The sequence below is a fragment of the Ruditapes philippinarum genome, unplaced genomic scaffold (assembly GCF_026571515.1).
Source record: "Ruditapes philippinarum isolate M1 unplaced genomic scaffold, ASM2657151v2 ctg2781_1_1_1_1, whole genome shotgun sequence".
Taxonomy (NCBI): Eukaryota; Metazoa; Mollusca; class Bivalvia; order Venerida; family Veneridae; genus Ruditapes; species Ruditapes philippinarum.
The window spans coordinates 80434-142346 of record NW_026865625.1 but is presented as its reverse complement, the minus strand read 5'-3'; the positions used below and the strand labels follow the sequence as shown (position 1 = coordinate 142346).

The 61913-nt window shown below is 32.3% G+C and overlaps 2 protein-coding genes across 2 annotated transcripts; both read left to right on the top strand.

Annotated features, from left to right (window-relative positions):
* Window positions 1-6745: 6745 nt before the first annotated feature.
* On the top strand, window positions 6746-30524 carry LOC132729787 (solute carrier family 12 member 3-like). Its single transcript, XM_060715606.1, has 22 exons — window positions 6746-7466; window positions 12957-13082; window positions 13749-13920; window positions 14163-14302; window positions 14781-14894; window positions 15537-15648; window positions 16049-16176; window positions 16588-16830; window positions 17175-17282; window positions 18203-18326; window positions 18888-19145; window positions 19563-19774; window positions 20680-20814; window positions 24641-24747; window positions 25353-25492; window positions 25609-25767; window positions 26070-26204; window positions 26581-26695; window positions 27115-27201; window positions 28365-28476; window positions 29528-29595; window positions 29924-30524. Exons 1-22 carry the CDS (start codon window positions 6756-6758, stop codon window positions 30057-30059), a joined length of 3642 nt encoding a protein of 1213 aa, XP_060571589.1. The 5' UTR covers window positions 6746-6755; the 3' UTR covers window positions 30060-30524.
* A 4563-nt stretch (window positions 30525-35087) lies between these two features.
* Window positions 35088-58464, top strand: LOC132729786 (solute carrier family 12 member 3-like). The gene is made up of 22 exons (XM_060715605.1): window positions 35088-35991; window positions 39934-40077; window positions 40925-41096; window positions 41546-41685; window positions 42582-42695; window positions 43511-43622; window positions 44122-44249; window positions 44644-44886; window positions 45502-45609; window positions 46899-47022; window positions 47594-47851; window positions 48074-48285; window positions 49612-49746; window positions 50479-50585; window positions 50837-50976; window positions 51222-51380; window positions 51702-51836; window positions 52190-52304; window positions 52608-52694; window positions 53505-53616; window positions 54459-54526; window positions 54809-58464. Exons 1-22 carry the CDS (start codon window positions 35383-35385, stop codon window positions 54942-54944), a joined length of 3558 nt encoding a protein of 1185 aa, XP_060571588.1. The 5' UTR covers window positions 35088-35382; the 3' UTR covers window positions 54945-58464.
* The last annotated feature ends 3449 nt before the right edge of the window (window positions 58465-61913 follow it).

The following is a 61913-nucleotide window of genomic DNA, read 5'->3' as shown; positions in this document are numbered from 1 at the left end:
CAATAAGTTTAAAACACATTTTAACTGGCAATGAAAGAAAAAAAAGACGAAAGCTTCGAAAACCTAATCAGATTTTTGCAGCAAAAGAATTAAAAAAACTGTAATGTTAATGTAACAGTATGAAAACTCTACAGTATAATACGTATAATTCCAAGACTTTGTAACAGAGTTACTAACGTCCCCCGCCTAAAGGAAGTTTTACATGAAGCACGCGATAGTATTATTTTTAAAGTTTGAATGTCGGTGCATAATATTGATAAATGCATAGGAAACAATAAATTCATCAAAGCAATATAATGTAATAACTCCGTAGATATACATTTGAGGAGTTTGTTTCACTGAAAATAAGTACATGCAAGGAAATTATTAAAAGAATATTCAAGATGGAGTTGCATTGCAGCCCCTCTCGCTGTTATTTATTTATATTTTAAGTTTATTTTAAGTATATTAGTGTACCGCGGTGTCTAGAAACCAATATCATAATTGATAGCTCTTATTTACATTTAAATTATTTATATATTTTAATGAGATTTTTATATCTTTGTTTTCGTATTGACTTCCTCAACATGTACATAGCAAAAAAGTACATTATATCGTCATTAACGAAGGTCTAGGGGTTAAATTTTTGTTTGAACACATTTATAAGTCAGAGCAACATTGCTGTAAGACTGGGTAACCTCATTGATACATATTACTCTGACCAATCAAATTTCTTACATATATCACGTGATTGCTTCTCGCACATATAGTGCTTTGAGGACCTTCTTGGTTTATCTTGTGTATGGGTGCTCTGTCTCCTTTATAACACCTCTGAAGTGAAGGTTTGGAAATGGTAGTTAGAACATTGCTCTATAAACGGGACAATATTGAAGAAAACATGGTATTTGACTCAGTAGGGCTCGAACTCACGATCTTTTTGTTGACAGGCAGCTTAACATCTCTACCAGTAGCCCAACTTTGTCTCTTTGATATGTTTTATATGTAAAAATCCTAATGGATGCTTGGGATGTTCGTAATATGAAAGAATTCTCGATATAAATAATTACTTTCTTAAACAAAATATTTTGAACTAGATATACGCCAAATACATCAGTCAGTGTTATCTTCCATCATCAAGTGTCATTCAGTTGTCCTTTTAAAAACTATTTTTACTTTTTTACATGACCCGGGGCACTAATAAACAACAACTCGGCAGCTTGTTTTTTAACATTTAAAGAAGATGCGGAATGTGACCGATGTGACTGATTTAATACAAGCTATTTATAGACATACTACATCAACATGTTCAGATGACACTTAAATTAACCAATTATTCGGTTGTTGTTTTTTGCTGTTGTTGCTGTTGTTTTTTTTCAACAACATTCATTACCTACGCGCTCCGTCAATTTCATTAATTTACAAAATGGTGCGTCACAAATAATGATATTCGAATTTAGTTTTTATATTTTTTACTAAAGATTTGAATAATAAAATTAAGTGAAGATTGTTGATATTCGCACTTTCTTAGTCAATGAATAAAGGGTTATCTGCTTGTTACTTTGAGAAATCATCAAACAAACAGAATGTTTAGAATGAATACAAAATAAAATCATTGACAACATAAGGTAAATTTATTGTAAAGTTCGTGCACGTGCGGGAAAATTGCCGAGTGTTTTGATGTTCTTTCTCTTTTGTATCATAGTCATGTCACAATATGAAACCCAAGAAAAAAGTAACCAATGAACGAGCATCTAAATATAATATTTCTATCGCTTTCGCTTTCTCTGCCGTCACAATAATTTAACCCCAGAAAAAATGAGCCAACCAATGGGCATGCTCTGGAGTGCGGGTAACTAATACCATTTTCAACATAAAGGTCCCCAAACTATGATACAAGCAAATGCTACGATCCTTTTTTTCATATGAAACGCGTAAACTGGTTTCAATGTTCAGCACGCATTAGATCACGATATTAATTATTGAAAGCCAATTTGTTTGAAATGATGGAAATATTTGAACTGTAATGATAAATAATTGAGCCGTGTTATGACAAAACCAACATAGTGCGTTTGCGACCAGCATGGATCCAGACCATCCTCAAATGTGACTAATTTACTATAGAACAAAGAATACGAAAATTCACCGGGCCGAGAGCTAAACCGAGTTACATTCGGGTCATTCGAGTGTATCCTTGTAAGCGGTGTATGATTTTTAAAACTTAAAAAACTGGTACGGATGTCATGTCCGTGTATGATCGTATATAAGCGACCGTATAAAACTGTAAGAGACCGTATGAGACCGTATATACAACCGTATTTGAAGTTCAGTCCACGAGTGAGCCTAACCGTATCAAGTCGTATATTGACCGTATGGAATGGTTCTAGACCGTCCCCAAGTCCTACATCCAACACCCGATTAACACCACGATTTAACCCGAATGTCACAAGATCACAGTACGATTCACACGAGTGCATACATGGTTTCATACGATCGCCATACGACCAATTCGGTTCAAGTACGAATCATACATGACAGACACGATATAGTACGGGTATACACGGCCTCGATCGGTCATACACAGCATCTACGCCAGCACGATCTGTACAACGAGAACCACACCTACCTACTGCCACCCTCAACTGCTAGATCTACCCAGAGTACTTGCAGCATCACACTAGAATGCATCCAAAGAAGAAGGTTCCCACGCACAGAAGGAATACAAGAACGGCCATCCAGGCCCGCCGACCACTTTAACCTGCTGACCCTGATGAGCTGGAGGACCATTGTATATATAATGTCAAATGACGTTGTAACTATGGTTTTATGTTTATTTGCCCTGGTGATTATAGAAACCGGTAAGCAATAAATTAAATTCAGTAAATCCAGTTAATGACAGTTATTTTTTAGGATATTTTTCTTGTTCCGTTGAAAGTTCGAACATTTATGAAGCCAAGTCATCAAAATGGGTAAATTTATATCAAAACATACATGATTATTGATAATTTGAGCATAACTTTCACCCTAAATAAACCCTGTGAAAGTCGAGGAGTAAATTGCGAAACAGTCGTGTTTAATCGTACCAGACAGTACTAGACCGTACTTGGTACCGAAATAGACAGTACTTCGTACTAGACCCTACAACAGTCTATGTATTCGTATGCAAATCGTGTTCAAAACTTTCTTGTCCGAGTATATCCGTGCTTAATTTGTACATTCTCGTGCTACATTCGACTCTACCTCGAACCAACTAATCCCAGGCACATTTAAGCCTGCGTCACATTACACTCCGAATAGGTTAATGATGTGGTACCGATGTCTGAACGGGCTGAAAATGCCAATTTTTTAAAGGTCCCCGGCCGTTGACCCTCCGGTGTCAAGTGCAGAGTTCTTTTCTTCTGGCATCGCCAGCTCGCCGTAAACACAGTAAAATACATTCTGATACCCGGCCAGACACCTTTTGTTATACCGGTAAAAATTTTCACCTCCTTTTTCTTCCAGTTTCCGAGCGGTATATGAGCAGTCACCGAAGGCGTCACGACAGGCTACTGACCAGGGCCCGGATGGACGCAGTACGTTTCACGTATGGTCCTAAGTTGTCCGTAAGGATAGCGTTAGGCTTACGTCAGGTAAAGCAATGGATTGTATATTAGGCGACCCGTGTTCAATTCTTGGACAACGGTGAAGGTCACTTTCGTTGTACAGAAGTTATCAGTACCTTTAGAAAGTGAAAGAGATTTTTACTGTTTAACTGCTTGACAGACTGTCCAGGAACAATACGGTGACTGAACTGTGCTCTTGTATCTATATTCATGTTGGCCTACTGATAGTGTCGTGGTTGCGTTCATTGAACGCCGCCTTCCTTATTTATCTTGTTTTTCATATTTTCTGAAATTTTGGCATATTGCTATCTGTATATTGCGCTGTCCTCCAAAATCTAAAACAACTACATGCAATACTCTTCTGGAGGACTCGCCTATACGGGCAACCGATGGCGAGAATTAAGAAACTCAATTACACACACATATTCTCTCAGTTTTCAAACACGTCAGAGGTTTCTTAAAGTTTTCAAGTTTCATTTACAATCTTTAATGGAAAACTTTGATTTCAGGGTGAAATATACCATCCAAAACAGAAAGCCAAGAAGGGGTGGGGGAGAAATCAGAGTTGAAGAAGGCAAGAAAAAATGACAACAAAACAGGGGGTGTGAATAACGGCCGGAAAATGGGATAACATCTCATACGAATACCGTCCGGCTGCCGACCAGATATCACACGTATACTTTTCATCACCGTACGATTGTTCCAAATAGGCCAGATAACGGAAGGCAATTGGGCATTTAGCGTACGGTAGTCTGCCGGATATCTTTAGAATATCAACCGGTGTCCAGAAAGAAAATGCCAAGGGTTTTCACCGGGTGGCCGGGCGAGTACCCTTCGGAAACCGTCCGAATACCTAATGGACCACAGAGGGAGAATGACCGCCCAATTCTTCCCGGACATGATTGAAATGTTTCTCTCCGGTCTCAAATTATCAACGATGTCTCGCCGATCCCTCTATATCGGCCGGCTCCGCTTGTAATGTGACGTAGGCATTACCAGTCAACCCGTGTATAACCAATTATAATACTGCACGTTTGTAACGTCACTTTTAATTGGATAATCGTGACGTTTATATAGTTTTATATACACGGCTGCTGTCAATTAATAAAGAAATCTTACTTTTTCTCTGAAAAAGGAAGTTTGCAGTATTATAAATTCGTTATAAAGATTGTTGACAGGTTATATGGCCGAATTTAACGGTTTTTTGCAATTAACCCTCGCCTTGCGGCTCGGGTTTTATATACAATCAACCGTTTATAAAGGGCCATATAACCTGTCAATAATCTTTATAACTAATAGTATATCGTATAGGAACCGTGTGCCTAACCGTGTTCTGTGTGAGACGGGCTATTGTGCAGTCAATTAAGTATTTGCTAGAAAGGGACAGACGGACAAAAGTGACGTATATTAGAATGGTAAAGTACATACGAAAGATTTCACACAGAATAGAATGTCGATGACAATTTATTTATTGATATTGGCCACTGGCCCATTACAATAATATATACATTAACATATAATATCTTGACTGGTGCCAGTACAGATCAATATTAATCGTTATAAATGATAAAAGGTTACAATTATTTTAACGTGGTATGGAGTATATTTAACCGAAGGCAAAATGCTTGAATTGGATATCACAAACATTATAAAACATCTTTGATAATATTGTTTGGAATGGGCTTGGAGCTTTACTAAGCAAATAATACCTTTTCAACTATCAATAAAAATATTTTATCTAGAATGCTTGAAGACAATTACTAACGAGACAAAAGTCAATTTACAACATTGTTTTAAGACATCAATCGATAATTACAAACTTGATGCTTCCGTACCATTCACATTAAAATATATCATATTAACTGGAATATAACATATACAATGGCTCATAATAATGTTTATATTAAAACACACAAAATATTGTTGAATAGTTTACCAAGGTGCGTGTCGATCTTAACGAAAAACAAATCATAAGATCTTCACTTATGCCTATTTTGTGCATAATAATAAATAGATACTAAAGCCTTAACATCAAATGGCCAGGCTTAATCTGCGTACCCATTTATTACATCACTGTAGAAACTTATTCAGCAATGACGTTTCAAAATCAAAAACTACAACAAACTAATAAATTTCCTTCAAAGTAGCATTTATAATGTTAAAAGCATATTCACAAATATTTCATAATAACAATTTCAAATTTAAGTATCTGTGTTACAACATACAAAATGCTTCCGTGAATATGATATCAACAATAAAGTGAGCATATCCTCACGCGGAATACAGATAAAAGCGAAAAGCTTCTACATCCAGGGTGTTGCTTTTGATGGTATTAACTTGAGACTTCATTTTGAGTGTGAACTTAATGGCAGTTTGACGTCGAAATGACGTTGAGATTTGCGCCTCATAGTACTGCATATGTTCATATGCATTTAATTTTGTAGTTGATGGGAAAATGTGTTTACATTTACAGATTTGAAAACGCTGTTTGTATTTTTTATTGAATTATTTTGTGAGTTTACAGAACAAATGTCGAAAATGTATAAACGTTTAAGGTTGATAAAGAGAATAAAACCTACGTAAAGCCTTTTTAATCTGCAAGCCCGGGTATTTTGCTATATCTCAAAATTAAGAGAACTTTGTAAATAATACAAATAGTGCAAACCGTACAAATCAAATATATCAAAACATTAAAAGTAAAACTACAGTTCACTCTCATCAGGAAATACCTGAAACACAAAATAACAGAAAAAAACATAACAACACAAACACAAAAAAAAAGAAAAGAAAGAAGAAACAACAAAAACAAAAAAAAACAAAAAACACAACACAAAAAATTGATTGAAAAGAATACAGGCAAAATAAGCCCTTATTAATGTACGAGTAAATGGGAAACAGTAATATTAATAAATTAATTAATTCGCGTTTTTCTTTTTTGTTGTTGTTGTTGTTTTGTTTTTGTTTTTTTTTGTTTGTTTTTTTACAAAATATATTTCTTTTAAAATAAATCGTATGTTGACAACTTTACGCATGACAAACGATTGGATTCAAATTGTAGTATTTGTGGTCTGTGGTTATACGCCAATACGTTATTTTTGACAGACGGAGGCGTATCTATAATACTTAATTAATTACGTTATGAAAAATCATTCGCTAAAATTTAGGTTGAATTAAACCATGGATCATCAACACAGCACAGATGATATAAAAGGCATTAATGAAATAATTGTAAATACGGTATCTGAGACCAAAGCAGACGACATAAACGCAATGGGAGATTTGGAAAAAGACAAGGAGGATAGCGTTTCTAGCTTACCATTTTTTCAATACAAGGATACTGTTAATAACCAAGACGGTCAAACTGATCTGGAATCAAAAGATACCCAATCGGATATAAAGAACAATCCTGGATTGTTAAAATCCGAGCTTAAACCAGGGGAAACTTTAAGTGAAGGAGACCATGCAGGAAGCAGGAGAGTATCATTCTATAGTGATATAGGAATGCAAAGACTACCTTACAGTAGGCAAGGTTCACAAAACATTGAAGCTGCCGGATTTATTCAACAGGGACCATATTTACACCCACTTTATGCGGGAATTCCACTTGCTCCTAATTACAGAAGGATATCGCTGCTGCCATTTTCATGTAATGGCGAGTTACCAACCAGGAGAAAAACATCAGCTGAGGTTTTCTACTACCCACAAGCTCAATACTTGACCAGACCGTCACAACATGGAAGAGTGTCTGTTTTTTCAATTGGGAATTCCTCAGATACAGGTACTATAGGTTCCGACGGTGAAGAAAGGATTCCGCAATTAAACCACTACAGAGCGAGCGTGTTTGACAACCAAAGGCCAACCTTATATCAACTTCGTGAAGAAGAGATTGTAAGTATTTCTATATTTCTGTTGTCTAGCGAATGAAACACTTACTCAAACATTACAATATGATCCAGATAATATTGTTTTAGCTGACATTGAATATTTTATGCACATTCTGTCCAATATGTTTTCTGTTTTTATGTGTAAGGAATAATGTGGCGAAACAAATTCAGAAAGTGTATAAAATTTTACCATATATTTGTTTTAAAGTAATTTTTTTGTAATTTTGGCATAACATTTATCGTGTTTATTCATTAGCAACACTGTTTCTGTTTGACATAAGGTATTATAATAAACAAGTTAAATGTTGAAGATGCATATCAAAGACGCCGCCAAATGATGTGAACAGTCACAGGTAATCTACAAAATCTGAATAGAAAATCGTTCTCTATTACGGTTGAATATCCGAAGAACTAATCAATTTTTTCTCCATGTTCTTGTTATGTGTCTCAAAGTCGGAAATGTTTGTCTGTTGCGACAATGATTGGAACGTCTGGTCGAAGCAAAATAAATTGGATAACAAGAAAAATCGAAATGATTGGTAAACTTAAAATGAATTCAAGACAATATATGCTGGGAATATGTCCATTTAAATATTGGTGCGAATCGCATAATGTTCTTTCGAATGAATTTGAGGACGAACTGTCTCTTATTATACAAATAGCATAAATATGTTTGTAATATCAAATAATAGTTATGAATTAATTGATATATATATGTAATCAATTCTTAGCTACGTTTGTTTTCTTATTTATAAAAGATTAAACAACTTGATTAAACTAAAGATTGCACATTGGTTCGTTGCATATTCCCCTAGAATCTACATTGTATACGCACCGGTCTCAAATATCGTCAGTAAGACCGGTGTACACAATGCTAGAATCTAGGTATAGGACCACTAAATGTATGTAGTAAAAAGTCAAGGTGGAAGAGAACAATCATCAGTCACAGAATCCTTCAAAATAACCTTTTGCAAATATTTGTGATACATTTTAAAATAAACGTACTTTTGTCAATCAGGTACAGTGAAATTTGAGAAAACCGGACGCTGAGAAAATCGGAACTCTCTAAATACCGGACAAATAATTCAGTCCCAAATTTTCCCTTCTTTAAACTATTGAATTAAACATTGACAATACCGGAATCTGTAAAAACCGAATATCGGACGGTTGATAGGGGACTACAAAGTCAATTATATAGACAATTACCCTGACAATACCGGACGACGAAGGTGTGAATAATCTTGTGTACTTATCAATTGGTTGTGTCTAATACGCTAACTGAGCGGTAACGGAACAATGATTGTCTGATTTGTTAATTATGTCTCATTTCACAGTTTGATTTATTTTAAGGTATAGATGTTACCGTTTTATATAAATGCCAAAATGCACGAGGAATTGATAAGTTATAATCAGTTGACGAGAGCTGTCTATAAGTGACAAATTTAAATTAATTAAAAACAGTGAAACTTTGCCGAGACCTACTTTAAAAATCTTTATCTGACAAATATGGTTTAGGTAATATTTACAATTGGGGAATTATTATAAACAAACAAAGTAAACTACATGTATGTTCGTTAAATCATTATCCATTACCAAAATGTAAACATATGCGGGTGTAATCGGACTTTATCGAGGTAACTGCTGTTCGTTTAAATCCAAAATGTTATTGTATTTTTATGCGATAATGAGACATAAACAATTAAAACATATTGTATAGAATTTTTATCATTTCTTCATTTCTTTATTTAGCAATTTACTTACTCATAATCATGAAAATGCAAATATACGTTCAGCATCATTTGTAAGTCATTGCTCGGTTTATATGATCCTGAACAGCTGAAGAGGACATTGAGAATACCGGACCGCTGAGAAAACCGGACAAAACCCTCGGTCCGAAAGCCGTCCGGTTTTCTCAACTTTCACTGTAATATGTTTTATAACTTAAATGTTAATTATTTTCATGAATTACATTTTGAACACGTTTTGCAAAAAATATTTATCGCCAATAAAATCTCCGTTGCGTATTTTAAAGATACCTCTTGTTCCCTGCCCAAATTTGGTTCCCTTCAATAGACTAGAACGATCGACTATAGACTGGCTCTTTGGCACGTTATTTATTAGGTAGATAATTACAAAAAAGAATATGATATTCAAACATGGCACTATCACTTCAGTTAAACGTTTATTTTTTTTAATCCTATTAGAAAATTTGAAAACAATATGATTTTGTTAAACCAAGAAAAAAATGCACAAAATCAAGTCTAAAATTCCCCCAAATGCATATCTACTATGCACGCGCCGTCTAATACCCAATGAGCATAGAATTAAAATGTTTTGTTTGAATGTGTTGAAACTGTACGCGTTTACGACAAAGGGGTAACTTTATCCCTTTTATAATAACAATTATTAGTGAACACAAATGTTCAATTGATTCACAATGTTTAAACATGTTTAAATATAAAAACCAATGCCCTGCAATATCCTAACTCCGATGTTAACCGTTGTAAACAAGTGGAATGTCGCCAGTTACCTCTGTTTGAACAGTCTGAGCTAAATTCGTTGTATAATTCAAAAGATAACTATTTTAATGACGATTGAACTGATAGTTACCAATGTTAATCACATACCCGTTCGGATTTTGCGACTCCTTAAATAAAGTACAGTTGACTCTCGGTAACTCGAAATCCAAGGGACTGGGCATTTTACTTCGAGAGAAACGGAATTCGAGTAACGTGGATTTGCCGCCATTACGTTGACATTCGTACATGTATATACATGTGTCTGATTGAATGTGCAAAGAAGTAGGTTTATTATTGTTGATAGCGGCAATGCTACAATATTTAACCGTTGAAATGACGGTAAATCACTTACAACTACAAATTATGAACAAAAATATATTATTCAAAATTTAATACAGGTATATTAATAGTGAAACATAAACACAAACATTCGTAGCAATGACATAAATGCAAGTTTGTCAGTATTTATCAGTAAAGCACATGTTTTTAATAAGCATTCATTACAATTAAAGCACAATAACACTTTTATTTCGACAACAATTTATCTAATATTTGAAGTGAATTGATCATCGGACGAAAACGAAAGTAGCAACTATCGTGAACCGGAAGTACATATTAATGTGTACATTAATTATACAAATGTCATTTACGTTGATAACACACATCAATACCTAGGCTGTTTTTAACTAACACCTGTCAGACTGGCACGAGTCTTAATTTAGTTATCTAACTGTTAAAACCAATTAAGTCCTGAAACCGATTAAAGCCACTTTAACGACGTGTTAATAATACATGATGACCGGCAATTAAAATTTCTATGGAACGTGTGAATCACGAGAGACAACATCTCACCTTGATGTCGCCGACCTTTGATCAGTCGGCTGTTTTCACACTTCGACTAATTGAGATGAAAATATGTTGGACTTTGATTGACGGGACCAAATTTTCTTTTCGACTAAACAGGAGTCTCGGTAAGTCAAAATTTGACCTAAGCGGAGTTAAAATACAAAGATAAAGAAGGAAATTTGACGGGACTTTAGAAATACTTCGACTAACGCGGAATTTTGAGTAAAGCGATTTTGACTTATCGAGAGTCAACTGTATTACACGGCCGTGTATATATTTTGACGTGATGTCATTTGCCTTTAAACAGTCTTTTTTTTTGGTATGTGATAAATAGAATGTAAAATTCGTGTAATTTTATTACTGAATTTATTGAAGTCGTTGAATAAAATAATATCATTCTCGCCAGAGGCTTGCATAATATATTTTTTTCAACTCGTTCAATAAATTCAGTATTGAACTTACACTCATTCAATATCCTCTATTTATGTTATGTCTATCTGCCAAAATATGAGTGAACATGTGAAAGTCAGAATAAGTTTTACATTTGTCATAATTCCTTTCAATTTTATGATTAACTTTACATGAACGGTAAATAACGGACATGGTTAAAGGGAATTTCTGTTTATATCTATCGGAATTTACTTGTAACGTTCAAATTTATAAACAAAAAAAGAGTGGAACAGTTTTGTATGGTTTAGGCAGCTTTATATTTTATCCTTAACATTTTTCCATATCAACTGTTCACCTTTGTAACAGCTTATCTTTTGAAATATATAGTAATTCCAGTTCAACTTTACAATGAGAAAATGAGCATAATGTCATTATGAAAACTATAAAACTGCCCACTTACTATAAATTGAACATTACCGGTAATTTCAGAGGGATATTAGTGGATAATTATGTATGTGGGTCACGTAGGTTAATGATTACTCAGGTGACTTTTATCATAAAATTGAAAAACAAATTTGACAAGCTTTAAAGTGGTTTAGATTTAAATTACCTGAACACTCACCATTCACTTTTGGATGGACATAATGACAGAAATCAAAAGAAATAAAATAACCATGGAATGCAACAGTTGATTTAAATAACATGTAACAATGACAACAATATAGATATTTGAGAGAGAAAAAAGAAACAAAAAAGCGCCATTACTCCTCAAAGGTGTCGTTATTCGGACTCAAGATTTTGAAACATTTTACTTTAGGATATATAATAAATTGACACTCATGTTTAATGTCACGAAGCCTCTAGCCTTACTTAAGTCATTTTTTATGTAAATATTAAAATAGGGCTTTCGGCATTGATCGTTACTTATCATACCTTTATTATTTATGTGAAAACAAAGATTGATAGGCAAATCAAATTAGTACGCAACAAAATGAACGACAGATTATTCTGAAAATCAAAATAAAGAGCATAATAAAGCAAAGTTTCATTGCATAAAGAGAGGCTCACTTCTTGAAAAGGTCAGGTGCAAATAAAAGTAAGCCAATAAATTATACCACACCGACTACCACTAATAATCAATATCTGAGAATTCTCCTGTAGGAAAAACCGCTGATTCTAATGTGATATGTAAATATGCCAACCATGAGAGAACTTGTTTACATCGCGATTGAATAAAAATACATAAGACCAAATTATTGAAAATTTGCACCAAGTTCGTTGAACTATGTTAGACTTCGAAAACTTTAAAAGAATCATCTATACCAATTACTTTGAAATTATTATACAGTTCTAAAAAAATGTAAGCTGCCCAATTTTGCGTCAACGCAGCTTCGTTGGTTCTTACTTTAATATCATATATAGTGTGACCAAGGTCCTATAAACTTTGTAACAAAACAAATGTTGTCTATAGAGATTTTAAACATTAAAACATTAAGAAAATAACATTCATTGGGGGATTTCCATCTATGTCCTTTAATTCTTGTTTGTAATATTGCGTGTCAAAGGTATTAAATGTTTATAAGAGGCATCCATACATAGGCTGATTAACTTAAGTCATGTGTGTATAATCAACACATACATATTGATTTTGTAACATTTCATACGTTACGTTAAATTCATTCCATTGCACAAATCTGATATGAAACTTATGCGCATGTTACGCATATCTGTCTTTTTAGAGAGCGAAAGAGCCGCCAACAGAAATGTTTTCCGACGAACTGTTTGACGATACTGAAGCAGGGGAGAGAAAGAATGCGTCTGTTACAGTCTCCGGCCATAAGTTTGGATGGATTCAGGGCGTTCTGGTATGAAATTTAAGAAATGTCACATTTGGCATGAGTATAAAGATTCTGTGACCTTCAAACTTACCTTTATAACAACCAGCATCTATAATGGTAGAACTATGCATCTAGTTAGTGAACTAACAAACACATTAAAGTATTTTAAAGATCGGACTGACACATTGTTAATCGCAATCAGGTTAAAAAAGAACTATGAGTGATGAATTTGAGATGCATATTTAATTCATAAAAATAGTGAAACTGTCACTGTGGTAAGAAAATCGTCTCTCATTTCTTTTATTACGCATATGCCATAAAAAGTAAATATAGTAATGGAAGAAGCCTTTTTATCTGATACTTGTGACAAGACGATTGTCTTACCTTACTATAATACCTGACAGTGTTTTATGCCTTAAATATAAAGGAGCCATGTATTTGGGACAAACAAAATGGTTGAACTCATTGTATCATAAGGCATAAAATGATATTGTGACCGAGCTCTTATGACGATAGAAAAATATGTTCATCGTTAGTAATTTGATACATGTACTATAAAATGTATAATGTGTTTAATTTCTGATTTTTGGGAAGATATTTATAATTCATATAGGCTTTCGTATGTATAAATGTTTATAAAATGGCATCATAATTTTTAAGTAAAATTTTCCATTCTGTTGAATTGTTTCACAGGTTCGATGTCTTCTGAATATATTTGGTGTAATGTTGTTTTTGAGGTTGTCATGGGTTACAGGACAGTCAGGTATCGGACTAGCAACTGTCATTATTGCATTGGCCAGTACAGTTACCTCTTTAACAGCAATGTCAATGTCCGCAATCTGTACCAATGGAGAGGTAAAGGGAGGTAAAATTAAACATATATTTGATTATGAAAATTGTTAATTGTTGGGCCAAAAACCATAGATATAGAAAAAAATTATCTTGTGAATACGATATTTTAAAAGTTATTTATAAATCATCCGAAAAACAAACTAAAGAAAGGGTCAAAGAAAGAAAATGTCTTACCTCTTAATGATATAAAAACAAAACAAAACCTCTAGATCATGAATTTAAGTTTTATTTATTTTGTGTGTGTGTAAATTTCAGGTGGGGCTTACTATATGATATCAAGGAGCTTAGGACCGGAGTTCGGTGGTTCTATTGGTGTAGTGTTTTCCATAGCAAACGCCGCTGGCGCTGCTATGCACATTGTTGGCTTGGCAGAAACTGTCAGGGACATAATGTGGGTAAGTTTTAATGTACTAACTCTAAAATATTTGGTTTTATCACTATGCAGATGAATGAATAAATTTGCATACCTTACAGTCTACGTATGTATCCGCATTGTCTAGTATCTGGTTATATTTTGCGTCACCAAAATACAGTCTTATCATAGCGTTTTCCATTTTAAAATGACCTTAGAAAACAAAGTATAACCTTATAATAGCCATAAATTTGTAATATTGTTACATAAGGATAGTATGATATTTTAATCCTTTTTATACTTTTCATTATTTTGCGAGAATTCATGGTATTTGGCAAAAAAGTATTAATATAGATTTAATATCTATTTGCCAACGTAATATTTATAATTTTAAAAAAGAAACTCTTTCGATTATTTTTTGGTCACTTTTTAAGTCAAGTTAAGCAATTAATTGGGTTATTGATATAAAGCAAAAACAACACAGACATCGTGTATATGTTATATTTTTCTTGTAACTCTAGGATCATGATGCGTATATCACAGGTGACAGTAATAATGAAGTTAGAATCATCGGACTGGCTACAAGTTGTTTGTGTCTGGCCATCGTACTGATTGGCATGGAATGGGAAGCGAAGGTAATAACACATGTAAAATTAACATATACCAATGTTCCGTTAACATTGGTACCTGTAGCAACGTTGATGAAATGTTCCGTGTGTTATTAACTTAAAATAAAAATACAGAGGATAAACCTGGTTAAAATAGGTCTTCAGTGATATTTCATTGGCATAAGTTAAGTCTTTCGTTTAACTTGGTCATCATTGTAAATGTTTTCATTTCATCATCTGCTACAATATTGTTGTTATAAGTGGCGAGGTTTGTTGGATATTAAGAAATACAGACTCTTACAGTATAGGTCATACGGTGAGTTTCCAGCTTAACTGATGGAGGAACCACTGCGAAGAACCACAAACTAACCGTAAGCTAGCTGTAAAGCTTTTTCTCATGACAGAATCCCATATCTTTGATAGGAAACGAGCCCACATAGATGAAGGACATGTGATTTGAAGTCATCGACATTGATCACTATGCCTTTCAATCGGCTGATCTAGTCGATACCTGTCGTATTCTGTTTTCACACTTTACAGAATAAAATGATGGACAGAACCGATCAAATACAACTATCCATATCAAGTAAAATAATTCAATCGTGAACTTCACTGAGTGAAGGCACAGACAATAGCAATGTTATCATATTTAATACACTATTATTTCAGGCACAACTTGTCTTACTGGCTATTTTGAGTATTGCTTTGATCAATTACTTTGTCGGCACTTTTATACCACCTGACGATGAGAAAAAATGGAAAGGTGTTGTAGGATACAATGGTAAAATGAATACACATTTCTTTTTTCTGATACAATTTCTGAAGATATTTCTCTCTTTTTTCAGCCTTTAAATCGCATGAAAAATTATTGTAAAAATTAATGTTTCATTTTATTTCCAACAAAAATTAATAAACATGGAAGCATGTACAGAGTTCATTGTACAAAAACACCTGCAACAGGAGAAGAGGTTCGTACCATCCGCTCGTACTCAACAGTTAATGGGGTTAAATAAATGTTTAACCCTGCATCGTAGTTTGTAAACTAACCATTCAATAAGCTCCATGACAACAATCTTAAAGAAATATTTCGTACCATCGGTTAAACAGTATATTTTAAAATGAAAAATTATAAGGATACAATAAAATATTTATGTTTGTTTGTACTTGAGTTTTTCTTTCAGATGAAACCTTTTCAACAAACTTTGGCCCACATTTCACCGAAGGCAACAGTTTCTTCTCCGTGTTTGCAATATATTTCCCGTCGGCTACCGGTATCCTAGCTGGTGCCAACATTTCTGGAGACCTTAAAGTATTATCATATATATAATTATGCACTAACTGCTAACCGAAACACTTCTAGTGTTATTTATCATTTATAAATGGTTAACGACTTGTTTTAAAGGATATAAAATATATTGTTTTTGATAAATTATTGAACGGGATCAAATTCGTCATGTCGAATTTCATTTTTGCGTTTAAGCTGTTTAATTTGCATAACTGGCGTCCACTTGGCGGTATGCACCTTTAAAAAAATTAATTGCTTTGTGTGTTGTCCCTTAAGGCTTTCTTTCTGTCAAAGCTTATGAACATGCTGATTAAAGGGTGATTCTATTTTGAGTGAGCAATAAAAGAGATTAACTATCCTTTGCTTAGTATTCAGACATTCGTACAGAAAAATAACTTGAAAAGTGATTATATGTGTTTACATATTCATTTGCAGAATCCATCAAGTGCGATTCCAAAAGGCACATTTCTCGCCATATTGCTGACGTCACTCGTGTATGTAGCAATAGTATGGTCCATTGGTGGATGTGCAGTTCTAACGGCGGTTGGCGAGATTCTCACACCGGGAATGTTTATGGATCCTGTAACCAACGCAACCATTACCCCGACTTTAGACCTAGTGCAAAACTGTGCGGCATTTAATCAGACCTGCAAATCCGGACTTCTTTTAGATAATGGGGTAAGTTTTCTTACATATACTGAAATAAGTATTTTTTGGAGAAGGAACTGTTGTTTATTATGAATGATCATTGCCGTCGAGAGATTTTTTCTCTTCTCTCTACTTATAATAAATTTATTGAAAAATCGCTTTGCTTTTCTTCTACATTGCAGATAGTGAGTTCTTTGTAAAAAATACTTTGTTTACTCTTAGAAATTTCACTTAGTTTCATTTAACGGTGAAAAAAAAACACAACGAAATAATGAGCGCCTAATATCTAGGAACTGCCAACATGGTTTTAACTTTGATGGTCGTAAGAAATCAAGTTAAGGCATCAAGCGCTCAACTCTTTTCTTTAATTTAAGATGGTCGTAATTGCGTCAGCATGGAAACCACTTATTTGGGCGGGAATATTCTCAGCAACATTATCTTCTGCTTTGGCAAGTATGGTCGGAGCTCCAAAAGTGTTCCAGGTAAGAAGGATGATAAATTAAAGTTCATATCAGTATTAGTTCGTCAAATTTAGTTGTTAGGTTTGAGGATTTGTCCTTTAAACAATTGATCATAAATTCAAATTAATTTCTGACAGGGATACTAAATTGATTCACGACAGTTATTTGTGAGAGGATTTTCATGTAGTTTATGTAATGTCTTAATTATAGTTGTTGTCAATCACGCAAAGAAGATCAACTTAATTAGTCTTCGTTAAATCGTATATGTAGAATGATCACTATACAATCAGAGCCAAATAGGCAAAATTGGTAAGAACGTATTTGAGTATACGACAGACGAATTTCTATATAATTGGAAAGATATTTTCTTGCAAGAACACAATTATGTAAATGTAATTACCTGATGAAATCGTAAGATCGTTGACGTTGCAAACCGTCAGTTTGTCACAATATTTTCCAAGAATGGGATATCAAAATTAAAGAAAGATATCTATGTAACGTATATACAAAGTGATAAATCCTTTTCGAGAAAAAAAATACCGTATGTTATCAAAATATTCAAAGGAGGTGGAGAGTGTACATTAAACTTCCATGTTTTCATAAGTCAAAATACATTTACATCATCCAACGGAATTGAGCCTGGTAAGACTTCTCAGAAGTAAAGACTGGCTCAGGTTCATAATGACGTCATATACCTGGAAATTGGCTAAGTGAATTGAACAACAATCTAGTTTACGAGATAATTATAAAATGCAAATCATCTTTTTGTCAATTGGTTTCAATTTTGATAAGAAATCTCTTGTTAGAACACAGAAGAAGAACAGCGTGCAAAAGTTTTAATCACATAGCTACATTGAATAAAACAATCAAAATGTGTCTAAATATGAAACTGGAATTAAATATTGTCAATAATTAACTTTACATTTTTATATTAATTTCAGGCTTTGTCGAAAGACAAACTTTTCCCTTTTATTCACATTTTTGCAAAGGGATACGGTCCAAGCGAGGAACCAAAGCGAGCATATATTTTATGTTTTGCTATTTGCTCAGCAATGGTTTGTGTGGGTAAGGGTGTTTTTTATAATTTGTTCATGCATTACACAGTAAATAAAGATTAATGACATTTTATGATGTTATTAAAAGACTATCATCGTGTCTATGTTTAATCGTAGGACAAGGAATTATGTTTATATTATGAGAGTGAGAATTGTATCAAAATAACGAATTTGGGTGGCGATCGTTAGATCGCTTAGCTTCACCATAGTTTAAACGATAATTTCCAAATGATGCAGTTTACTTTGTTTTACTCTCTCGTCTTTACCACCGAAGTTGTCATAAACTTAACATTACTTAGCATTGATATTAACTACAAGGAAATCATTTGAGTTTCTTGCCCGTAAAATTTCAAGATGCTCCATCTAATTAAACTAAATTGTCATTATCGGTAAATTCCCGAATGCATACTTGTTTGAAATAATATCATAATTTATAAAGGAATTGTAACTCGGAGGTGAATGACCATTATACACTATCTTTTGCAAAATATTATATCTTGAAAAGGTATTGACGTCATATACATAGCAGGAAAACACCTTTTATTTTGTATGCTAACAATTTGATTTACAGGCTCCCTCGACATTATTGCACCGATTATTTCAAACTTCTTCTTGATGGCATATGCGATGATCAACTTTTCATGCTTCGATGCGTCAATGGCCAATTCACCAGGGTTTAGGCCGGGCTTCAAGTACTACAGCAAATGGTTAAGTCTTATTGGATCCCTGTTATGCATTGCCGTAATGTTTTTGATCAACTGGTGGGCGGCGCTGGTCACGTTTGTGATTGTTGCTGGCTTATATTTTTACGTATTTCGGACAAAGCCAGGTAAGGGAATTATCTGTTCTGTAAACAAGACGCTTAGACTTCTTGAAAATAAACCAACTGTGAGAAACTCAATTTATGTCCATTATTCGGTTGTGTACAATTGTTGTAACAAAAAGTGTTATTTTATAACTTAAACTCATATTCTTGTTTTGTTTAGTGAATTGCTTGCACGTGTCTAATTTTAAAGTCTCTTTATTTCGGATTTGGTCCTCAGCAAAAGCAGTCGCACGGAGTGAAGGCTGGCTTGGATCTTTTTTGGCGGCCAAGGCTTATCACATATCGACATAAATAAAGTACTTATAACAAAAAAAATATATACAATTTAAATATTTTATATAAATATAAACATCTTTTAAAATGATTGCCAGATTAGGATGTAAATTAATATATTTTTTTATAAATGCTGATTTTTTGCAGAGGTAAACTGGGGCTCATCGACTCAGGCAAACGCATACAAAGATGCCCTTAGATCAACGTTGAAATTGATCAACGTTGATGACCATGTGAAGAATTATCGTCCTCAGTTTCTCGTGCTGTCAGGGTATCCAAGGAACCGGGCAAATCTCGTGGACTTTGCGTCTACCATCACTAAGAAACAAAGTCTTCTGGTTTGTGGTCACGTGTTCCAGGTAAGTCTTTTACTACTAAATTTCTGGTTGTAAAATGTAATTAGAAAGCAGTATTATCTTTGTTTGCACACGATAATCGTCTTAATCGATAATTTGAAATCCATCAATGAAAGACAGATTTGTTGACTCGACACGGATACTAATGTATATCTATGAACATTGACTTTAAAATGAATTATGACCTTGACATTTTAGCCTAAATTCAAAATCTTTTGTCTTAATGTGAAATCATTTTGCATTATGACTTAAAATCCGTTTACAAATGACAAATGTATGGACCGGACACGATCATATCATGACTGAACTTACATGTATGGCCTTTAACTTCGAGCTTGTAACCTGATTCTTCATTCCAGGAATAACATAATTATTGGCTGGACACGATTCTCTTAAAATATACATATTTTTTTATCTAAGTGTTATCCTGGCCTTTAAGCTGCAAGTGCATTCGGAAAAGCTCGCCGATGGTTCCAAATTATCTCGGATTGAAAATAGTCTTACCGCGTGACCATGCAGAGGGTGTGATCTTTGTATAAAGAGTAACGAATGTGTGTTGTATTTGACATCTGCTGAATAAAATAAAGTATATTAAGATGAAATAATTTTTGAGAATATGTCTAACAAGATGAATCAAATTTAAAATACACACTGACAAACACTCAAACCCAAACTGGAAAAAATGTCAAAAGCATAGTAGTTGCGACTGTTACAAGTATTATTTCAAAATCAATTAATGAATGATAAATTTGTGCACCGAAAGATTCACATACAGACAGACAGACAGATTGATAGACAATTAAAATAAACATATGCCACCATTTGATGTATGAAAATAAAGACATTGCATTGCATATAACTAAGGTGATTTGGAAAACAATGTCCTATGCATGTATTTATGTCATCAGGGTGACTTTGAACAACACATGACAAGAGTTCGGTCAATGTCCGCGTACAGGTGGTTTGAAAACAAAAAGATCAAGGCATTTTACAACTGTGTGTGTGCACCAACATTTAGAATAGGAGTGCAAGTTCTTCTGCAGGTAAAATTCATTTCAGTATACACTATCCCATTTTTTGACATACTTAATACCTGTCAATAAGCTTCCCATATATGTTGAAGTAAAGACATTTAAGCATAAATGATTTATTTTAGTACACTGATTTGCTTTTATTTTAATGTTCATTACCATTATACTTCATTTTCAGTATTTCATTATATTCATTATTTACTTGTACATTGAAGCCTTATAATAGTGTAATGTAATATAAATAATTAATATTGTTGCACACTTACTAAATGTGATAACATTTGTATACTAAAAATAGCCATATAAAATAAGCCTTACAAAGCTGATATAGTAATAAGACTTAAACAGTATTCAATTTACATATATTTACAACTGTAACATTTTCAGACGTCAAGAAAGAGTTAACAATCTTGCTTTTGTGCGAGGAGAAATTGTAATGTATAAGATGAAACGTGAAGCTTTCATTCATTTTAATACAGAATTCATGTCGAACTATCCATTGACTGTATGTCCAGATGGAGAAGGGCTTTGAACGATTGGTCCACTGCAATTTAAAATTTTGTACTGATGTTACACGACTATGTTTTTTATATTTTCGGAACCATTGTGTGTTATCAGCTCTTCTTTGAGGTTCAAACATATGCACCATATTTTCATTGTAATGACAGATTTTAAGATTTTAATTTTTCAATGTGGAGAAAAACTCGGCTTCAATATCCAACATTAACCTTTAACCTTTTGTCTTCCATCATGCACTTATTCAAATATCCATTTATCTCATATTCAATATATAAATATATACTGCTCTTTATAAATAAATCACATAACATACGAAATAAAAAAGTTTAGGTTTTTCCAAATAAAATTTACTCGGAGAACTTGGAATATACTCTAAACTGCATTCTCGTCATCGTTTTCACGACTTCTACTTTATAGCTTTATGTTTTATTAACTATGTGTGGAGATATCCATCCAAATCCGGGACGGATCATTCCCAATCTGTCTCGAGCTCAGTCTCATCAGCATCTTTTCTTGATAGCACTCTCCTTAATTTATTTTGTCAACTTCCATATCATCAAAAGATTGAGGGAAAATCCTTAAATCTTTTATATCATATTCATCAAAAAAGGTATTCCTTCTCTCATTGATCCACTGACTAATTCCATTGAATCTGAAGAACGTGAAAAGGCTAATCTATTAAAAACTTTTTTTCAGGAATCAGACATTTGTTGGTGACACTAATAGGGATACCCCCAGAGCGTCAAATTCTGGCATTCAACTTACCTTGGAAATGATTTATATATCTCCTTCTGAAATTGAGAATGTATTGAAGTCTTAAAAAACCGTAAAGCATCTGGACCTGACACTATCAGTTATCGGGTGCTACATATATAAGGCCTCCAAACAACTTTCATGTCCCTTTCACCAGCTTTTAAACTGCTCACTAAGATCGAAGAAAATGCCGACATCCTGGAAGTTGTCAAATATCTGTGCTGTATATAAGAAAGGCAATCCTGCAGTTGTAAACAATAATAAACCTAAATCTTTCCTCAACTCTATTGAAAAAGTATTTGAACGAGTAGTCTTTAAACATATCTTTAACTTTTATAGAGATATTTCCTTCTTCACTCCACCTCAGTCGGGATTCTTGCCAGGTGACTAAACTGCAGAACAACTTGCGTTACAATATTTTCTGCAAGATTTTAGACGATGACGTGGAGGTGAGGGTCGTTTTTTATATTGGTAAAGCAATTGATAAAAGTTTGGCCCCAAGGTTTGTTAGTGAAACTTCATGGCTCTATAATTCGTGGAAATGTACAACAACGGCTTTCTGTTTACTAAACAAATCGTAACCAACAGGTTGTTCTTCCTGGTACCATGTCGGGCTGTGATACAATTTCATCTAGAGTCCCCCAAGGATCAATGATTGGGCCTCTTCTATTTCTTGTTTATATCAACGATATTGTTCAAGATATTGGTTCCAACATCAATCTTTTTGCAGATGACACTAGTCTCAATCTGAAAGTCGAAACACCTACTGAAACACATGATACCATACAGACTGACATAAAAAAAGATTTGTCAGATAAATGGCTTGTTCAATTTAATCCATCTAAATCCGAGTCCATGATCATATCAAGAAGAAACCACATCACACACCTTGGTCCATGTATGGCCAACAAATCCCATATGTTTCTGATCACAAATATCTAGGAGTGTATTTTCTGATGATGGCTCTTGGCATATCAATTATATAATAGAAAAGGCATGGAATAGAATAAACATAATGCGTAAACTTAAATGCAAACTAGACCGCAGGGCTCTCGAAATCATATATACATCCGTCAATTGTCCTATTATTAAATATGCTGATTAATTTTGGACAATTGTACATACTATGAAAAGCAAGAATTAGACAAAATTCAAAATGAAGCAGCACGAAATATGACGGATGCAACAAAGCTGAAATCGTAAGCTGACATATACAATGATGTAAATTTGGAATCACTTTCTCACAGAAGAATGAAGCATAAGCTTATTCAACTTTATAAAATGAAAAATTGTCTCAAACCATCCTACCTATTGTCTATTGTACCTGATCTTGTTGGTCTGAACACTACATACAACTTAGGTAATTCTCAAAATATTGATACAATTCGTACAAGAACAACTCTGTTCTATAACTCTTTTCTACCAACGGCACTTCCTGAATGGAATTCTTTACCGATTGAAACCCGTCAGCTACAGTCATTGGATTCTTTCAAAAGCTCTTTGATTGTAGACAAAATTAAAACTCCCCGACACTTCTATTATGGAGATAGACGGTCACAAATTCTTCGTACAAGAGTTAGAACGAAAAGCAGCTCTCTTAATCATCATCTGTTCTTAAAATACATAGCAGTCGTAGTGGCCTTATTGAAGACAACCACCACTTTTTATTTATTTGCAAGCATTACACACAAATAAGAAATGCACTTTTTCAAACTTTTACTCCAATATGTTCCATTGATCTTCGATCCCTTCTATATGGAGATCCGTCAATAGATTATCAAACAAACACATGAATATTAGATGCAGTATTTGAATTTATAAACAGCAGCGGACGCTTCCATTAGATATATCTTTATACTGTCATCATTTTAATATGCTACAATATCTCCAATTTGACCTCTTTTCGTTAGTCTAGTCTTCTAGTATTTCCAATATTTTTTTCTCATCTTTTAATATATATACATGTATATAATTAATATTTTTCTGGTTAGCTTGAAATATTTTATTTCTGGGCTCTTGCTAAATTTGCTTTAAGTGCCAGTTATACAAAATACTGTCTTATTTTTATCTGTTTTTCTTTTGCTTAGTATTTATCTCAAAATTGTCTTATATAGATGCATTTCTATTTTTTCGTTTCTTCATTGTGTATGTTTAAAAGAAATCTTGCAATATTCTTACTTTATGAAATAGCTATCCTGCCATTTATGTTTGTCTAAATATCATGTTATCTCTAGGAGAGGAACTATATAAGTTTTCTTTCGTTCTAATCCCTTTCAATGTTATGTAACAGTTATATACATATAGAATGTAATATATTTAAAGTATTGAAATAAATATGTTTAAACTAACCTTTGATCAGAATCAAATGACAAAAAATATTTGAAATCAAAGTAAACATAACTGGACACATGGTTAGGTTTAATTATAAAAATACAACTTTCTGTTTGACGACTAACAGAAAAGTTTTTTCCCTTTGTGCTAATTACTGTCGCACGTGTCACCTTGAAATGGTATATAACTGACCATTACGATGATTTTAATTACTGATTACTGTTTACACGATTAGGCTGTTGGTGTGGGGAAATTACGGCCGAATACATTACTACTTGGTTACAAGAACGACTGGCAAAAGACAGATCCTGTAGAAGTTCTTGACTACTTCAACGTCATACAGTAAGGCGATTTGTTCAAATCAAATTGTTCAATTTTATTTGAAAATGCAAAGGTATTTATGTGATTTTATACATGTATATCTTTTTTATGGTATCGCTAAATTTTTTCATGTTCGTAAAGTTAACGGTGTGGGCAGCATTATTTTAACTTTAAAGTTTGATATATATTTTCAATGGTTTTACTTGAATATTTAGTAAGCACAATTCACATATTGGTTATTAGAGGTGGAATGTTTAAAAGAACTGAACAATATAAACAAATGCATTTATATTATATGTACTGATATCATGTATCATTCTGTTAAAAATGTTTGGACTAATTGGAATCGTTGGTAACTACTGCTATTTAAGAGTTTAATCACTTTGATATTATATTTGATATGATCCCTATAGGGTGTGACAGGGGTGACTAGATTTGCATATTTGAGCGCATGCCTAATTTATCAATTTTTCTCGATTTGATCACTTGATAACATATTTGAATAAATAAAACATTTTATACATTTAATCAAGCATGTATCTGGAAACTGTTTAATTTAATCATAGCAAATAAGCCTTAAAATTTTTCTTATCATCCTCCTTTGATATCATTTTTTTTTATTTCAGGGATGCATTTGATTTGAAGTATAGTGTAGGAATTTTACGTTGTGATGGCGGATTTGACAGAAATAAAGTTCCAGATAATATTCTAGATCTAGACAGTCCAGAATTATTTGATTCTGATGTTGAACAAGAAGAAGATGAAGGTATGATCTTGATGACAATTTGGTGGTGTTGTTGTTTTAAACAATCGGCATTTATTGTTATTTGATTATTTTTCATTGCTCACAATTTTATTTTATAATATCTTAAAAATTTATAGATGAAACTGTTAAGGAACCGGAAAAAGAAGTACGTAACGAATCAAACAGTATACCAAGCTCTGTTGTTGAGAGAAAAGATAGGAACAACAAAACTAACAACATCCGTTTGATACGGTTACAAACGCTAGAGGAAGGAGTGGAAAATGCCGCATTTGAGGGTGTGTTACTGTGGTTATTAACTTTTTTGCATGATATTAAATGAATGAAAGGCATATTTAAAAGGACACCTATGACAATGAACTGTTTTACATTTTATCTTTGATATAATTTCTAACACTATATTATTTTATTTTTATATGGATCTTCAAGACTTTGATGAATATTGATCTTAAATGGTATTTATTTTTAGTAAGTTATTTTGACTTTTTTATTAGATTTAGTTTCCTGTTAAAGTGATTTTTTTACTGTTGGTACTTATATTTTAACTTTTGTTTATTTTTGCTTATTTTTGTTTATTTAGATCCAAAGGTAACTGAATCAAAACCTACAATTACCCCTTCCTTACTCTCGCAAGATGTGCCCGAAAAACCGCCGACGAATTTTAGAGATAAACAATACGGAACCATAGATGTTTGGTGGCTTTACGACGACGGGGGTATGTTATATACCTTAGCTCGGTAATATTCGGCTTCTTTCGTCACTATCTGTTTCTTACAAGACATAAATAAGCGTCTGCTGATCAAGAGAAGGAACAATTTACGTTCCAAATGATACGAGGCTCGGAAAGTCACGAAGCTGGCAGAATAAGCACGAAGTATTAGAAGAATATAGTTTTTAGAAATATAGACAATAAAGTAGAATTTCGTATAAAAATTTAAAAAAATGAGATACATGTCAACATGTCTCAATCAAGACTGTCAACTAAGTTAATGTGTTATTTACATACATGTCTGTTTGAAGTTAACAAAAGAGCTGACAAATAAACATCATAGTTTTTTTTGTAATGCTATACCAATCTTTTAATTTCACAGGTTTGACACTTTTATTGCCGTACATTTTACACAAAAGTAAACAGTGGAAACATGCTAAATTACGCGTGTTTTGTCAAGGCACGAAGAAAGGGGACATGACTGAAGACCGAGCAAAGTTTGTATTTTATGTAGAATTGTTTCCCTTTACTTATTGAGGACTGCCAATAAAATATTCAGATCAAATCACAAATAAAACGGATTATCTGATTCACGTTACTGAACTAACTATGCAAAAGAAGTGATCAAAATCGCTATCAATATTACGTCAATTTATGACAAATGCTTTGTATATAATAATTAAATAACCAACCTGATTACCGACTTCTGCATATATTGATAAAATAGGGATAGAAAGATCATCGGGACTGATTTACTGATTAAATGTAGACGCTTGACAACTATTTTACGCAATAGCACAATTTTTCATGAAAAAACTAAGGCGTGCCTCTTTAACCAATTGTCGCACTATTGACTTTTGTTAAATAAGGCCTTTTTATTGATTAAACTGATATTTGATTTTTTTTTCTTTTATAGAATGGCCTCATTGTTAGCTAAATTCCGTATTGAATATTCGGAGCTGACGGTCGTGACGGAATTAAACAAGAAGCCTCAACTATCAACGTAAGCGTTTGTCGTAAAACATATACAGCTATAAAACGGTTACCAAGTCATTCGAACCACATAGAAAACTTGACTTTCTCATTTTATCGAATAATTACCTTCACACAACTACATGTACCTCAAAAGATCGTAGAATTATTATAATATTTAACGATGGGTCGGAATTTCTATTTTATTCGGTGTTTAAGCATGATGCAGGTGTTTTTTTTTTAAGAAAAGCAGTTATAAACCAAGAATCATGTCAGTCAAAAAGCTGATTGAAATCGGCAACAGTATGCTTTATAATTTTTCAGTTCTGTTAGTCTGTCACTAGAGCTCTGATTATTGAGTTACATATCGCGAGAAACATTTTTCTTCCATGTCTTTTCTACTGTTATAATTACTTCCCGAAAAGTGAAATGGCATCCATCCATCCATTCGTATGTCCCTCCCTTCCACATTTTTGTCCGGACCGTAAGTCGAGAAGAACTTGAAAAAACAACTTGAAACTTTCAGGTAATGAGGATGGAATACATTTGTTATTGCACTCCACTGTTATTTTTCATTTTTTATGTTTGTATATAACATAATTCAACAGTTGTTTGGAATAACAAGTTGAGATGTTAGCCTTGAGACTAGATGAATAGATAGTATAAAGGAGCAGTGCATTGCAAACGTATACTGAAACTTTTTATGTTATTGCCTTTGTTTCTTTTCTTTCGCAATTTTTGCCCAGACAAAAACTCATAAAGCCTTAGATATATTTATTCAAAAATGTACATTAAAAAATTGATAACTGTAAGAAAGAATGCAGTTGATCAGAACTTTTTAGAGTTATAGTCTGTTGTTACAATTTAAAGCTTATTTTGTACTTTTTTTTCGCCATTACTCAAAATGTTCAGGAAAAAAACGTCTTGAATAATAATAGCTTACACATACAAGCTTTGTACTTTTCGGGTTATTGCCCTTTGTTTTTTTATAAATGTAAGTGCGTGGAACGGAATTTCTCATTTCTATAACTTTTCTCTTGTTGGCCGTTTGTTACTGCTTCGTGTTAGAACAAATATCTTCTTTTTTAAAAAGTAAAGAATTATTACTTCATATTATATTTCTTCAGTAATTGAATGATTGTATAGAAAACCAACATGGACATTTTTGTTTAGTTTTTTTTACTATTACTACAGTTACAGAGAGTTTGAGAGTCTCGTGCAACAATGGCGTGTTAAACCTGGTGAATTTCAGGAAAAGTTCCCGTTGAGAATTGCAGATGGAGATCTTATTGAACATAAACAAAAGGTAATAGAGGGTACAATAACTATCTTAACAATTCTTCTCAAATTTCCGTCATTATAATAGACGCTGATAACTCGCTACATTTCGGATCTACAGTTCAAATTACCATTGATATACGCAGACAAAATTAAGATCCCGAGTTGCTTAAAAAATATTTTTTAATTTTTTTTTTTTTCTGTATGACAATTAGTTTTGTTTATGTTTGTTTGTTCTTCAAAAGAAATTTCGACCGTTGCTAATGTAAATCAGTTTTCATCTTAGAAATTCTGCTAATGTAAATCAGTTTTCCTCTAAGAATTTTGTAAATGTAAATCAGTTTTCCTCTTAGAATTTTTGTAAATGTAAATCAATTTTCCTCTAAGAATTTTGTAAATGTAAACCAGTTTTCCTCTAAGAATTTTGTTGATGTAAATCAGTTTTCCTCTAAGAATTTTGTTAATGTAAATCAGTTTTCCTCTAAGAATTTTGTTAATGTAAATCAGTTTTCCTCTAAGAATTTTGTTAATGTAAATCAGTTTTCCTCTTAGAATTTTGTTAATGTAAATCAGTTTTCCTCTAAGAATTTTGTTGATGTAAATCAGCTTTCCTTTTAGAATTTTGTTAATGTAAATCAGTTTTCCACTTAGAATTTTGCTAATGTAAATCAGTTTTCATCTGAGAATTTTGTTAATGTAAATCAGTTTTCCTCTAAGAATTTTGCTAATGTTAATCAGTTTTCCTCTATGAATTTTGTTTATGTAAATCAGCTTTCCTCTTAGAAATTTGTTAATGTAAATCAGTTTTCCTCTTAGAATTTTGTTAATGTAAATCAGTTTTCCTTTAGAATTTTGTTTATGTAAATCAGCTTTCCTTTTAGAATCTTGTTAATGTAAATCAGTTTTCCTCTTAGAATTGTGTTCAGGTAAATCAATTTATTCTTAGAATTTTGTTAATGTTGACATCCTTACTCTGATTAATACCTTTCGTGTCATTTATTATTATAAATATTGCATTTTATTTCTCAAATTATGTTTCTGTTAATGTAAATGTCAAAACATTTTCTTCGTGTTTACAGACCTACCGACATCTTCGTATCCGTGAGAAACTTCTAGAGCATTCCAGAGACGCTTCTCTTGTTGTCTTGTAAGTAAATGCAAGAACATATTCTAGATGAATTACAGGTTCTGCGTAAAATAAATGTAAAATAAAAACAATTTACATGGAATTATGTTCTGGTTAACGCGCATACACTTTATATAAGTTTGAGTGAAGTAAAAAACTTCATTTTTAAATGTGTTATACATGTACATTAAAACTTTTGCTCAGTATATTGCTCTTTTTAAAACAATATATATAAATATCTAAAGCATATAATTATTTTCATGTTGATAACTTAGTTTTGGTATAACAGATCTTCCATTTATACCAATTCATATTATTATTATAATATAATTTTGTATATTTTCATAAGGACTCTACCAGTTCCTCGGAAGACTTCTTGCCCGGCTGGCTTGTACATGGGTTGGTTGGAAATACTAACAAAAGGACTGCCACCTACCCTTCTACTGAGAGGAAATCAGGAAAGCGTCCTAACTTATTATTCCTAGTTCTTAAACGGACCATATTTTCGGCCAGTATGAATGTTTCGTCAGATTATAGACCTTATAACATGTGTTCTTTTAATGCAGTTTTTTGTGTTATCATAGTGTACTTAAATCGGAGAAAGAAATCTGAAGAAGCCTGTGAAGTGTTCATAATCGACAACTATTTCTTTCGGAAAAGCAATCTAGTTCTAAAACGAACTTTTCATTTCATTCTAAAATTTTCATGAAATCATAAGTTTGTTGACAATAGGCATTCTCAAGAAATATTTTCTACCAGTTCGTGTTTAAGCAAATGTTCGTAAGCAAAATGGCATTGTAATTCCGGGGTTTAAGTATGTATATATTTAAATTTATTTTATTTGTCATTTTTTAGAAAAAAATGAAATTGTTAATATTTAGACACGTCTCTGTGTTGTATGAGTTTGTCTGTACTTCGTTGTTTTCCACAAATATAAATATTCCATTGTATCACGTGACTTGCTGTTATCATTTATGTATGTGTATATATGTTCCTTTTGACCACTGACACTGCCTTTTGAAGTAAAGTCTTGTTATTCTGATTAGTTCTAAGAAGAACATTTGACCTATGCATTTACATGTCAATGATTGTTTTGTTTAATTTCGCTACTGTGTCAATGTACTAACCATGCATGAGGTATCATATACCGTTGGTGTTGAAAAAGGAAGATATTATTACAAGGACTTTCAGTATTATGAAATATATTGTAAAAGTTGCAGAAAATATGTTGATCATTTGCCATCATGACGTTGATAATCTGTTTATTTTATCATGATTGAATGATGATTGAATGATGATTGAATGGTGATTCAATGTTGACATAATTTTGACAAATAATCATTTTGCTTTTCACCTCAGGGATCGATTTAATAGAAAAAAAAATCAGGCTTACGCTATGGCCTTTTATTCAAATAACTTTTAATGCCGCTAGGAAATTTTAATTTTATGCAAGAATGCAATGCTTTTAAAGATATACAATGTCGTTTTCTGTTTGGTTTTTGTTGTCGCCTTTTTTTATATTCTCACTCGAAATACCTGGACGATTGCCCGTGATACACCGAATCAGGATGAAAATGAGAAGAAAGATGCGAATGTTGAGATGCAAAACAATGAAATGCATACAAATTGTAAATTCAACTGCTAAATCTAAGGTTAAACAATGAATAATAAAAACTGCATAACGCGCAACATAACACCAAATCTTACCATAAATTATTAATAAAACAAATGTGACATAACAAGCTTGTCAGGACATTGTTCATACTTTGATATGTAAAAATGAAATACATGCACATATGACGTAAGTACATAGGGTTGACAACAGGTGAAACAGGTGAAATGCGCATTTATTCATTATAGATGAAGGGAAAAAGATTGTTTAGAATATTATTTAAAAAAAGTAAATGACGTTTTGTTGTGAACAGAAATATCATGATATTAATAATGTTAACTGCATTGACGCATATACATCATTATTTTATGTATGTAGATGCCTAGGATTTACATATTAAAAAAAAGGGTACGAGAATCTAGATCATAGAAGAAATAATATAAATTCAGTCTTAATAAGTACATTTGCATGACTAAATAAAGTTATCAATATAACATAACTTATAAGGCATTAGTATACTGACAATACAGATATTATAATAAGTTCTTTTAGTGTATTTTTCCGTAATACGTATATGCATATTCATGCATTTACTTTATTACAATACATGTATTGTTACGTATTTTCTTCTTCTTTTCCTTCTTCTTCTTCTTCTTCTTCTTCTTCTTCTTCTTCTTCTTCAACAACAAGAACAACAACAACACAGACGAGCTAAAAAATCAAACTAACAAATAATCCGCAAAAACAAACAAACAAATTGTAAAATATATTATTCAATAAATAAATCTCATTATTATTCCAACCAATGATTAAATAAGACGTATGAATAATATTAGCCGCGTCACGACAAAACCAACGTAATGCGTTTGCGACCAACCTGGATCCAGACCAGCCTGCGCCTCCGCGCAGTCTGATCAGGATCCATGCTGTTCGTTTACCAACTCTATTACAAGTAGAGATACAGATAGAAAACGGAATGGATCCTGATCAGACTGTACGGATGCGCAGGCTGGTCTGGATCCATGCTGGTCGCAAACACATTATGTTGGTTTTGTCTTGACGCGGCTCATATAATGAACTGCATTGTATTTTATTTGATTAATTACTATACTAATGTCATTTCAATCAATTTTTCTATGTGAATGAATGGCACAGATAGGAGTATATTGTTAAAACCTGCAGTTTTCTGTAAAAAAAATATGTGAGTATTTGAGTAACTGATCGTAGCTAAGATTATTTTCGTGTTTTGATTTATATATGCCATCTAGTACATAAGTATATTTTGTGGATTTTTTTCTTATGATATTTCACATTCTATACTTAAGGACAATGAAAACGCACGCCCGCACTATATGCATTTTATTACATGAAAACAAAACACTAACGACTCTATTAGATATATATCATAACTTTAATACAAAACGCAAACTTAACAACTGAAAATAATTCAAAATGTTTAAAATCAAATGAACACCAGTAAATCGAAGAACCTAAGGTGAAAATCCCAAAATCACACTTTTTCATGACAGTAATGCAAACTTAACAAAGGTATAAAAACCAAACTGAAAGTCCAAAACAAAGTCGCTCATAAATGTCTATTCGTAATGTCACCGTCGGGGTCTTTAGAAACAACAATGTCCTCCATCAGCGTCTCTTACAGATGTACATCGTCGCCTCATAGACCGTACGGTGCGGATAGTCGCCTGTGAAATCTGACGTCATTCGGCCTGTAGTTAAGTGCGAAAACGCTGGTGAAGCCGAGAAAATGTAGACCCGACGGACACCAAAATGGTTGGCGCTTGTTTGTAAGGCAGACCAGACTGAATTTGTCCCTAATCTACCTAGCGTTTATTTCTTTATAGAAACATTGCATACAATTTGCTAGCATGTCTTCAGTAGTGTTTAAAATTTAACACCTTCTTTAGAGGAAAAGTGTGTATATGCAATTTCTATGTGAGCTTTTACGATTTTTAAAACTGACCATTGGCATAGTTTAATATTCATTTTCATAAAGATTTTAATTGCTTATGTGTTTCTAACATTTCTAGAAAGTTGTGAAAAACAAGTTAATAATTAGCAATTTAAAAAAAAATTCATTTCATAAAGTAACCATGAATTGGTTCAATTTTTTTCCGTTGTGATCTTATCACAATTAGCCAAAAGTGTTACTTTTGATTTTTCGGGTACTGTCTTTATTATGCAATAACTTCATAAAAATGCAATCATTTTTCATAACTTTGGTATCAAAATGACCGGAATGTATTCGGTTTTATGAAACTGTGAACAAATATTTAAAAGAAATATATTTTCCTTGTTAAAATGCAATTATCCCGACCGTGCGTTTTCATTGTCCTTAAGTATATGTATATTAGTGTATATGTGACTGATGCCTCTAAGAGGCCAAGCATTTTCAATAAACTGTTCAAACTGATCTTTTATGAAGGACAGTTGTCGCATTAAGTTATAAGCAAAATATATAATACTATTTATAACTAACATTTTAAAAGATTAATGATAAAATCTACAAATTGTTAATAATTTGATAATGGAATATAAAAAACTGAAATATATATCCTGTATATTGCTTAACACAATGTTTGAAATGAATTTGTTATATGAAATGAAATGCATGAATAAAATTAGATATCAATTTTTTATCTTATAATGAAATTCTTTTAAATACAAGTATGTTTTTCAAATAAAATTTGTAATAAATAATATATTTCTAAAGTAAGAAGTCAAGTTGCCAAAAGCTTGGGCGAATTGAAAGAAAGGCGTTTTTTTATTTATCTAACAAGGCATTTAATTATATGAATCATATACATGTATATATACCTGTACATAAATGTATGTCTGCCTAAAATTAAATACATATATGAAATGAAAAATGCGTATAAAATGAAAAGTCATATATTTGTATAAATGTTGAAGGTGAGTAAAGAGAATAAGATGTACATTGTATATTGTAAACCCCTTTAAATCGTAACACCTTTGGATTTATGCTATCGTATACTATTTTAGACATCTTAATAAAACAAACATTGTCATCTCGTTTTTAAAAACTAGCCTTAGACATTTACTACCATAAAACCAAAAACATGCAAAATAAACCCTTATTTCTTTACTTATAAGTTGGATAGCAAAAATAAAAATGAAAAAAAGATTTACATTTTTCTTAGATTCTTTCGTAAGTTGGACTTACTATAAATGTGGAGGTATATAGTCTCATAGCAATTAATTAGAGTCACGCAAATATCGGTGGTCTGGCACATGATGTCTTAATTTTACAATAAAATCATCATGAAATACTATAAAGGTCAGTTTGTTAAGGCCGGCTAAATAAAAAAATACAGCTATACATTTGTATACAATATAATACAATTAATAAAATATATAATATTTCTTCTTCGAATTCCAATGTCCATGTTATAGACATCACGACTTTTAATTTATCGTTTAAACAACTTTGCAGTTACATTTATTGGTGTTAAACGTCAAATTTTGTTTTCATAGTGTCTTGCATCTCCTTTAAAGCACGGTTATGTATTTTAGCATGACCCTAGGCGACCATACTTGTCATTTTTCACAACAGGTAATGTAAATTTTACAACTTATTTACACATAATTCGCTTGACAAACGCTGAAGCCCGGTTACATGGGTCAAAATTCCATGTCAGCAATCAAGGACCCTCAAACTCACGGAAACAGTGCAACATCTTCCATTTATACACGTACCATGTTTTTATTACATAGGTATTTATATATTGTATAAACAAAGCAGGAGGTGCAGTGCATCCTTGCCTACTCCATCGTGAGCGGTATGTTAATATGCTGCACTAGATTTAACTGGTTTCATTAATTAATTTGCAACTACGTATTACATTGTTGTTTTAAAAAATCTGCTGACGTATTTTCGTAACATATTTTTCAAAGAAAAAAATCCCTCATAGATTGATTTCGAGTTGAAGTATTTCTTTTCATCTGTGGCTCTTACGCAAATAAGTTATTTTTTGACAGACGGCTACGTATTTATAATGCTTGTAATTAATTATTTTATGACAAAACATTCGGTGTAAATTAGGTTTAATTAAACCCATGGATCATCAACACAACTCGGATGCTATAAAAGGCGCGAATGAAATTAATCTAAATACGATACCATCTGTTCCGTTACCGACGTAGACGACAAAAACGAAATGGGAGATATGGAAACAGATCAGGAATTTAACGTTTCTAGTGTACCATTTTCTCATTATAAGGATACTGATACTAACAAAGATGGTCAAACTGACATGGAATCAAATGATATAAAGAGCCTCCCTGGATTATTGAAATCAGGAATTAAATCAGTGGACACTCAAAGTGAAGGTGATCTGCCAGGAAGTAGGAAAGTTTCTTTCTATAGTGACGTCGGAAGTCATAGTCAACCTAACAGTCGGAAAGTTTCACAAAACGTCGACGCTGGCGGATTTATACAACAGGGACAATATTTACACCCTCTATATACTGGAATTCCCCTCGCTCCTAATTACAGAAGGATATCATCGCAGCCGTTCTCTTATCATGGCGGAGAGTTTCCACCCAGCAGAAAAACATCAGCGGAAGTTTTTTATTACCCACAAGCTCAATACTTGCCAAGACCGTCACAGCACGGAAAAGTATCTGTGTTCTCAATTGGGAATTCCTCAGATACAGGAACTATAGGTGCCGATGCTGAAGAACGTATTCCACAGTTAGACCATTACAGAGTGAGCGTGTTTGACAACCAAAGGCCAACCTTATATCAACTCCGTGAAGATGAAATTGTAAGTATTTCTATATACTAGTATCAGTTTAATAACAAATGCACCATTAATATTAAAGATGAATATTTGGTCATGTGGAAACAGTCAATGCACTTATAAGATATTTTCTGCATACGCTGTTCACTAATGTATGTTGATTGGGAATGTGCGTAATAAGAAAGATTGATAACTCTACAGTAACGCAAGGTATTACACAATTAAAGTTTTAAATATGAAAGAAGTTCCATCTTCTTTATCCCCCAAGACGCAACATTTCCATAGACCCCCATCATCCCAGGGAAGTGGCGATTTCCACTGTCCCAACACTACCAACTTTATAATTATGGTTATTAGGTTTGTCGGGTCTAAGAAGCAGATTACCCGCATATATCTTAGGATGTGTATGGATTTTAGATAAGCTAATCACATAGTCTGATTAAGACAGCGTCAGACGGGATTTAATTGCGGTGCTGGGCCATTATACGAAACTTTCGCCATCATTTTGTCCCCAAGCAGCGGGAAAGTGTTTATACTGATATCTGAGTCATTATTTTCTATATTCCTCTGGATTATAAGGAGGTTAATAACTTTTAATGAAATAAACGTATCTGCTTTTGAATTGTTATTTGATGTAAATAATAAAAGTTAAAAGAAGGGCAAGCATAGATGCGACAATTAGCAAACACACAAAAATACAGCTTGCTCAAGACCATTATAGACCTTTTTGCAATACGATTTTCCATAGCAACGAATGTTGCATTTCGCGCATGCGCATTCTGCGTAGGGCAGAAAGCAATAACGATGTCTACAGTTTATCATACTTTAAGGCTTTAATAGATGCTGTTTCATGTTATGTCACCCAAAAAACATAAATTTTGGGATGACTTAATGCGGTAAGTACAGAAAACGTGAATTTATATTTAAAGGATCTACGAAAATGTGCGGGAGTAATAATTCAATGGTCAAAACGGGCACACACATGTCCTTGTTTAAGGTATCATTAGACGACTTTTCCATCAGTAATCTAAATTGAAACAGCAGGGTGTTATAGATAAAATTTTATTACCCCTGTATTACATAATATTACACAATTTGTATTGTACACTTCCTTTGAATAACTGGATTGGTCAGGCGGCAAGTGTCAAACAGATTAATGGCACCCGAACGTTTGTTCATTGAACCGGGACGTTTAAATATCATGATATAGTTAATCAGTTACGCTTATTAAAATGGTAATTTATATAACTTTTAAATATATGGATTTTGAGAAGAGAAAAATTGTGTCACGCGCATAATAAAAAATAATGTATTACGAAGAAGCGGATAAAATGTGTGTGATATCTTTTCCAAACAACCCATTTTAGCATCTCAAGATTTTGAAAAAAAAATAATCAATTATTTAAAATCTATTTATGTGCCTTAAATTTTTCTATTTGCATCACAGGCAAATCGGATAAAGGATAAAATCAGGTATATTGAACACTAAAAATGCATTATCACCTGTTCTGATATTTTTCTGAATGATAATTTATCTCCATTTCATGTTATATAATTTCTTTTGTTTTTAAATGAACTATTTCAACAGCAAATAAGTTGACTTTTCATTTGCTAATAGATATATCTCCGCATCTTCTTTAAAGAAGTGAGCTCAGTGTCAGTTCCGTGATCGTAAATTCTTAAACAAGTGTCTTTTTCATGCCTTTTTATGGCATTCTTCGCCACAAAGCTATAAAGTCATCTTTTCTATATTTGTTGAAAGCTATTTTATATAATTTTCTACCGTTTACCTTGAACTAACTCGGAATTGTCTATGAACTTTTACTATATTTCTATGTAGGGCGAAGGATTTCTTGCCCTACGCAGATTGCGCATGAGCGAGAAGATTCTAATTCCGGTCGATCTTTCATAGCAACGGACCGCGTCGTAAAAAGGTCTATACATGGAAAGTTAGTACATCTTTGTGTGTAGATATATGAAATGAATTTCAAAACAAAATTGAAAATTTCAAAATTGCATTTTCATCCATTTTTAAGGGTAACGTTAACCCTAGGCAAAACACCAAAGTTTGTTGGTAAAAAAGTATAAAAATCTTGTCCACAACTAAAAACACAAATTTCAAATTTTGATATTTACTTTCTTTTTTGTTCGTTTTAAAGTTGCAGTAAATGACTTACAGTATCGCGGACGTTTTCTATTACATACTTATATTAAATTCCCAGCTTTTAGCTGTAAAACATGCATGCAAACTGGCTTTAATTTCACATTTATTGACAAAAATGAAAGGAACGCTTTCATTTTTTACGAATTTCTGCCAACACTGAGTTGCAACAACACACGAGAACGAAAAAAACAATGAAGTTAATTAATTTAGTTATTTAAAGCAACAGCAAGGAGATTAATTGTTCCTCATTATTTATTTCACCTACGAATGTACATAATTAAAATAATTAAAACACTAAAAAGGTAGTAAATAGCTTGCAAAACAAATCTTGATAAACATTTTACACTATTTTGAAATTGAAACGTTAATGGGTTTCACGGTCTGTCAGTGCTCGCTTATAAATCCTGTTTATTTTTATGACAAGCGGTGGTCACATACATTATAAAATATTACCAGGCCCTGGGTCTTTACATAGACAAACATATTTCAAGTGCATTTTTATTTTTGTATTTTCATTTAATCTGCAAATAAAAAGGAACTCCACTGAGGTTTAAAAGCTTTAAAAAATAAATTCTAAATTTCTTACATAGATGGCTGAAACAATTCAAACAGAAAGATTTCAAGAAATATACTCTGAAATAAATTGAAATTGTATATTTGTGCTATTTTTACAACCCTTTTCAATTCTGGATCATTTTTCAAAATAAAATCCAATATTTTGCAAAACCGAGTGAGAACTTGATCTAAATGTTTGCACACTTTTTTGTATAAACCTTCATCAAATGGAAAATTTCTATCTCGTAAAAATTTCTAGTCCCGTCATGTCAAAAAAAACTCAGTAGAGTCACCTAAATTGCTATTCAAAGTTTGACCAACCTGCTAATACCAACATCAAAGACAGTAAATATATCTACAGCGAGTTTTAGGTCTATGCTATAAAAATGCTTGATTATTGCTTTGAATTCATCTGGTGTGAGACAATATATATATATGACCATAGCTTATACGTGATTATAACAATTATCGCGACGTTTGTATGAGATAATAAATCAAATTTGCATTTAAGAAACACAATTTCATTAATTAATCTGCTCATCCGAATGGCAAGCTCGTTTCATTCAGTAATGTTGCTGATATGTTGTCCGAATAAACAAAACATATCCAAATTAATGAAGAACAGTTTAATGAAGTAGCACTGCTCTAGATTCTTTGTATTCTATTATAAGGTTACGTTCGTGTGGATTTAAGAAAGAGATCAATAGTCTATTAAATGATACAGAAATAATCACTCTGGGACATGGCGTTCTAGATACTAAAATAACCTACTAAGCTAGTAAATTAACAGACAAATTGAATCAAAACAATTAAAGTAACGGCTTGACACCCCTGGACATTTCTAAGTTAAAAATCGAATATAAAATCAAGAATATGCCTTTTATCAAAACAAAAACAGACAAGAAACAGAGACGGTGTATTCGATAAATGGTACTTCTCTATGTCTGTATTTTATGTGTATGTTTATATTGTCCTTCATGGATTGATTTTACATTTTTCAATCTTTTTTTTTCTGATTTTGTATAATCATATATGTTTTAGAGTACCTTTTGTTAAGTACATGTCCATACAAACATTATTTTTGCATATAGGAATGTATTATTTATACACTTTGGGTACTGTTTCTTTTTAATATAAGATTCAATGTCTGTCGGATCTTCATTCTTCTCTTCGTAATGACGTAGAATTTACTTTAATGTATCAATCCGATATAATGTTGATCCACATATGCATCTTTATATTTTAAGAGAGCAAACGAGCAGTTTTCACCGACGGGGCCGCCGACAGAATTGTTTTCCGACGAACTGTATGACGATGCTGAAGAAGGGGGAGGGAAAAATGAGTCTGTTACAGTCAGTGGTCTCAAGTTTGGATGGATTCAGGGCGTTCTGGTATGTCTGACATAAAATGAAAACAAAATGTGTGAGCTTCAACTACAGCTTTATGAGCACTAGCGTCTGTTGTGGTAGATATCTGCATCTAATTCATGTAATTAATCATTAATGGTAGCATACTTTGTAAAATCGGATGACACGTTGCTTCATGCTTGATTTCATCGTTAGCAGGTATAGAGATATAATTATATCTGAGATATAAACTGAATACGTCATAAAATGTTAAAATAAGATAAATTCAACATTTCTCGTTACAAACTATACATGTATATAATATGTTTAATGCTCACAGATATGAAAACAATTCTTTATACTAGTATACATGTATATTTTGTTTTACATATCATATAGATATTTAAAAAAACATATTACACCGTTTATATAAAACTTCCTTTCATTATAATTTGTATTTAATAATGATAATAGATCTTAGTTAATTTTCATGAAATAATCAGTGCATTTGTAAACAACATAATATGAGCCGCGCCACGACAAAACCAACATAATGGGTTTGCGACAAGCATGGATCCAGACCAGCCTGCGCATCCGCGCAGTCTGATCAGGATCCATGCTGTTCGCTTACAAACCCTATAACAAGTAAAGAAACTGATAGCGAAGAGCACGGATCCTGATTAGACTGCGCGGATGCGCAGGCTGGTCTGGATCCATGCTGGTCGCAAACCTATTTTGTTGGTTTTGTCGTGACACGGCTCATATAAGTTTGTAGCCTACGGCCAACTAAAATTAACACTGTTTTCTCTAGAGGAGATGTGTATTCACATAACGAATAAACATTTACTTTCATATTTAAATATATAACTAACATTAGTCTATAATTTCACAGGTTCGATGTCTTCTGAACATATTTGGTGTAATGTTGTTTTTGAGGTTGTCATGGGTGACAGGTCAGTCAGGTATTGGACTAGCAACTGTCATTATTGCTTTGTCCGGTGTAGTTACCTCTATAACTACAATGTCAATGTCCGCAATCTGTACCAACGGAGAGGTAAAGGGAGGTAAGCCAAACAAAATATTTAAACGTATAAATCCCGTAACGTAATCTTGAATGCGATTTGTGCAATATATGACCGTTACGAGCAATGTAGTAAGGAAACGGACCAATTTATCTCATACTAAATCAAACTGAATGAAACAAAGTAGCGCAAACAGCTTCAAAGACATTAAAAGTTAACCCGCATTATAAATATTTTACTGAAAGAGTGTTTATTTTTCAATATTATTCGTTTTCATAAAACGCATATGATACTTTTATTGTTTTTTATTAGTTTCCCTCAAATAAAAAGAACTAACGCATTCGTATTTAGGAAATAGGTAGACAGACATATGACACACATTTATTCTTGATGCCGTTTTTCTTGTTAATACATGTTCCAGAGAAACACTATTGATATGAAATTAAGTTTGAATTATTTTTGTTTATTTGTGATTACACTGTTTATTTCAGGTGGGGCGTACTATATGATATCACGGAGTTTAGGACCAGAGTTTGGTGGTTCCATTGGTGTGGTGTTCGCACTAGCAAACGCTATTGCTGCTGCTATGTACATTGTTGGATTTGCAGAAACTGTCAGGGACATAATGTGGGTAAGTCCTATAAAAGTCTTAACAGATCATGGTTCAATTAAGTCAGCATTTGGTTTTTTTTATAGCATGCAGGTCAAAGGTCAAAATAATAAAATTTACAGTATGAGATTGTTTCGACCACACATGAAGAAAGGAAGGAAGAAAGAAAGAAAGAAAGAGAAAGAGAAAGAAAGAAAGAAAGAAAGAAAGAAAGAAGAAAGAAAGAAAGAAAGAAAGAAAGAAAGAAAGAACGAACGGAGGGAAGGAAGGAAGAAAGAAGGAAGGAAGGAAAGAAACAAATAAAGATAGAAAAGAATGGAAGAAGGAAGCATTTTACGAAATACGAGCATAGTCAAAATTTAACACACGACATACATTATAAATGTTCAACTAAATTAACAATAATGTTAAATTAACACTATTGAGATAGACCTTATGTTATATGAATTGAATTTATTTTAGTTAAATGTCATAAGAAAGCAATTAACTGACATAATACACAGTTCTACAGGAACGTTAAATGGTCTCCACATGTGAAGGATAATATTCTTAAAAGGACGATGATCATATTACTTGGAAACATTAATCTTGTGACTTAAGTGACTAGAAGATATGGTTTGTCATCAAAAGCTAGTAAATCAAATTTAGTATTTTCAACGTGTGCCTCTTCCAATCAAAATGGCATTTTTATTTCTTGAACAGGGTTATATATCTGCGCTGATTAATTTTCACTAAGATGTATTAATTTAGCAAAGATTAAGATATTTTCCGATATAGAATGTGTTCTTATCTGATATCATGACGCGAAAAAAACTAAATTTAATTGAAAAAGGAATTATTACTTTGACCAACGAGCACGTGAGGTCATTTATCATACATGAAGTATAATTGTTTTACTTTATGATATTTTATTTCAGGAGAACGATGCGTACATCACGGGAAATAGTATTAATGAAGTTAGAATCATCGGACTGGCCACGTGTTGTTTGTGTCTGGGCATCGTACTGATTGGCATGGAATGGGAAGCGAAGGTAAATAACACGTGCGGATTTAATATTGACACGTTGCCACGTTCCGTTAATATTGGTACCTGCCGCAACATACCGGCGACTGTTGATGAATTGTTCCGATTGTTATTGTATTATCGGGCTTGATTATAATAAAAACTGACGAGATACCTGACTATAATAGGAATTAAATTACACTTTATTGATATTTATTCAGTCCATTTCGCTTTAATTAGTTATCAAAATAAATGTATTAATTTTCATCATCTGTTACTGTTACATTGTAGTTTTAAGTGGCATGAATTAATGGTTAGCAATTTGTTTTTATATTTAATTTCTCTGCGAACTGTAAGGCTTACTGTAATTGGTAAATATAAATACTTGGTAATCTAACATTTATCCGGTATAAAATATAAAGTCACCACATAACATTTCAGCATCAACAGAGGTTTGTTTGTATGTTTTGTTGGACTTTAAGTCATAGCCCTTTAATCGAACACTTTCAAGCTTTACTGAAGGAGGAAGACATAAGTTCCCTATTTGTGCATTATTTCTGGCACGAGCGGGCACCAGAGTAGAAGGACCGACTTTCCGTAAGCTTGCTCGGTTATTAGAAATTACATCATTTCAGCTATTTCCGTCAAATTATTGATATAATTGACGAGGTTTTTCTAAAGTGTCACGCCTTTTCTTAATAATTTTCCGAGAAAAAAAAACAACAACAAGAAACGATATGGACAACACATGTAAAGGATCATAGACTTGATTACCCCGCTCCTCCCACCCAAGTTCCATTGGCTAATAGTAATGTTATCTTGTCTAATGCACTATTATTTCAGGCACAGCTTGTCTTACTGGCTATTTTGAGTCTTGCAGTAATCAATTTCTTTGTCGGCACTTTTATACCTCCTGACGATGAGAAGAAATGGAAAGGTGTTGTAGGATATAATGGTAAAATGAATAACATTTTCTTTGTCTGATAACAATTCCTAAGACTGTATTCGCCAATTAATATGAGCCGCGCAAAATGCACTACGTTTCAATTTGGTGTCACAGTAACACATGAAAATTACTAGTAGTTAAGTACCAACTTTAGCCTATAAACCGCACTTACGAAAAGTAAAACATTTTATTTCCCTCAAAACTGATTAAAAATAGTAACATGTCAGCACACAATTTGACATATGAATAAGATACCCTGATAGCCCTATGCAAACACTACAACAGAAGGGGAAATGAACCTCGCGCGTGCGCTCTCTACAGATAATGGAGAATAATCAATATATTTTATACGGCTTCTTACTTTCTGAAGTACCCATTACATATGCTCAATAGCAAAATTATCGCACCAATCATTGAAATGTATTTGTAAGAATGTGCAATTGTAACTATGCATTAAAATATGCTAATAAGTTGCAAGTATTGGAGTAAATCTTTTTTCTTCTTTTAGATGAAACTTTTTCAACGAACTTTGTTCCTCATTTCACCGACGGCAACAGCTTCTTCTCCGTGTTTGCGATATTTTTCCCGGCGGCTACCGGCGTCCTAGCTGGTGCCAACATTTCTGGAGACCTTAAGGTATTGTCATAAATTCATCGTCACCTTTGTAGAGTGACACTTGTCCTCATTTATCTATGGTTAATGAAATGTTTCAAGATTATTTTTGTGAGAGATGTAACTGGTTCAAATTCTTAATATCGCATTTTCTTTCGCGTCTTTTTTTGCCCCTTCATTGTATTGTATTGTATTGTATTGTATTGTATTGTAGGTTTTTCTTACTATTTCACAGCTATGATGCTTATTCGAGAGCAAAACCATTTTGATGATGCAGCTGGCTCCAGCTTCTTATTATTTCCCTTAATTATACTAATTTGAATGATTTCATTAGTACATTTTATGCTTTACCGTCACCATAATCATTCTTTCATTTAGAAAATTCACTTTAAAACTAAGTTTACTCTTACATTTGCAGAACCCACAAACTGCGATTCCAAAAGGCACATTCCTCGCCATATTGATGACGTCACTCGTATATATAGCTATGGTATGGGCCATCGGTGGATGTATAGTTTTGACGGCGGTTGGCGAGATTCTGACACCGGGAATGTTTATGGATCCTGTAACCAACGCAACCATTACCCCGACTTTGGATATAGTACAAAACTGTGCGGCATTCAATCAGTCCTGTGAATCTGGGCTTCTTGTAGATAATGGAGTAAGTATGTTTTAATAGTACAGAAGAAGCTCTGACTGTTATGCTAAAAATAGATATATTACGATCGTGAGTGTCATCCTCTCTTATTAACCTTTAACCTTAGTATTTGAATTCTTTAAATTCTTTAACAAGTATTTAAAAAAAATATTCGGCTCCTTTTAGTGTGCATAATGATTTTCCATTGTATGTCCGTCCCGCTGCCCCACTGTCACACTTTCCTGCTATCGTTTTCTATCCGTAGACTGTCAAAAGAGTGGCTTTAGGGGCATCCATTTCCTATGGACACGTCTTTAGTTTAAGAATATCATAAATTGTGATGGTTGTATCTGAATCACATTTAACAGTACCGCAGTTAATGACTTGTGTTTAATTTTGAAAACAGATTTCGTGTCATAGATATAACCTAGTTTAATTTGGAAAGAGAAATAATTCAAATACATGTATCGTTTGTTACAATCTGCTATGATTATTTTATTAAGTAACTTACTTATCAGTGGCCTTCTGTATCGAATCTAATGATATTTTCACGGTGCCTGTACTTCAGACAAATACTTCCCATCGTTGTTTTAAGTTTAGATTCATTATTATTTTGTCCATCATTTTCTTTGATTTCAGATGGTCGGCATAGCGTCTGCATGGAGGCCACTTATTTTGGCGGGAATATTTTCTGCAACATTATCGTCTGCTTTAGCAAGTATGGTCGGAGCTCCAAAGGTGTTCCAGGTAAAAATTTTTGTATAAGTTTTCACTTAATTTACCTGCTTAATTTTAAATCAGGTTATACCAGGAAAAAACTTGTTGTTATTTCCGGCGGGTAGGTTTGCACCTTGGCGTAAGCGATTCTTTCAATGCTGAGCTCCTACGTTTCTCAAAGGATCAATTGGCCTTTGATCTTTTTTGCAGAATTATATTGTCCTTTATTCTTTTATATGTGTAATATATGCGAAAAACTTTGTGCTTTGTGCAATCTGTCGCTCGTTATGATTTCTTTATCAACTTAAAAAGAATCTTTGACCATTAAAGGATTTATCAACCAAAATACACATGTATACTGAACAACTAACTTACAGACGGCACACAGGTGTTTGCTGGTGCGGTTCTATACTGGTGACATTATCATACATCTGAAATTAACGCCTCAAGCGATCAAACCCTTGATGAAAAAACAACAACAACAATGCATTGAGAACTTCCAATACCATTTGACCAAAACATTTAATAAGAATAAATCAAATGTACAAATATTATTAAAAGACAAAAAAGAGAAAGAAATCAAAGAATGAAAAAGGAGCGTTTTCTCAAATACCTGTTTAACTGCCTGATAAAAATCTGATTTTGAGTATTTAAACTCTTTGATGTAACAACCCGCATCAATTTTCATGCATCTTAAATCGAGAATTTATTCTTTAGTGATGTTCATTCTCACAAAAATAATTGCGAACCACCTTTAAGTATCATGAAAATTAAACATTATATAATCATTTTTCTTTTTGTTAATTTTCTCCGATTTCTTTTAATCGCATGCAATTTTTCGTGCTAAAATACAGTTAGTAAGAAAGGAATTACGAGGTCCATATAAATCAGGCAGAGTCCGCAATTTGATAAAATCATGATTACCCTTTTAATTGGGTGCTGCGTGCTTCCGCTGTTAACTTAAAATCAATTACTCGTGCACTGTGACTGTGCACGGGCGACTTAGGTCTACATTACTTTAGATATTTTATCCACGCATGGCGTCGTCTTCTTGTGGGCCGCACTGTGCCATCTTTAATAGGGCAAATAATTAATGGAGCAAAACTCGACGTAATGAGGTAATTACGAAAGTGCAAATCACCTTTTCCAATTAGCTACAATTTTGATAAGGAATCAATCATATTGGCACAGAAGTCAAGCACCCTTCAAGCCTTTCTTTTAATCATGTTGCTAAACGAAGATTAAAATTTAAATACAGTATTTAGATTAATATATCTCAGAAATGAAGATTTTACAATTTCTTTCATCGTTAATTTCAGGCGTTGGCGAAAGACAAACTTTTCCCATATATTCACGTTTTTGCAAAGGGTTACGGGCCAAGTGGGGAACCAAAGCGAGCGTATTTTCTATGTTTTGCTATTTGTTTGGCAATGGTTTGTGTGGGTAAGAAATTTTTTCTCAAAATTTGTTTGCAGTAAATCATGAATGAGAAAAAAGGATACATATTTTATGGTATATTGATGGATAAAAAATCAATCTTATACTTTGTATTGCCATTTGTAATGGTCTTGAATTCTCATCCTTAATATAACGTGTATGCTGCGATTTTGGTAATTCAATAAACGGTGTTTTGATATATTGATTGACATTTTTTTCCCAAGACGATTTCGAATTCCTTTAGCTGCTGGCTTCGCACAAGAACTAAGGATCAAGGATTTTTGAAAAATAGCTAGAAGAAAAGAAGATACTGCAAGATTTCGGGGGTGGGGGTGGTGATCGACTATCAAGACTTTATTGTTTAAAAATATCAAAGTTTTATGTTGTAAATTTATTTACTATTGTGTGTGTTTGCAAAGTTTACAAGTATCTTTCTCTTCAACATTACGATACGTTAATTCCTCTTACAATTAAAGATGCGTCGTTCATTGATACAATATCGACAAATTCCGTTATTATAAGGGGTTATAAAACTTGTTACTTGCGTGTCCCTAAAAATATTACTTTTTTTTTACAGGCTCTCTCGACCTTATTGCACCGATTATTTCCAACTTCTTCTTGATGGCATATGCGATGATCAACTTTTCATGCTTCGATGCGTCAATGGCCAATTCACCAGGGTTTAGGCCGGGCTTCAAGTACTACAGCAAATGGTTAAGTCTTATTGGATCCCTGCTCTGCATTGCCGTAATGTTTCTGATCAACTGGTGGGCGGCGCTGGTCACGTTTTTGATTGTTGCTGGCTTATACTTTTACGTCTTTCGGACAAAGCCAGGTAAGGGAATTATCTGTTGGTAAAATACTTAAAAGTGAATTTGTTCTACTCAATCGTTTAAATTGCTATGACATTGGTACTGATCGGACATAAGATTAATTTGTGATTTTTTTTGTAACATCAACTAAAATAGACACTTTGAATATGATTTATATTCATTGATAAGAACCTATCCAGATGACTTTAAAATTAGATATAAACTCTATTCTGCATTTTTATCAGAGGTAAACTGGGGCTCATCGACCCAGGCAAACGCATACAAAGATGCCCTAAGATCAACGTTAAAATTGATCAACGTTGATGACCACGTGAAGAATTATCGTCCTCAGTTACTCGTGCTGTCAGGGTATCCAAGGAACCGGGCAAATCTCGTGGACTTTGCGTCATCGATCACAAAGAAACAAAGTCTTCTGGTTTGTGGTCACGTGTTCCAGGTAGGTCTTTTACTGCGTCATTTCCGCTTCTAATATGTCACTAGAAAGCGACCGATTGCCAAGAATTGGGTGTTTCTAGTTATATGGAATCAAATCCAATTTTGATTAGAAACTGTTTTTAAACTGTCAACCAAATATACGATCTTTCTCACGTGTATGTCAAAAACCTAAAGCCTCACAATTGTTGCGGACTGTTTCAAAACATTTTGTCAAGCATGACAATTTTAGTATCCATACATCTAGTACTCCTTTTGTTCCAGTTGGCCATGTTTTCCGTATGAATATGTGACAGTTTTTAGCTTTTCTTAAACCAATCGCGTGACTGATACTTATCTCTTTCTTTTTTTCGCCACAGTTCTAATTTTTTTATTGCGAATGCTTTTTATTATGTAAACGTTACGACACGTCTTAACATTCGAGTGTCATACTTTACATTAATTTGAATTCCGTGTCAAGCAGACGACACTATTTTCTTTCATCCGCGTTTCTTTATTTAAACAGATTACCGTAAGTTAATTTCAGCGCCTCTTGTATGCAGATTTATTTCTTTGTCTTCATTTTAACCTTTTGATCTCAATGAGATAATGTCTCTAGATTTGTGATTTTTATGTGATATTCCATTGCAATTAATGAGTTTTGGTAATGGAATACAACGTTGTATTATTTCACGCGCAACCGATCATATTAAAAGATGATGATCGAAAAGTGAGATTGATATGAATTCAAGCTTCACACGATTTATTAATCTTTTACATAAATATACTTCTTTTCTAATTCAATATTTGATAAAGCCTATCCTTCTTCTCATCTAAGTTATATAATCAAGTTCTGTTCCAAGATTGTATGCTATCTGTATTATTGTAATTGATATCAAAGCATTTTATTGTTTATTAAATAAGTTTAAATTTGTTTTTAAATCTCTTCGTGCACCCTTTTGGTTCTAAACCTAAAAAAAATGCAAAATATTTCCAGGTAGTTGATACAAAGTTCATGCTCTTCCATCGTATCCTCTCATTTCTCAAAGTATCTCTAAGGATTTTTTCTTCAAAATGAAAAACATACTAGTCAACATTACTTTTTTGTAAAACAAGTAATCAACGACTTACTTAAACATTTTGTTTATAAATCCTAACATTAAATTTTGATTCTAAATCATAACATAACATAAGTTTACAACTTATATATTGAATCGAAGAAGTTTACAAAATTGAATCAAAATAACATGTTATTCGTCTTCTATGCAAGGTTCGTCACAATATAGGCAGTACAGTAGTTGGCATGGCTTTTTATTACCACTCAATACTATATGTATTTGTATATCACTAGGGTGACTTTGAAGAACACATGACAAGGGTACGATCCATGTCCGCGTACAGATGGTTTGAGAACAAAAAGATCAAGGCATTTTATAACAGCGTGTGTGCACCAACATTTAGAATAGGCGTCCAGGTTCTTCTACAGGTAAAACTCGTATATTTTCTCTCATTAATTTGAATCATAATTATCATAATGCTGTCATTAAAGTTTTCCTGTTATAATTCTCTTCTTCGTATCACTATGTACATATTTGGTTTTACGGCGCAACACAATTTAGGTCATATGGCGCCGAAACAGGAAAGGTGATTTTTTTAGCTAACCCCGGATCACCAGTATTACAAACTTTAAGCAAAATCAGGGTTCAAAACCACCTTACCTGCTGGAGCTAAGAAATGCTAGCCTCTCGTAATTCGAACCCATTTAGCCGCCTCTTACGGTCACGCAGAGATAAACGAAGACTGCAATTCTGAAACCTCAACCCTTAAAGGCAACCACTCAACCACAAGGGTTCATATACATAATATAAATGTATACAAATGCAATGTTTGCCCACAATATGAACAATTGACATTAAAAATAAAACCTAATGGAGCCTTTTTTCTCCTGTGTGGCTCGTTTTATTTTTATCTTGTTTTTTAAAGATTTTATCTGTCTTAATCTTGAGAAAAAACATGAATTCTTTTGATGCGAAACAATAACAAAGTCATATAAACTGGACTGTTGGGTGGCCTTTATAATAGACATGAAACATGCTGTATCACGACTGACAAAACGTGTCTTCCTTTTTGTTAATTACTGTCGCACGTGTCATCTTTAAATGTTTTATAACTGACCATCTTGGTGACTTTAATTACTGATTACTGTTTACACGATCAGGCTGTTGGTGTGGGGAAATTACGGCCAAATACATTACTACTTGGTTACAAGAACGACTGGCAAAAGACCGATCCTCTAGAAGTCCTTGACTACTTCAACGTCATACAGTAAGGCGATTTGTTCAAATTAAAATGTCTAATTTTATTGAAAATTTTATATTTATTTTTATTTATTTTATTATTACTATTATATCGATACCATTTTGCTCAAAAATCAAACTTTCACGGAATGTTATTTAGTTTAAACGAAAAATTGTTCTACATTTTAATAAAGATAAGCATGAAATTTGGTTGAACACGTGGTGCTTTAAATCTTGCCTTTAACTTATTTATCCCTAGTCTGACATCTTTTGTTTCAGAGATGCATTTGATTTGAAGTATAGCGTAGGAATTTTACGTTGTGATGGCGGATTTGACAGAAATAAAGTTCCAGATAATATTCTAGATCTAGACAGTCCTGAATTATTTGATTCTGATGAAGAACCGGAAGACGATGATGGTATGACCTTGATGACATTTTTAAATACAATATTGATTTATCACAATTTTGAATTTGATTTGTAAATCTAATTCATATTGATTTTAATTGGGAAAATGTCATTCTTTCATATGTATTGGATTTCAAGAGCTGATTTACTCTAAAAATAGTTCTTTTAGCTGTTTAGTGTGCATTATATATGCATTTTGAAAGGTACATTATTTGTTAAACACTCACGCATTTGTTTGTTTTTGAACGTTTATTAGATGAAACTGTTGAGGAACCTGTAAAGGACGTACGTAAAGAATCAAACAATATACCAAGCACTGTTGTTGAGAGAAAAAATAGGAACAACAAAACTAACAACATGCATCTGAAACGGTTAAATACATTAGAGGAAGGAGTGGAAAATGCCGCATTTGAGGGTATGTTTACTATATGTATTATGTTTTGTGGAAATTAATAAACATAGATGTAGATTTATGTTTATTTGAAAATTCTAAAATGGCCGAAAAAACAATCTTATATTTAATAAGCTATAAAGACGTATCTAATTATTTTTATACATTTGCTTATACATGTATATTCATCCTCGTTTTCTTTGTTTTCTTTGACACCTACAATCGAAGGTTAACACGTATTTTCTAAGGCTATTTAACATGTGCATTTTATCTTAGCTCTCTTTCAAAAAGAAAATTAATGTAAATGTATTAGAAAAATAATAAAATTTAGTTTCTTTTATTTAGAAACACAGGTTACTGGAACTAAATCTACAACTACTCCTTCCTTACTCTCACAAGATGTGCCCGAAAAACCGCCGACAAATTTCAAAGATAAACAATACGGAACCATAGATGTCTGGTGGCTTTACGACGACGGAGGTATGTTATAAAATTTTGCTCGGTTTTATCCGGCTTATTTGTCACTCTCCATCTCATACAAAACTTTTAATAAGCGGGGTTTGTTACCAGTATAAGATAAAATCCTTACAAGAGCTTTCCGTATAAATATGAGGTATGGAAATAGCTGGATGCCCGCAAATCATAAATTTTCAAAAACATAAATATGGCAGTAGAATTTCATATGTATAAAAAGTTAGTTACATTTTGAGTTATGTCACAATGCTGTATAGTAAATGATGCGTAATATAATTTTTTTTACATGCGCGTCTGAAAGAGATGAAGAAAAGAGAAAACAATATATTTTATAGTTTCCCCGAACAATTATCTTACAGGTCTCACGCTTTTATTGCCGTACATTCTACACCAAAGAAAACAATGGAAACATGCTAAATTACGCGTGTTTTGTCAAGGCACAAAGAAAGGGGACGTCACTGAGGACCGAACTAGGTTGATATTTTATATACAGTTGTCTCCCTTAACTTTTAGCTTTTTTTCGGTTAAAAATATTATGTGCATATAGATATTAAGATACAACAAAACTGTTAAACAACATACCATATTTTAACTAATTACTGATTCATTTGATTTATAAATCAGAGGAATGAATTTACGTTTATCAATATTACTAAAGAAAAAATAACAAATAGATCTAATTGTTTGTTAAAATCAATTTTCTACATAAAACAGTTTGTGCTTGTAACCTATATCAGTTTATCAGTTTATTAATTTATGTTATTTTTTCTTTTATAGAATGGCCTCATTGTTAGCTAAATTCCGTATTGAATATTCCGAGCTGACGGTCGTGACGGAATTAAACAAGAAACCTCAACTCTCAACGTAAGTTTTTATAATAAATCATAGTCAGGTTTATGCTGCGGATGGAAACCACTTATTTTAAGAGCGTATATTTTGAGACAAATCCTGGCCATAATAACACAATTTCCATTTCCATTTTAAGTCTACTTAGAAAAGTTTTACCGTAAACAGTATTTCACGAATTTACAAAATTGTTTATTGTTTTTGGTATATCTTAATATAAAATTATAAAATATACAATACTTTTACCGTGTAGTTTTTATTTTATTAAACTTTTAAAATATCTTGTATCATATTTGCAATTAAATTTTGACATTATTTAGCAAATCAATACCTACAATAATTAAAATCAAACACTTCGATCTGAGAGGCACATGAATAATGTTAAAAAGAAAAAAAAGGAAAGAAAAAAAAGTTGCCTCTTCTTGGGTTTGAACCCACGCCTCTCAGTTTCAATGCAGTTGACAAGTGATTCTAGCCTATTTGAATACTCTTCAAGTGAGATTCAAATCACGTGATCGATAACATGATGCATTTTGCGGGGTGGGGTATTTTCCAGTGTTGTAAAGGGCAACAAACAAGTAGATTTTTTGCATGTTTTATTCCGGTCAATTATAATGTTTAAGTTATAAGTAAAATAACGTAACATACCTTTCATGGGGCCGTGCGATTGTTTGTTTTGTGTTTGTTTCATATATACAAGTACATGCATCGCAAGGCAGTACGCCATGTATATTATTTTCCTCGTTTTATAATTATTATATGAAAAACAAGATGGCTGTTGCATTTTTCATTCAGTTTGTATGAACATTATAACAATTATAATTTCAGATACAGAGAGTTTGAGAGTCTCGTGCATCAATGGCGTGTAAAACCTGGTGAATTTCAGGAAGAATTCCCGTGGAAAATTGCAGATACAGATCTTATTGAACATAAACAAAAGGTAATAGAGGGCGTTATAATTTATTTCCATATCCACCTAAGACTCAAGAAAATATTCTTCACATTTCATAATTATATGCTTTCAGAAAATTGAATAAAAGTTTACACTTGCAGAAGATTTAAAACTGTCATGACCGATCACTTTAAAACATATCAGTCAATGCTTGGACATTTTTGTCCAAGGTTCATGTAAAGTTTTTTTCTTTTTGTTTTTGTTCTTGTAATTTATGTGCCCTCAAAATATTGTTCTAGACATATAACCCAGTTTTTATGATAAAATTTGTTAATGTAAATCTGTTTTCCTCACGAAAACCATGTGCCGATAAAAGTTTGTTCGTGCAAATCAGTTTGCATCATAACATTTTTAATCAACTTTTCTCTTTCAATTTTGTTCTTGTAAATCAGTTTTACTGTTACATTTTTGTTAATATCAATCATATTTCCTTAAAATTTAATTTGTTAATGCAAATCAGTTTTCTTCATAAAATTTACTTTATGTCATTTTTTTTCGTTTAAAATATTGTTCATTTAAATAAGTTTTCCAGATACACTTCTGTTGATAAATTATTTTTGTATTATGCAATTAAGGTTAATCTTAGTTATTTTTCATTTTTAAGCTATGTTCAGTTTGATAAGTTTTAATCTTAAAATTGTGTTCGTTTAATTCAGTTTCCGCAGTAAAAGTTCGTTCATGTAAATAAGTTTACCTCATACTTTAAATGTAGAACATCATTTCTCATGTAATTAGTTAGTTCATGTAATTCAGTTTATGTTCATGTAAGGCTAATTTGTTAATGTAAGTAGAATTTTCGTTGAAGTAAAAAAAATTCTTCTTGTTTACAGACCTACCGACATCTTCGTATCCGTGAGAAACTTCTAGAGCATTCGAGAGACGCTTCTCTTGTCGTCATGTAAGTAAACAAAAACATCTTATTTATGTTTTAAGGAAGTAAATGTTCCACAGTAAGTTTCTGCAAATATGAATTGAATTTACATGTTATGATATCCAAGTAAATGTAGAATGGTAATGAAAGGTAAAATGGAAGTGAAAAATTTAAGTGAAATGCAAAGCATTTTAAGCATGAAAAGTAAAAGTTTAACGAGATATTTTGCTATGTAAAAATTGATATAAATATATATGATATATGTTTTAAATTTAAATGTTATAATATAATTCTATATATTTTCATTAGGACATTGCCAGTCCCTCGGAAGACCTCTTGTCCGGCTGGTTTATACATGGGTTGGTTGGAGATACTAACTAAAGGACTGCCACCTTCCCTTCTACTGAGAGGAAATCAGGAAAGCGTCCTGACTTATTATTCCTAGTTCTTAAAGGGACCATATTTTCGGACACTAAAGTTGTTAGGTTATACATCATATAACTAACCAAGTGATATGTCGATAGCAGTTTTTTTTTTGTTCTTTGTGTATTCATGTATTTCGCCGACAATATGATGTTTTACAAGTTAAGATATCGCACCATATGGAAATAAAGAAATTTTAAAGAAATACAACAGACGAAACCAGCGTTCCTAACCAATAACCATTTCTAATTAGCTTTAAAATGCAATTGACCTTTTAAATTGACCTTTCAATATTTTTTGTGTTTATCATATAATACAGATTATCACGCGGCTGGTATATTGGATGAATTATTGGTAACAGTTTCGCATTACGTTCCATGTTTTTATTTTTTTCATGGATATAATATTTCGGACAAGGTGTCAGTGATACTGTTGAAGTTTGACACGCGACAAGAAATAGACTAATTAAAAATAGATATATATCCCTACATTTGAGTGTTTATTATTGTCTAAATGTAACATCCGTACATAATCACTGGATGAAATGTTGGCTTCAGTACTAGCAACCAAATGTTCATTCGAGATATCATATACATGAAGTGTAGTGTAGAAAACAAGGGTATGAATTTAAGATGAGAAACTGATTGACAAAAACATTTTAACGGCTGTCAGTCATAACAATTAAGTCAGCTTGGTAGAACAAATTGTTAAGTATGACAATATTTGAACTTTGAAAAAAAAGAGAAAAGAAATACAAATGCACCAAAAAAAGTTATTTTAGAGAATCAGACACTTTCCATATTTTATACAGTTTATAAGTTTCCTGCTTACTTTATTTTGTTATGTCTAAAATAATTTATATTTCTTCATTTTCATAAATATTTACTAATTTCTTGTTAACATAATGGGAAAGCGTATCACTAATGAGTATTTTTTCAGGTAAAATTATTGTAAAAAATAATTTACACATCAAAAAATGTAATTTTAAAATTTGAGTGAACTTAGCCGATATTTAAACAATATTGTAAATTTAGAATTAATTCAAGAATTCTTTTGACAGTGGTAGTTACGTATTTTCACAGATTAACAGGTTTTGATAAAGGATCAGTCTGTATTTGTTTGCCATTCTGACGTCGTCTCTATTGACGTCATTTGATGCCGACATACCTCCTGTTTATTTTATAACCTGATGAAGGCTGGTTAGCCAAAATGTTGGTATATTTAAGGGAACTTTAAGAATTTGCAATTGACTACTTATTTTTCATTATTTGTTTAGATTTAACTTCTATAGCCATAAAAAGGCCTACGATTTTTTTTTCAAATGCGAAAAAAGTATGTAACTTAAAGAAACATTAGTGAATCATGATGACAAAAAATCTAAAAAAAAATCTGATGATGTCAAATGGCTAGAAATGTGCGAGGAGGTCTCTAATTAATCGCTGATCAACATTATTAATTCATTTTCCAGTAAAAGGGAAACACGTTAACCAAAATTTAACAAAATACATAACAGATGGGTGTTTTAAATCGGCCGCCACCCTTATCTGAAAAGTCACGTGTTCTGAAATCTAAACAAAAACCATGTCATTCAAGTAGTTTTTTGTTTTGCTTTTTTTTTCGTTATTCGAAAATGAATTTGTTTCGATTACTTCTCGCAAAAAAAATACATCTTGATAGGCTGTTAAGTTTAATGCATTTGATATCAATTTCATTTTATAAATGGCGATCAACAGAGTTTAACATCTAAAGCGTTTATCAATGTAATAATTGTTGTTATTGTTGATTTTTTATTATGAAAACACTATCATACGACATAAGCTGAGTGAACAAAAAATAAGAACAGACTAGAAATTTCTATTTGGATTCGCGAAAAGTACATGATCGATACAAAACAATGTAGAAACGTAATATTGTTACATAAGTATACTTCCTTTACAAATAAACATAAATTTAATACATAAATGGTATATAGTTTTCAATTTCGTTTAAAGAAGAAGAATGAACCTGACTTGAAAGTTAATATCTGTCATTTCTGAAACATTTCACCTGTACATCAACAAATGTTATTTATGCAATACAAGAAGTTGATATACATTGTATCAATATCTTATTATTAGTACAATGTACATGGTTTTGATAGATTTTCACAAATTTCTAGCTTGACTCTTAAGTGTACTTTCTTCGTAGTGAAGTACCACTTCACGTGTAAATAAATTTAGATATATCATTTGTCTTTAACGTCAACAAATAAGATTTGGTCATGAATTGTTATCATTATGTTGACTGTATGTTAATTACATGTATATATGTAGAAATAATGTTAACATTATGTTGATAGAATGTTGATATAATGTCGATAAGTATGTTGACATTATTCTGATAGTTTGTTGAGAATATGTTGAGTACATGAATATACTCTAAGTATATTGACATTATATTATATTGATATTATGTTGAAACTATGTTGAGTACATGGAATATGTTGTAGTTATGTTGATAGAATATGTGACAGCATATTGACATTATTTTCCTTCTATGTTGATATTATTTTGATAGTATGTTGATATAATGTTGATGATATGTTGACATTATATTGATAGTGTGTTGATACTATGTTGAGTACATGTATATGTTGTAGTCATGTTGACATATTGGCAGTATCTTGACATTTTATTGACTGCATATTGACATTATGATAATAGTATATAGACATTATATTGATAGTATGTCAACATTAGTTTGATAGTATGTCAACATTATATTGATAGTATGTTGACAGTATGTTGATACTTAGTTGAGTAACTGTATATGTTGCAGTTATGTTGACATTATGTTTATTACATGTATATATTGCAGTTGTGTAGAGTGTAGAGTTTTTTTATATTGTATAGATATCAAGTTGACATTATGTGGAAATTTTGTTAATATTTATATCTCAATTTTATTCTTCTTTTTATTATCAGTTTACGTTAAGTACTTTGCAATAATATCTGCCAGCCTTAGTAATAGCGTCGATTTGGTATGTTCGCTTTGTAAGTATTAGAGCCTTGTTTCGAATCGTAGAAAAATTATATTTCCCATGATTTAATTGCATTTAACTTTTCATTCTCATTTTAAAACCATATTTTGGATATGTCAACCAATGTTATGTAAAAGCTTAGATAGTTAATTATTGATTTGTAAATGAACACTCACGTGATTAACATAGAATATAATCGTGCAAAAAATCTGAAAAGATGAAAATTTCTGTAATAATTTTATTTATGTTATGATGTCAGAAAATTATAAGATGACATTATTTTTGACATAGATATGAGGGTATGTACATATTATTTTTTGCACTTGTTAACCCTATGTACAAATCATTGTAGATATATTACGTGCACATTTTTAATTTGTATATTATGTTATATTGTTACATAAATCTGCAATATTTAACACTTGTATTTTTATATTAAATTTATAAAAATATTTAGAATTATAACTTTTATTTAGTTTTATGACTTAGTATATGATAGCTAAATAAAACAATAATCAACTTATATGAATATTTGATTTATATATTTTAAGTACATGTACAGCGTCGGTCTGTTTTGTCAATTTAAAATTCAAAACGTTTTTATTTTTTATTGTCCAACCCAGAGAGCATTGTAATTGGCTACTATGATTTTGATCATATTACGGACGCATCCGATATTTTACGGGAATTCATTAATTTATTCTGAAGTGGTTAAGATAAAAGAAAACTGTGGAGGTAACACAGATATGGCCAATGTTGCAATTAAAACATGTCCACCATTTTTTAAAAATATTTTAAGAAACTAATTAATCATAATACATGAATATGTATACAATGCTGATGCATTTCAATCTGCCCTATATTCGACATGAACGCCGAAATCTCTAAACTTGCTACGTCTGCAATTTCAAACATGTTTATTTTTATTTCATTTAATTTCAATCTCTTTAAAACGGATGCCTCTCTGAATACAAAGGGAACCGGTCTGATTTAAAAGAAGAGGTACCCCAATATCAGGTTTTGTCGCGAAGTAATAAAAATTAAAGACAAATTAAATGACCTAAGAACCGCAAATTATGCTGTTGTTTAACAATGGATGTCAATGACTTTTAAAGCTCATCAAAACCTCTACCATACACCAGCTCCTTGGTCACATATGGTAGCTAAACTAATGGACCGCGCAAATTATATGATAAATTAGCAACAAAATACAACAAGAAGTCATAAAATTAAACATAACAATGACGTTGATTATTCATCTAAAATCATCTCCGACATAATATGATTCTAAAGTTTAAATGAGCTGGTTTAATTCATCTCAGAATAATTTTCGCAAATATAAATTCATCAGACAGTGTAATTTCTTTGAATTTTCACTTAACGGCCTTCTTTGCGTAATGCCGAAACAGCGCGCGCTTGTTTTGGCACGCGCCTTAACGTCAGTCACACATCTGTTAGCAGACGAAATATTCTTGCATTTGTTACAAACGGCAACGTTATTCCATCTGTCATACGAATCAGTAGCGTACGTCATTTGTTTCAAGATTTTAATTATACAAACCATATAAACTTTTGTATTTATTAGCAGACGAGAAATAAGTAAAACATATAATTGTAAAGATGTCATCAGGGGAATAAGCGCAATTAAAAGTAAAAGCGAAATTGCTCTTTCCGTTTGACTGGTATCTATGTAATTATTTCGTTTCTAGTCAATAAACCGGTGGTTAAGTAGGAGAATGAATATGAGCACGTGCGTAGATTCTTCTCGATGATTGTTTTGTATTATCTTAATCATTTATCTAAAATTAATTTCAGGGCAAAAATGGAAGCTATTTAAGTATGTTCGTAAGGAGCTGAAAAATTATGCACTTTAAAAAGATTCCTAATGAGCAAGGTAGCCACGCCCTCCAATCAACGCCATGATTTTATTCGCCGCATTCTAACAGCGGATTGTTTGATTATTTACCTATTTCATTCGCGTATGCAAATTTATATGAAAAAAAAGTTTTGATCCATATCTTTTTGATATCTTTTTTTTCTAAATGATTAAACTGTTTTGCATGTTGGTTAGCCATCTGCCTGCTGGTATTTGTACCCTGTCGATCTATACATAAATGTGTTCTTATTTCATTAAAAAATCATCAACAGTCTTTTATGTAATTTACTTCTGACTACATTATATGTGCTATTGTTTCTTTATGCTTCGGAAGGCAAAGAGTTTGACATTTTGCCAAATTTATCACTAAAATGTTTCTGCCCGTTCCATACTTGTCAGTTAAGTAATGTGTGTTCAGTTTCGCTGTATTATTTTAATCTTGTCAGTGGAAAAAAGATGGTATTCATTGCCAATAGCCGTATTACAAACATCACACAATTAATCGTCGTATCACATAAGTTTATTACAGGATAAACTTGAGTTTATTACACGATAAACAGGATGTATCCGGTTCTCGAAGAGTTCTAACTAAAGGCTTCTTAAATTTCACCTAACGGAAATTACCTTACATAAACGAACACCCAATATCTCATACAAACCGTTAGGTCTGAACGTCTTTTAACGTATTTCCCTTGAGGACAATCCCTCATTCTACATTTTACCATCGTCCTAATTACAGTGATTTTACAACATCCGTTAGGCTTTCATATCGCAGAATTTCCCTTTCATGGGATCTTGCTAGCTGAAAAGTTTCCCTTACAATTACGTTTCTGAAGATTAACACAGAGTACACAAACATTGTTGTGATTTTAATTGATGTCTCCGGTTTCATTGTCGACTGGTGAAGAAATTCAACAGATTGGGAATCAACGCTAGATGCTATTTGTCATAATGCCATGGCGGACAAAGAGGAAATTTCAGCTAATCGCCGGAACTGCGTAGACGAAAGTTAATTTACATAGCGAACTGTCATCGTTGTATTGTAGCCTAGAATCTAAGGAAGTTGTTTATGTGTAAAAGATTATCGTTTGATGAAAGTACTATCTGTTATTTATCATATCTGATTAATGCTGTCCGTAGAAGCAGAATTGCTACAAATTATTCGCACTTATCACTCAGACATGCAGTAGCTGAATTGTGGATCTTTTTCTCTTGACAGAATTGTCGGCTGAATACATGGTAACAAAAGAAGTAATAAACCATAACAATAAAAAATAGGAATTTTTTTTATCTCCGCTGAATATTTTGACAATCCAATTTTTGCTTTTGTCTATTAATGTTTATATCAAGAAAAAAGAGAAGTATCATTTTGAAATAGCACACTGCTGTATATCTTAATTTCGTATGCTGTCTGATAATGTCTGATATCATAAATACTATTTTTCCCCCCAAAAAATAAATTGTATTTCAATTCATCGAACGCCTTGTCTCGCAAAATTTAATCCCTGTTTTGTCTCAGTTTAAGATACATCTTACAATTCTATTTTAAAGTGGATATGTGCAATGTATATGTATATAAAGTTTATATAATAATGTTATGAATTGTTCAATGATGATACTTAAATATAGAAGAAAAGGATTAAACATCTAAGTAGAACCAACTTTGTTGTCACGAGTGATGATGTCTCTATTGTTCATAGGAAAACTGAATCATGACTTTTTTTCCTTTTAAATACTTTAAAGTGAATTAGTCTATTATAATGAGCACATTTTCCATAAGTTCTTGAAATATTGATAAAAACTATATAAAAAGTATCATTTGGATATTTTTATGCAATATTGCTTGAAAAAAAATGTTGATCAAGTTCTAAAATGATTAAGAATGAACATTTATACGATGAATAATAATATTTTGTTCTAGATCATTTTATTATCTGCTATATAAATACATGTGTATGTAATGTTGGATCATATGTCTCATATTTGCTAACAACAGCTATTGGTAATTCTTCCGTGGTTTGTTGTAATGTCTGATACTAAGCACTATCAACATACTCATTTATATAGTTAACTGACCACACATTATAGACCAATCT

Bases quoted from the DNA above. Each gene is read 5' to 3' on its own strand.
- LOC132729786 (XM_060715605.1), top strand. From the start codon at position 35,383: ATGGGAGATATGGAAACAGATCAGGAATTTAACGTTTCTAGTGTACCA. The intron at 44,887-45,501 runs GTAAGTATGTTT...CTTTGATTTCAG, and splicing joins GGCTTCTTGTAGATAATGGA to ATGGTCGGCATAGCGTCTGC. The intron at 52,695-53,504 runs GTAAGTTTTTAT...TTATAATTTCAG, and splicing joins AAGAAACCTCAACTCTCAAC to ATACAGAGAGTTTGAGAGTC.
- LOC132729787 (XM_060715606.1), top strand. From the start codon at position 6,756: ATGGATCATCAACACAGCACAGATGATATAAAAGGCATTAATGAAATA. The intron at 16,831-17,174 runs GTAAGTTTTCTT...CTTTAATTTAAG, and splicing joins GACTTCTTTTAGATAATGGG to ATGGTCGTAATTGCGTCAGC. The intron at 25,768-26,069 runs GTGTGTTACTGT...TTGTTTATTTAG, and splicing joins GGAAAATGCCGCATTTGAGG to ATCCAAAGGTAACTGAATCA.